Raw genomic sequence first — 60,948 nt, forward strand, 5'->3', positions numbered from 1 at the left:
GATGTTTTCTGTCCTTTTTCTCTGCCTCAATTTGATTTGCTGGTGACATGAAAGCTGGCCTTTGGGTCCCTCCTTGGGACAGTCCCCACCCAGCCCTCCTTTTTGCACTTTCTCTGGCACAGGATGGGTGGAATGTGGCTGAGGCACAGAGTCCTGCTCATCTGTGCCTGTGTCACCCCATTAGCAATTTGGCCCCTTCAGGGCCTCTGGGATCAGGCTCTCTGGAACCAGGACTCTTTCATACTTCCCAGAGGCGAGCAAAGCCACTCCAACCTTCGGGATGCCAAAGGTTGCCTCTCCTGTGGCTCCGGGCTCAGTAGCCTACCTACATCTTTTTTTTTTTTTTTGGTTTGTTTCTGCCTCAGGCATATTTTCTCTGTAATTTTTGGAACCCAAATATAAGGGAAATCTCATTTTCTCCATTCTGACTCATTTACAATTAAATACACTTGTTCCCATCTGTGTCTGTATACATCTGCATACATTTGCTATAGCATCACCCTTAATTTTGGAAATGATGTGGCTGGTGCTATTTTTACCCTGGCTGCCAAATTGGCTGAGAAGACCAGTGGGTGATCCAGGGATGACCCCCACCCTGGCCTGTCCCTGGGGGAGGTGGTGACATTTCTCCCATGGACTGGACATGCAGACCCCAGGCTCCTGGGTGGTACTGGTCTTTGTGGCTGCTTGTCTCAGCCGCCAGGACTGAGCATGATCCTGTCCATCTCAGCAGGAGGCCTCACTGCCCACAGAGATGAGACAGCCTTCCTATGCTGTTTGCTGGCAGCTGCTTTACCAAGCACTGAACTTGGAGGTGGGGGTGGGGGCTTTGGTGACTCTCACGTCTGCTGAGGAAGCACTGCCAGGCCATCTCGGCTCCATCCCCTCTATGCCTGGGAGAAGTAAGGTGCTCTTTACTCTTCCGAAGGATGCTGTGGCCTCGTGCATGGGTACTTTCCACACCTACCTACTTAAAAATACCACACTGTGATTGTCAACCTCATTCCCCCCCCCCCAAATCCAAGTTACATTGTATTCACAATTAATGAGATGGTGGTACCTGTCAGCACACTTAGAGCCTTTCTGATATTATCTCATTGAGTTGTTTTATTTATAACCGTATGCTAAAATAGAACGCCAACAAGAATTACGGGATGCAGAAAACAAGATGTCAACTGCTGCCAATCAAAACAAGCTAATATCAAAACAATATTTGAAGCAATTCTTATTTTCTGCTGACTTTGAGAAATTTTGTGACTGGACAGTGCTGTGGCTGGTGCTGGTAAATAATTCGGTTCTACTCAGGGAAAGGCTGGGCTTTCATGATATTTCTGCATCAGTTTCCAGACATACTCCATTTGGAGCCAAGTGCGCTGTAAGAGCAGTTTCCTCCTGGCCCATCTTTAAGGATAGCATCTTCATCATCATCATCGTCATCAAACTTCAGCAATCATCAGCAACAGCATCATCCAAAAGGCCTTTCTTAAAAGCAACTATTTGTACATTTTGCTGTTCTGTATTTTAGACAATAATTACACAGATTTCTAAAAGCTTAGCAACTACAGCTTTGGTGAGCATGGTAAAGGCTCCCCAGTAAGGGTACAGAATAAAGGCACAGCCATACAGCACCTTGCTCCTGGTGGTGTCTCTGTGGGCAGGCTGCTGGACCTCTCAGACTCACTGGCAGGATGTTAACTACTTTCCTTCCTCTTGGACCCCAGTGAGAGAAGTTTTAAGGAAGCGTTTAATGGAGTGGGAAGCACTGTGCAAGGTTTAGCTGGTGCTTTTCCCCGACCTCTTTGTTTGGTCCTGCCTACTTGAATAGTGAGACCCCTCCTGCATCTCTCACTAGTGAATTACTGGCTCTCACCCACTTGGAAGTGCATGAAGGATGAGAAGCAGAGTCTTTTAGGCCATGTCCACCTGCTTTTGCTCTTAGTTACCAGAATTTAATATAGCATTATTTTCCTGGTTTGGCCAATAAGAAGGGGCTGCCTCTCTGCTGTAGATTTAGGTTTGTGATAACCCCTCCTACCATTGTCATAAAAAAGACCATGGTTTTCTAATCTATGTTTCTCTGAACTACATCTTGCTATCTGGTCAATCAATCAACCTTAGTGGAGCACCGACTGTGTGCTGATTATTGTGCTAGGGATAAGGAAGTGAATGGGTGCCTTTTTTCAGGAGCTCACAGGTAGGGTAGGCAGCTGACTGCAGCTGCAAGGCTCATCTTGTCTTGATAGAGGTATGTTCCAGGGTTGACTATCTGGAAGGATTTCAGAATCTAGAAGAAAAAGGAAAATGAGTGTGGGGGGGGAATGTTGGTGATATTCCAGGCTGAAGGAATTCGGGGCCTCAATTCACAAGGCAGGTCCGAAGACCCCCACAGACCTCCATTTGTCTAAAGCTTAGGGAGTGAGTATAGGAATGGAGTGAAATGAGGCTGGGAATAAAGGCCAGGACCATTCATTCATTCATTCTTTCATTCATTCAGCATCTACGATGTGCCAGCCATTGTTCTAAGTACTAAGGTTAAAACAATGAGAAAGAAAGATAAATCCCCAATGTTAGGCTCAATTCTAGAGGGAGAAGACAGACAATAAGCAAGAAGGAAACATAAATGATAATTTTATATGGTGATGTGCTATTAAAATAAACAAAAGATTAATGGGTTAGTAATGAGTAGCCAGCTCCCTGTGAATGCTGGTCAAGCAAACCATTTTGAGGGGGTAATATTTGAGTTGAGACCAGAATTGTGAGAAGGAGCCACCATGAGAAGATCTGAAGAAAGAGCTTCCAGGCTGGTAGAAAGGAACAGATCTTAAAAGGCTCGGTACTACTCTTTCCCTCAGGCCAAATTGTTTAGGTTTTATCCTGTAACAAATGGGAAGCCATGTGAAGTTGGGAGGACCTGCCTAGATCACAAATTAGAAAACTCACCTGATCCCCTGGGCCTCAGTCTCAGTGAACACCTTCTCCTCCACCCTCTAACTCTAAAGACGCTTGGAGGACAGGGAAGTCAGAAGGCACTGTCCAAAAACCAGGGGGAAAAGGGCTTTGGTCCATAGAGTCAGAGTTTGTTTGAAAGTAGTTCATGGTGAGAACAAAACTGCTGAAGGCAGTTTTGATCTTATTTTAAGTAAATTAATGAGGAAGAATAAACCATTGAGCTCTAAGTGGTCCTTGCCTGTGTACTGCATCACTGTCCATTAGGCAACAGAAATGGGTCCCTGTTGAGCTCAGTTCTAGAGACATTCGTGGTTTGGTGCTCGGCATAAGGAGCAGATGTCTTCAAAATCCATGACACCTGCAGTGCACAGGCTGGGCCACTGAAGAGGCAGCAATGAGATGGCCAATGGTATTTGCTAATCTGGCCTTCCCTCAACCCAGAGAAACTTACCAAGAGGGATTTCACGGAGGATTTGCTGTGTTAGATAAAGGCCCCTTGTGGAGCGTCACCCAGCCTCCCCTCTGTGGCCGAAGCAGTCTCAAATATTCCTTTTGGCCCTGTCACTTTCTTGCTGCCCTCAAGATAAAATTTAAAAGAATGTCTTAGCATGGCACAGTTCTGATCCTGCTCACTTCTCCACCTTTTTCACCATGCCATGTAGGCCCACTTTATTTTTATTTTTTTTCAAACAAAAGGTCTCACATATTTACTACTGAACCAACTTATGTATGCCAAAGCATTAAAAAAACCCAACAAAAACAGTATTTTCTTCCAATAAAGTCTAACTATTCAGAAAGAGTCTCTTTCAACAAGATGTAAGTGAACTTGATATGGTGTAAACATGTGAGTCATCACATGTGCGATTCCTTACAGACCCAGCTTGGTTCTTCTCCAGCGTCTTCTCTTGGAGTTGAACCTGATTTTATTGCCAGTTTTCATTCGAATCCATTGAGGAATGGGGCAATTCTGTTTTTGTTTCTTGGCCAGGAATTGCTTGATTCTAAAAGTCCTATGAGAAGACATGGCAAAACTGGAAGGCAAACGCACACACGATGATGGACAAAGAGAGATTAACCCGGCCCACTTTACAGCCGACTTGTTGAAACACTTGCTTTTCCTTGAATCCGCTAAGTTCTGTTGCCTTCACGCCTTTGCACAGGCCTTGCTGGAATGCCTCTCTCTCCTCTCCAACTCTCCTCATCTGGCTAACTCCTACTCATCCTTCAGGACTCAGCTTAAATGTTAGAAGGCCTTTCCTGACCCAGAGAGTTTTGGCAGGAGCTCACTGGGGCCTTAGCACTTTCCCTTTTTACCTACTTTACTTACTTGCAGTTCATTCTTCAGACCTCAGCTCAAACAGCTTCTCCTGAGTCCTCCTGGACTATACCCCAGGCTTACCTCTTAGCCACTCTCATGTTATTTTTCTTGCAATGGGTAATGATATGTCACTGACAGTGTCTGATTAATGTCTTTCTCCCCCACTTATCTGTAAATGCTGTGAGGGTATGTGCTTGTCTATTCACTATTTTATCCCAAGAGCTTTACACATAAATATTTATTAAATGAATGAATGAATGAATTCCTCTGGGTTCTCTTAACACATGGAAATTACCCCAGCACAGCACTTAGCTCATTACACTAAAAGGGCACACGTACTTCTTTGTTTTCCCAGCTGACCTGTAAGCTCCTTGAAGGGAGGAATAATGGTTTACCCACCATGATTTCCCAGTGCTTGCACAGTGCCTGGCAATTAGGCACTCAAAAAATAATTTTGACTAGACACACAAATGAATGAATGATAACAGGCATGCATTCATGTTCCCTTACACTTCATTCTTCATATAACAGCCTAAGTGACTTTTTTTTTAAATTGTGAAAATATCTTTATTATTTTTTTAAAAGATTTATTTATTTATTTATTTATTTATTTATTTATTTATTTATTTCTCTCCCCTTCCCCCTGCCCCGGTTGTCTGTTCTCTGTGTCTATTTGCTGCGTCATCTTCTTTGTTTACTTCTGTTCTGTTGTCAGCGGCATGGGAATCTGTGTTTCTTTTCGTTGCATCATCTTGATGTGTCAGCTCTCCGTGTGTGCGGCGCCATTCCTGGGCAGGCTGCACTTTCTTTCGCGCTGGGCGGCTCTCCTTACAGGGTGCACTCCTTGCACATGGGGCTCCCCTACGTGGGGACACCCCTGCGTGGCAGGGTACTCCTTGCCCGCATCAGCACTGCGCACGGGCCAGCTCCACATGGGTCAAGGAGGCCTCGGGTTTGAACCGCGGACCTCCCATGTGGTAAACGGATGCCCTAACCACTGTGGCAAGTCCACTTCCCCTAAGTGACTTTAAAAAAAATTTTTTAGGAGGTACTAGGGATTGAACCTTTTTAAAAAATACAGACCAGATCATGTTCATGGCACCCAGGGGTTTCCTATTACTCTCTCTCTCTTTTTTTAATATAATAAACTTTATTTTAAAAGAGGCTTTAGATTACAAAAAAGTCACATAGAAATTATGAGGAATTCCCATGTACCCTCCTCCCTCTCCCATATCATCCCCTATTTTATAAAAAAAGATTTTATTTATTTCTCCCCCCACCCCCCATCTATTCTCTGTGTCCATTCACTGTGTGTTCTTCTGTGTCTGCTTGTATTCTTATTAGGTGGCTCTGGGAACTGATCCTGGGACCTTCCGGAGTGGGAGAGAGGTGATCATTCTCTTGCACCACCTCAGCTCCTTGTTCTGACACATCTTCTTATTGTCTCTCCTCTGTCTCTTGTTGTGCCATCTTGCTGTACTAGCTCTCTGCATTAGCCGGCACTCCTGCATGGGGCAGTTTTCCTGCATGAGCTGGCATTCGTGTGGACCAGCTCGGCATATGGGCCAGCTTGCCTTTACCAGGAGGCTGTGGGCATCAAACCCTGGACCTCCTATATGGTAAACAGGAGCCCAACTGCTTGAGCCACATCCATTTCCCTTATCCTCTATTTTTTAAAATGTAGCAGTACAATTTATTATATATCTATAAAATCCAGTCACTAAAAAAATGCACATTTAAGAAAAATGACTCATTTGTAGTAAGGACTAACTAACTTACAGTAATAATCTAAAAAATAAAACCATCATTGTGATATTATCAGTACTTCACACATGTAACAAATACTGAATGAGGCAAACTTCCATTGTTATAATTTCTTTAAAGCCAAAAATTTAAGCACAAATCAGAATTAAGAGAAACTTCAGAATGTTCACATTTGGATGCATTTTTGGCTGAACTTTCAAAGATTCCACATATAACAAAACCACAATTTTAAGTCAAAATGATTATTAAAAACATTTAAGGTTTGTGACAAACCTACTCTACAGAAGCAAGGAAAACAGTGCATAGTAACAGCAGTATATTTTTAGGAGAGAGAGCAATCTCTTATTTCCTTTATCATAAAACAAAAGTCAATGAGTAGACATTTTAATAACAATGACCAAGTTATTTACTACTCAAGAATTTGCTTTTCAGGTTGTGTCTTTAAATATATCCATCCATATATTTGGATTAAATTAAATTTACATGTCAAAAACATTTTGCTCAGAATTCTGATCTTAAGTACAAGCCATAACTTATCAAAGCATAGCCCAAATACTATACAATAATGTTACCATTTAGATTTATATGCTTCATCTGAAAAACTTATCTTACAAATAGTAGTTTTGCCCCGTTTCTCTGGAATAAATGTCCCTATGTCTAAAACTGTAAATGATAATCAAAAAGGACAGATTCAAATAATTCATGCTATGCATTTTCCTTCATCGGGCTTTGATAGGAACTGAGTCATCTGGTGTTGAAGCACCATCTTCCTTCTCCCTTACAGTCTCTACAGTCCCAGAAGCAGACACAATAACCATTGTTTTATTTGTTGAAGTTGTCTTCTGTTTCTCAGCAATAGCTGCATAAACAGTAACAATCTCATCACTTTCAAAGTCATGCTCAGGAATTGACTTTGGAGAGAAATCTGTTTACTTCTGCTGATGATTCACTCTTTTTAATCCGCTGTGCCACTTTCTGCTGCTCCTGGAGTGTTCTTGCCCAAGAAAGGTCATCTTTCCATATTTCAGGGTTCTTTGGATAGATGTGAAGAGCTACTTGAAAACTTCAAATTGCTTCATCCATTTTGTCCTTCGGCTCTGCTGTCATCATTCTATTGTCTGTATTCTTATCCTTTAGTTTACCCTTCCTAATAATCTTCATTTCTTAACTCTTCTACAACTCTCTCACCTGGTTTTTTTCCTTCCAGGCTGCAGCACACCCTTTAGTATCTCTTGCAAATATGGTCTTTTGGTAACATTCTATCAGTTTTTGTTTGTCTGTGAAGACTTTAAACTCACCCTCATTTTTGAAGGACAACTTTGCCAGATACAGAATTCTTAGCTGGCAGTTTTTCTCTTTCAGTATCTTAAATAAATTTTTTTAAAAGATTTATTTTATTTCTCTCTCCTTCCCCCCCCCCAAGTTGTCTGTTCTCTGTGTCCATTTGCTGCGTGTTCTTCTTTGTCTGCTTCTGTTGTTGTCAGTGGCACAGCAACCTGTGTTTCTTTTTGTTGTGTCATCTTGCTGCGTCAGTCCTCCGTGTGTGCAGTGCCATTCCTGGGCAGGCTGAACTTTCTTTCATGCTGGGCAGCTCTCCCTATGGGGCGCACTCCTTGCACGTGGGGCTCCCCTACATGGGGGACACCCCTGCGTGGCACGGCACTCCTTGCGTGCATCAGCACTGAGCATGAGCCAGCTCCACACGGGTCAAGGAGGCCCAGGGTTTGAACCGCAGACCTCCCATGTGGTAGAATGGATGCCCTATCCATTGGGCCAAGTCCACGTCCCTTAAATACATTATACCACTTTCTTTTCTCCTCCATGGTTTCTGGTGAAAGGGCAGCACTTAATCTTATTGAGTTTCCCTTGCATTTAATACTTTGCTTTTCTCTTGCTGCTTTCAGAACCCTCCATCTTTGATATTTGTCATTCTGACTAGTAGGTGTCTTGGGGTAGGTCTATTCAGATTTATTCTGTTTGGGGTGCATTATCATTCTTGGATATTGATATTTATGTCCTTCATAAGGGTTGGGAAGTTCTCACTCATTTCCTCAAATATTTTTTCTGCCACTTTTCTATTCTCTTCTCCTTCAGGGACACCAATAATGCAAATGTTTGTGCATTTTGTATTGTCATTCAATTCCCTGAGACTCAGTTCCATTTTTCCCATTCTCTTTCTGTTCTCCTGTCTTTTCCAGTTCAGATGTTCTGTCTTCAAAATCACTAATTCTGTCTTCAAGCAATTCAAATCTGCTCTTATGTGCCTCTAATGTATTTTTAATCTCATCCATCATGTCTTTCATTCCTAAGGTCTGTTGTTTTTCTTTGCAAACTTGCAGGCTTTCAAATAGTGCTTTATGCTCTCCCAGTGTCTTTTTTTTATATATATATTATTTATTTCTCTCCCCTTCCCCCCCTAGTTGTCTGTTCTTTGTGTCCATTCACTGTGTGTTCTTCTGAGTCTGCTTGTATTCTTGTCAGCAGTACCAGGAATCTGTATGTCTTTCTGTTGTGTCACCTTGTAATTTTTTTTTTTTGCTAATATCTAGGTATCTGAATATGTTGGTATATTTACCCTGATGGCTAATTTCTCTCTCTTGCCTATTGTGTTTCTTTCCCCCCACAGCTCTTCTTTGATATTTGGGTCAACTTATTCTCGGTCTTTAAAAACTGCCCAGGTTAAGTTTTCAAAATCAAGCCAGGGACTCACTAGTGGGGCGCAGATTTTCTCCCAGGGTTTGGATACAGAGAGTGCAAGCCATTTTTGTCATGCACTTTCCAGACCAGCCAGCAGATGGCACTAGTCAATGCACCTTTCCATGGAGGTGTTAAGCCTCAGCTTTCTTGTATTCCTGTGTTGAATCTCCACATCAGAGATTCAAAGCGGGCTCTGCTGGCCAAATTCACTGAAGAAAAGCACCCTGACATCCCCTCCCTTTTCTCTTGAAAACAGCTGATAGGGAGGAAGATGTCTGTACCTCTCAGTTGGCTACAGTGAGACAAGGGTTTTACCCCAACCTAGTATCTTGGGGGTTGGGGAGGGGAGCCCTTGCTGGCTGCTGTGGGGGTTTGGTAACTCACATTTGTCTTTTCGGCTTCTTTGTCTGTCTGTCTCTCTCCCTCCTGGGAGTTATGTAGCACTGTCCTGGTCTGCTGACCTCCAAAGCAGGTCCCTGGGGTGCTCTTGGTTCTTTCTCAGTTGTTTTTGTGAGAGCACTCAGCTCTGCCTACCAGTCTGTCGCCATCCTCCTATTACTCTTAAAGTAAAACTTGAACTCCTTACCATCACCTACACAGCTTGACGTGATTAGACTCCTGCCCACTGCTCACACCTCAACCAGTCCTACTCTTTTCCTCCGCTCATTACCCTTGGCACTTTGGCTTTCTTTCAGTTCCTTGGACATGCAAGGCTCATTCCCACCCAAGGGCCTTTGTACTTGCTGCTCATCCCAGGGCTCGTTCTGGTCATTCAAGCCTTAGCTCGAACATCACCTTTTCAGTGAGGCCTTTCCTGACTCCTCTACCTAAACTCTTCCTCCTTAACATTAACCCCCATCTAAAATATCATTCATTTAATCATTACCTGCTTATTGTCTATCTTCCTCTCTAGAATGTAAATTTCATGAGGACAGAAATCATGTCTGTCTTGTCCACCACTGTATTTCCAAGGATTTGGTACAAGGTGTGGCACATAGTAGGTGCTCCAAAATATTTCTTGATTGAGCAAATGAACTGGTGAAGGAATGAATATGATTATTAATAGTCTTTTGTGATGGTGGGACAGGTCCTGCCATACTCACAGAAGAGTGACTTACCATGATTTTAAAAATATATACATACACACATGCAAAAATACTAGCTGGACTAGTAAGACTGATGAAGAGAGCCAGACTGTAGGTTTGCTGGACTCCACTGTGAGCTCCTGGAGTCCAGGAGTCCCAGGACCTATGCAGCCTGCTTGACTCCGGTCAACCCAGAATCAAATTCTACATGGGTAAACCAAAAACAAAGGCTGCCTCGTTTTCCACTTTTAGTTCTCCTGGATTCAGAGTGCCCATATGGGGAACTATGAAGTCATGAAAAAATTCCTGGCAGATGTATCAGTCAAATCTGTTTCAAACAGGCTTTCTTTTTCTACAAGTTTCTTGGAATTTTTAGAAAATTGTTGTTAGGCAACAGAAACAATGAATGGAGATAGATGACTCATTTACTGATACAGCTGATATCTAAAATGCATTAATTTAATTTGGTTTATATTATAATGCAAAGATTCTTATTTATTTATTTTTCCAAATTCTACTCAATTTATTCATTTTTTAAAAAATATTACATTAAAAAAATATGAGGTCCCCATTCACCCCCACCGCCCCCACCCCACCACTCCCCCCACAGTAACACTCTCCCCCATCATCATGACACATCCATTGCATCCGGTGAGTACATCTCTGGGCATCACTGCACCCCATGGCCCGTGGTCCACATCATAGCCCACACTCTCCCACGTTCCATCCAGTGGGCCATGGGAGCACATACAATGTCCGGCAATTGTCCCTGCAGCACCACCCAGGACAACTCCAAGTCCTGAAAATGCCTCCACATCTCATCTCTTCCTCCCATTCCCCGCACCCAGCAGCCACCATGGCCACTTTTTCTACACCAATGCCACATTTTCTCAATTATTAACCACAATAGTTCCTGAATAGGATATCATTAAGTCCACTCTAATCCTTACTGTATTCCTCATTCCTGTGGACCTTGGCTTGGTTGTGTCCATTCCACATCTATGTCAAGAGGGGGCTTAGATTCCACATGGATACTGGATGCAATCTTCCTGCTTTCAGTAGTAGGCCCTCTAGGCTCCATGGTGTGGTGGTTGACATTCTTCAACTCCATGTTAACTGAGTGGGGTAAGTCCAATAAATCAGAGTATAGGAGCTGAAGTCTGTTGAGGCTCAGGGCCTGGCTATCACATTGTCAGTCCAGAGATTCAAATCCCCTAGATATATCTTAAACCCCAGCACCAACTACAATTCCAGTAAAGTAGCATGAAAGCCTTGTGAAAAGAGATCCCATCTGAGTCCAGCTCCATCACGCAGAAACACCAGCTCCAAAGAAGGGCCCACTGACATGGCAGTGAACCCCATCTGCCATGATATTTATTTTTATTTACTAGGGGCTTGGGATTGAACCCCGGGCCTCTCATGTGGGAAGCTGGCGCTCAACCACTGAGCCACACCATCTTCCCAGAGTTGGCTCTTTCATCTGTTTTGCTTATTGTTCATTTTTATTTTTTCAGGAGGCACTGGAAACTGAACAAGGTGGGGGGCAGGAGCTCAAACACTTGAGCCATATCCGCTCTTAACAATTCTTACTTTGATAACACTTTTCGTACTCTATAAAAAGCTGAATATCCAGATTTGAAAAAAAAAAAAAAGAGGGAAGTGGATTTGGCCCAATGGATAGGGTGTCCACCTACCACATGGGAGGTCCAAGGTTCAAACCCCAGGCCTCCTTGACCCCTGTGGAGCTGGCCTATGCACAGTGCTGATGTGTGCAAGGAGTGCTGTGCCACGCAGGGGTGTCCCCTGTGTAGGGGAACTTCACGTGCAAGGAGTGCCGCCCTGTAAAGAGAGCCGCCCAGTGTGAAAAAATTGCAGCCTGCCCAGGAATGGCACCACATACACAGAGAGCTGACACAGCAAGATGATGCAACAAAACGAGACACAGATTCTGGGTGCCTGTCAAGAATAGAAGCGGATACAGAAGATCACACAGCAAATGGACACAGAAAGCAGACAATTGGGGGTAGGGGAAGGGAAGAGAAATAAATACAAAATAAATCTTGAAAAAAAGAAAGAACTTTTAAAATGGTGAATACAAAGAACCAGTTTTCTATAATAAAGCCCACTTATGCTTTAAGGAAGTAAAAAGCACAACCCCCTTCTCAAACCTCTCCCCTTTCTAAATGACTTCTTTTTAAACATAATTTTGCTTGGTTGTCACAGTCTTTAACTCTCGCCCCGCCCCCCCCCGCCAGGATCTCTTTCCCATTGTTATAAAAAAATACATGAGCATGAAAGGGGCAGGAAGTGTCTGTTTTTGTGTACACGTCTTTGATCACATTGAAGAGGAAAGAATCATGAACACCCACTGCCAAATGATTTTAAGAACTAAGTGTTGATTTCAGTTTCTGCAGGGAAGATGAATAACATGAATAAAGAGATGCTTACACATCTTTCAAAAGTGTCAAGGGACTATGTTTGGTTCTTCTTATTTAAAATTTAACTTACAGTTTAAAGCCAATGGCATCTTCTGTTAGAAGAGGCCAGGAAAGTATTCAAGTGAGCTCCTGCCCCAGACCCTCTCCAAACCCCCAACCAGCCCACTTATCAGACTGCTTGAAGCTATGTAAAAAGGCAAAAATGTATACAGCATAACAACTAGACATTTAAATGACCTCCAGCAGGGGGTAATCCTGACGTGAAAACAATTTTCTTTTTTTAAAGATTTGTTTTTTTATTTATTTCTCTCCCCTTTCTTTCTTTTTTTTTTTAAAGATTTATTTATTTTATTTAATTTCCCCCACTCCCCTGGTTGTCTGTTCTTGGTGTCTGTTTGCTGCGTCTTGTTTCTTTGTCCGCTTCTGTTGTCAGCGGCTTTGTCCGCTTCTGTTGTCGTCAGCCGCACGGGAAGTGTGGGCGGCGCCATTCCTGGGCAGGCTGCTCTTTCTTTTCACACTGGGCAGCTCTCCTCACCGCACTCCTTGCGCGTGGGGCTCCCCCCACGCGGGGGACACCCTTGTGTGGCATGGCACTCCTTGCGCACATCAGCACTGCACATGGCCAGCTCCACACGGTTTAAGGAGGCCCGGGGTTTGAACCGCGGACCTCCCATGTGGTAGACGGACGCCCTAACCACTGGGCCAAAGTCCGTTTCCCTCTCCCCTTTCTTGCTCCTCCCCTGCAGCCTCCTGTGTCTGCTCTCTGTGTCTATTCGCTGTGTGTTCATCTATGTCCGCTTGTATTCTTGTCAGTGGCACCGGGAATTTGTGTCTCTTTTTGTTGTGTCATCTTGCTGCATCAGCTCTACAGGTGTGTGGCACCATTCCTGGACAGGCTGCACTTTTATCTGCGGTGTACTCCTTGCGTGTGGGGTTTCCCTACACGTGGGACACCCCTGCATGGCATGGCACTCCTTGTGCACATCAGCTCTGCATGCGGGCCAGCTCACCACAGGGGCCAGGAGGCCCAGGGTTTGAACCTTGGACCTTCCACATGGTAGGCGGACGCTCTATCAATGGAGCCAAATCCGCTGCCCTGAAAACAATTTTGAAGATCAGTGTTGGCTTTTCCACATAGTTTTTTTGGTGTGTGTTTTTTCAATGCCATTACCATTTTAGAGGCTAAGTGGGGATGGTTAAGTGCCTGGTTCTGGATTCTGGCAGATCCAGGTCCCAGTGCTACCAAGTGTTGAGCCTGTTTCCCATCTCTAGAATGAGGAATATAGTAGTAACTATCTTAGGATTGTTGAGAGGTTTGGGTGAAACATGAAGCTCTTAGAGCAGAGCTCAGCATATACCAAGGACTTAGTAAATAGGGGTTATTAACTTTTAAAAAATTAATTTAAAAAAATCAGTTTTACTGATACATATTCATAAGGCATACAACCATCTGAAGTGTACAATCAATGGTATTTGGTATAATTACATAGTTGTGCATTCATTAGTTCAATCATTATTAGATACTCCAATAATAATAAAAAAAAGCAGACAAACAAAAAAACCTCTAACCCCTAGTAATCACTTCTCATTCTCTCTATCCTTCCCCTTCCATATATAGCTGTTATTCTGTTTCCATCTCTTGAATTTATTTATGTTTATATTTTGTATAGGTGGAGTTAAACAATATGTAGTAGCTTTTGTCTAGTTTTTTCCCTTAGTACATTTTCTTTTCTTTTTTTACCCTTAAAGGAATATTATTAATCTATTACCAAACACTACTGTCCATAGTTTGCTTTGGTTGTATTTTTTGCCTGATATTAACATCTTGTAACGTTAACAGAATTTGTTCAGTTTCAAAGAAAATATGGGTTATTATTTTTAGTTATTGAGAGTAATAATTACTGTATGAGCAAATGAGTTTTTTTCTCCCCCTGCCCCCTACCCCTCTGTTTTGCTGTGTCCATTTGCTGTGTGATCTTCTGTATGTTTCTTTTTGTCTTCTCATTTTCTCCTCTAGGCTTCACCGGAATTTGATCACTGGGGACCTCCAGTGTGGGAGAGACAGTTCCTGGTTTCTGTTGCATCTTGCCTTGACTCTCCCCTGTGTCTCTCTTTTGTTGCATCATCATCTTGCTGCGGCGCTTGCCTCACGGACTTGGCTCTTCTTTTACCAGGAGGGCCCAGGGATTGAACCTGGGTCCTCCCATATGGTAGGCAGAAGCCCAATTGCTTGAGCCACATCCACTTCCCAATGATTGAGTTTTGACTAATATATGGTTTTTCTTTTTTTCCACTCAGGCTTAGGCTAGGTATCAATACTGCACAACTCTGTCTGCACATTAGAAACACCCAGGGAGATTTTTTAAAAAGTGCTGATCCTTAACCAAGAACAATTGAATAGGAACCTCTGGGCAGTGGTGCTGGGTACAGTATTTAAAAAAAAACAACGAACTCTCCAGGTGATTCTAATGTGCAGTCAATGTTGAGAATTATTGACCTACACAGAGAAGAAGATGTGAGCTAAGCAAACAGGTAAAACCCCAAGGTGGCCTTGGCCTTCACAGCTTCCCTCCCCACCACACTACCCAATCTGAAAAAGAACTGAAAGTGCCAGGCAGCCAGGAGCACCAGACATACAGTTGCCTTTGATGTAGAGAGTGGTCCCAGGCTCTGGTTGTACCTTATGCTTGTACTGACTCTTCTCCACATCTGACCCCCGTGGTTGCCTTCTCCAGGTGAGTCCCTTTGATCTCCTCTATTAGGGGATTGGTGGGAGGGGCAATCATCAATTCATGGCCAGCCAAGGTGGTAAAGAGTTTCCATCCTCTCATTTCAAAGCTGCCAAGTTCAATCTCATCTTCATCATTCTCAGATCTTCATTCATCTTGGTTTTTATCTTCCTTACAGGTTGTGGAGGGCCTCAAATGAGAGAACACCCAGAAGAGAGCTTTGTAAACTGTAAAGCTATTTATCAGTATGAGGTAGATAAACAATAATGATGCTTTCACCATGTAGAGGAGCTCTAAAATGACCTCTGACTGTTCATCTTTATTAACATTTTGACTCTTTCTGTTATTTTTTAGAATACTCTATAAAGTCTTGCTGTTTGACTTGTGTTTTCTGTAATACTCTTAGCATATCCTTAACCCTTGTAGGTATGTGCACTATATTCAGCAATGTCACATAAGAAAGTTTCAACCCAAATGCCATCAATTGATATCAGTGACCAAATCCTTGGCTCTGATGACACCTGATTATCCTCCATTATAGAGAGGGGTGAGTGCTATAAAAAATAGAAATGCAGTGATGTGGTAGAGAGAGACTGGGGTGAGAGGGTGGGGTAAGGAAGGGCTCTGACCTGGTGACATCCAAGTTGTCCCTCAAGAATGAGAAGAGATTTCCAAGTACGGGGTGCAGCAAATGCAAAGTCTCTGATATGGGAAAGGAATTGGTACATTTTAGGAAAGAAAAGGAGTTATTTTTTTAATAAGGTGTGAGATAGGGACCCTCTTTCCTTCTTTTGGCTATGGATACCCAGTTCTCCCAGCACCATTTGTTGAATGGACTGTTCTGCCTGAGCTGGGTGAGTTTAACAGGCTTGTCAAAATCTCTTAACCTTAGATGTTAGGGTCTGTTTCTGCACCATCAATTTGGTTCCATTGGTCTATGTGTCTGTCTTTATGCCAGTACCTGCTGTTTTTACCACTGTGGCTAGGTAATATGATTTAAAGTCCAGAAGTGAGAGTCTTGCAAATTTGCCTTTCCTTTTTGAAGATGGTTCTGTCTATTCAGGATCCCTTACCCCTCCAAATAAATTTGATAACCATGCTTTCCATTTATTTAAAAAAATGCTAGTGGAATTTTTATCAGGATTGCCTTGAATCTGTACACCAACTTTAGTAGAATTGACATCTTAATGCTACTTAGTCTTCTAATACAAGTGCTTTACATCATTGGTTAAGTTTATTCCTATTTGAGTTTTATCTGTCATATTTTATTTTCACCACTCTTTTGAGACTTTCAGTTACTTTTACTGATATAATCTTCATTTCTAGACTTTTTTTCTAGGCCTCTCTCTCCTGTTTTCTTTTTTTTTTTTTTTCAGGCTGTAACATACCCTTTAGTATTTCCTGCAAAGCCAGTCTCTTGGTTATAAACTCTCTCAGTTTATTTTTATCTGTGAATATTCTACACTCACCCTCATTTTTGAAAGACAATCTTGCCAGATATAAGATTTTTGGCTGGAAGTCTTTCTCTTGCAGTATCTTAAATAGATCATACCACTGTCTTCTTGCCTCCATGGTTTCTGATGAGAAATCAGCACTTAATCTTACTGGGTATTCCTTATATGTTATGCTTTGCTTTTCTCTTGCTGCTCTCAGAATTCTCTCTTTGTCTTTGGCATTTGACATTCTGATTAGTATGTATTTCAGAGTTGGTCTATTTGGATTCAGATGGGAGTACATTGTGCTTCTTTGACATGGATATCCATGTCCTTCAATAGGGTTGGGAAATTTTCTACCATTATTTCTTCAAATATTCCTTCTGCTCCTTTTCCCTTCTCTTCTCCTTCTGGGACATCTATGACACATATGTTTGAATGTCTCTTGCTGTCGTTTAGTTCCTTGAGACCCAGTTCAATTTTTCCATTCTTTTCTCCATCTGTTCTTTTCAGAGGCTATTTCTTCAAGCTCACCAATTCTTTTTTCTGTCTCCTCAAATCTACTATTATATGATTACAATGTATTTTTAATCGCATTTATTACACCTTTCATTCCCATAAGATCTGCTATTTTTCTATGTAAGCTTTCAAATTCTTATTTGTGGTCATCCAATGTTTTCTCAATATTCTTAATCTCTTTAGCCATCTCATTGAATTTATTAAGGAGATTTGTTTGAACATCTATGATTAGTTGTCTCAACTCCTTTATGTCATCTGGCTTATTTTTGTCCTTTACCTAGGCCATATCTTCTTGTTTCTTGGTGTGGATGGTAATATTTTATTGGTGTCTTGGCATCTAGCTTACTAGATGTATTTTTTTTTTCCTTGGGTGCAGTTTTCCTCTTTAGTTTAGGGCTTTCTTGCTCTTTCTCCCTGGATGGTTGTGTAGTATCAGCCAATGAAGTAGTTGGCGCTGTAAGATGTGGAGGCTCAAGCTGCCCTCATTGCCCCAGGGACCCATGAAGCTTCTCCTAACTTTCCCCTTTGCCAGGGGTAGAGACAGAGCCACAGCTGTGTATAATAATCCCAAGTCAGTGCAGGCCTAGACTGTAGTTGCCCAGAGAGACTGATGAAGCTTTAAGCCCCTTTCTCCCCTGCCTAGGGTGAGGATGGAGCTGCAGGTGTGGACAGCAATATATGCTGTGTGGGTCCAAAATGACCACAGGTGACCTGGTAGACTTCTGACTATTCAGTCTGTGCCTGCCGAATGTACCTGCAGTTACCTAGAGAGGCTGGTGCAGGGTCTGCCAGCTTCTTCCCTGCTAGAGGTGGGCTAGGGCTGAAGGCTGATCTGGGTGAAAGAAGTTGGTCCCTACTGACACTGAGATTTTCAGGCAGCCAGGCTTCCCCTCATACTGGGGGCAGAGTCAAAATGGTGGCTACTAGTCTCTTTCTGACTTGGAGAGGTTCAAACTTTAGCTGTTCTTAGGATTATACTTTAGCCAGACGAATTTGCTAATCAGTAGCTGAAGTTGGTGGCCAACTATCTTTTTCCTCCCTATTTTTTGGAAATGGAGCTTCCAATTCCAACCACAGAATAGCCCCTGAGGTGGCTTGTGCCACCAGAGTAGGATGATCACCAGCCTCTGTGGCGTGGCCTGTATTTTCCTGGAGAGGCTGGTGCAGGTTCCCTCAGCTTCTTCCCTGCTGGAGGTGGGGCTGGAGCTTATCCTAGAACTGCAATCTGATCTGGATGAAAAGAAGCTGGTCCCTACCAGCACAGTGATTTTCAGTCCATCTGCTTCCTCTCATGCTGATGACAGAGTTAAAATGGCAGCTACCAGCCTCTTTCTGACTTGGACAGGTTCAAACTTCAGCTGTTCTTAGGATTATACTTTAACCCACCAAATTTACTAATCAGTAGCTGAAGTTAGTGCCCAATCATCTCTTCTTCTTCCGTTTTTGACAAGTAGAGCTTCCAATTTTAGCCACAGAATAGCTCCTGAAGGGGCTTGTGCTGCCAGTGGAGGAGAGGCACTGGCCTCTGAGGCGTGGAGAGATCTACTTAGGAATCTTCTCTGCAGATGGGCAGTCTCCTCCTTCCTTTCTTTGAAGGATGTTGCAGGATGGTCATGGTGTCTTGGATACCCCAGACAGGTGCTTTAGGTAGCTCTGGGTGATTACTAACTGCCCTGTAGCAGGAGCTGACTCTAGGAGCTCCTTACTTTCGCCATGTTGCGGATTCCCCCTAGATTTTTATTTATTTTTATTTTTTAATTTTTTAAAGATTTATTTTTTTATTCCCCCCCACCTCCACCCCATAGTCTGTTCTCTGTGTCTATCTGCTGTGTGATCTTTTGTGTCTGCTTTCATTCTCATTAGGCACTCCAGGAACCGATCCTAGGACCTTCTGGAGTGGGACAGAGGCACTCATTCTCTTGTGTCACCCCAGCTCCCTGATCTGCTGCATGTCTTACTGTCTCTCTTCTGTGTCTCTTTTTGTTGTGTCATCTTGCTGCGCCAGCTCTCTGCATGGGCCAGCACTCCGTGTGGCCAGCGCTCCTGTGTGGGCCAGCTCTCCTGCACAGGGCAGCACTATGCATGGCCAGCTCTTCACTCAGGCGAACTTGCCATGCAGGCAAGCTTGCCTTCACCAGGAGACCCCGGGTACCAAACCCTGGACTTCCTATATGGTAGATGGGAGCCCAATTGCTTGAGTCACATCCGCTTTCCCCTAGACTTTTAAATGAATCATCTTGACTGCTATGAAAAAAGGCCATTAAAACAAGTATGTATTTTGTATCTAAAGCTCCTTTAAAAATAAAGAGGGGAAAAAAACAAATATGTACACAGTTTATAAATATATATGGAATATTATATGCCCTGCTTTACAATCTGCTTTTTCCAAAATGAATTTTTGATCATGTCATCCTATTGTTTAAAATCCTTTGTGGCTCTCAATCCCCTCACAATACAGCCCAAAGCCTTACAAAGCCCTTTGGTCTGGCCTCTGCCTATCTCAACAGCTTCTAACTGTAGGTTTTTTTTTTTTTTCCTGGAATGGGCCTTGGGGCCTTCACATTTGCTTGTTCCCTTGGTCTAGAATCAAACTCTCCCTCCCTCATTTAGATCATTTAGGCCTTCTTTAGGTCCCACCCATTCATCCATCTATCAAATATTTATGAGATGTCTGCTGTGTGCCAGGCACCATGCTAGGCACTGGAGATAGAGTAGTGAACAAAACAGGCAAAAATTCCATACCTTATGTAGCTTATGTTCTAGTGGGAGGGAGATTGGAAAAAACAGAAAGGGAGAAACCCTACGAAAAAACATAAAGCAAAGAAGGGGATGAGATGTTGAGGAAAAGGCTTGTAATTTTGGATAGGGTAGACAAAAGAAACCCTGGCTTAAAAAACAACAGCTGAGCAAAGACCTGGAGGAGGTGAGGGAGTGAGTCAGGCAGCTAACTGGAGGAAAGCAGTCTAGGCTGAAAGCAAAGGCCCTAAGGCACAGCCTGCCAGATAAGTTCCAGGAATAGCAAAGCGGCCAGTGTGTCAGAGAAGTGTGTGGGGGCTGGAGGGAAGGAGCAGGTGAGCTTTGGAGGCCCTTATAAGGAACTTGCCTTTTACTCTGAGTGAGATGGGAGCTATTAGAGGGTTTGGAGCAGAGCAGGCAGGAGTGATATATTCTGACATATTCTAACAGGATCACTCTAGCTGCTGAATTGAGACTAGATTTAGGAATACAAGGGCACAAGGAGGAAGACCACTTATGGGGTCTGTTAGTATTCTAGGACTGCTATAACAAAATATCACACACTTGAATCACATCAAACTACAGAAGTTTATTGTTTCATAGTGCTGGAGGCTAGAAGTCTTCAGTCAAGGTGTCAGAAGGTTGATTCCTTCTGGAAGCCCTAAGGGATAATCTGCTGCATGCCATTCTTAGCTTCTGCTGGATGCCAGCAATCCTTAGTGTTCCTTGGCTTCTAGATGCTGTACCTCAGTATCTTCTTTTGTTATCACATGGTGTTCTCCTTCTGTGTCTGTGTCCCTGTGTCTTCACCTGGTTTTCTTATAAGGCCATTAGTCAGTATGATCTCATCTTAACTTAATTACATCTGCAAAGACCCCATTTCCAAATAAGTTCACATTCATAGGCACTGGGGTTAAGACTTCAACCTATCTGTTTGGTGGACACAATTCAACCCAAAACAGGAGGCTACTTAAGATTTTGACTAAGGTATGATGATGGCTTGGCTCAGGATGGTAATAGTGGAAATGGTGAGAAGTTGGCAGATTCTGAATATATCCTTGAGGTTAGAGCCAAAAGGATTTGCTGAGGAATCAGATATGAAATGTGTGATAGAAAGAGAATAGTCAAGGATGACTCCAAGGTTTTTTTACCTAAATAATAAGACTGGACTTGCCATTTCCATGAAATGAAGAAAATGATCAGCAGGTTTGAAGGGAAATACCAGATAATCAGTTTTGGACATAAAAAGTTTGAGATGCCTGGATGCCTACTGGATATCCAAATGGAGATATCCAGTAATGTGCTAGATACATGAATCTAGAATTCTGGGGAACATGGAATTGAGTGAAGTAAGCCAGAAACAATAGTACAAATATTTAATGATTTCGCTTACATGAAACTAACTAGAATATGCAAATTTATGGAGACAGAAAGTAGAATACAGATTTCAGAAGGGGAAAAGAGGGAGTTAATGCTTAATGGACACAGAGTTTCTGTTGGGGTAACGGAAAAGTTTTGGTAAAGGAGGGTGATGATAGTAGCACAACATTGTGAAAGTAATTAATGTCACTGACTTGTATGCTTAATAATAGTAGTTAAAATGGAAATTTTATGTTATATGTATATTACCATAAGAAAAATTTAAAAATTGATAGAATTCAGAGAAGATTTTTAGGTTGGAGCTATAAATCTGGAGTTGTCAGCACAATTGAGAGCTAAAACACTGGATAGCTCACTAAGAGATTAAGGGTAGAAGTAAAAGGATAGAGTCCTAGCACACTCTTAAAAGCAATTCTTGGGAAGTGGATTTGGCTCAACTGATAGAGTGTCTGCCTACCACAAGGGAGATCCACGGTTCAAACCTAGGGCCTCCTGACCCATGTGGTGAGCTGGCCCATGCACAGAGCTGATGCGCACAAGGAGTGCCCTGCCATGCAAGGGTGTCCCTGCATAGGGGAGCCCCACACGCAAGGAGTGTGCCCTGCAAAGACAGCCGCCCTGTGTGAAAAAAAATAGTGCAGCTGGCCCAGGAGTAGCACCGCACACACAGAGAGCTGACGCAGCAAGATGACACAACATAAAGAGATACAGATTCCCAGTGCCGCTGATAAGAACGCAAGCAGACACAGAAGAACACACAGTGAATGGACACAGAGCACACAATGGGGGAGACGGGAGATAAAATAAATAAATAAATCTTTAAAAATAAATATAAGCAATTCTTAATCTTTTTAATTTCAGGACCTGTTTGCACTCTTGAAAATATTTGAGGATATCAAAGAGCTTTTGTATATGTGAGTTTTACCTGTCAATATTAGAAATTATAAATTAAAATAGAAAATTTCAAAATATGTATTTATTAATTCCATTAGAAATAACAATAACCTAGCACATTATCATAAATAACACTTTTTTAAAGAAAAAATAGTTTTAAACCAAAAAAAAAAAAATCAGTGAGAAGTGCCATTGCTTTGCATTTTTTCATATCTCTTTAATGTCTGCCTTCATAAAAATAGCTGGATTCTCTTATCTGCTTCCGTATCCCACTGACTTCCTAAAAGGATTCCAGGGGCCCCAGACTGCACTCTGAGAACCCCTGTTGCTCTAACATGTAGAGGTTGGGAGGGTTTAGAAAGAATCATTAAAGGAGACTAGGAATCTGCAGCCAAGTAGGAAAATCAGAAGAGCTTGGTGCTCTGGAGGCTGAGTGAAGAAATTATTTCGAGGAGAGTGAGCAAATGCTGCTGATGGTACAAGTTAGCCTAGGACTGAGACTGGCTGCTGGATTTGGTGATGTGGAGGCCTTCTGGAACCTGGATAACAGCAGTTTTGGTGGATCTCAGCATAAAGGCCACTTGGTCAAGGCACTGATCTGAAGTTAGGTTAATTTTCCCCAAAACCTATTTATTTTATATCTCCCCCCATCTTCACACTTTCCTTTTTTCATTTTTTAAGTTTACTTGTTTTAATATCTGCCTCTTCCACTACATTTTTCTTTTAAAGATTTATTTTATTTATTTCCCTTCCCCCTTGTTGTTTGGAGTTGCTGTCTGCTCTCTGTGTCCATTTGCTATGTGCTCTCTGTGTCTGCTCATCTTCTCTTTAGGAGGCACCAGGAACCAAAACCGGGACCTCCCATGTGGAAGAGAGATGCTCATCGCCTGAAACACCTCAGCTGCCTGGTTTGTTGTGTCTCTTTTGTTGCACCATCTTGTTGCATCAGCTCTCTGTGCCTGCCCACCGTGCCAACTCACCTTCTCCAGGAGGCACTGGAAACTGAACTCAGGACCTCCCGTATGGTAGTTGGAAGCCAAATCGCTTGAGCCATATCTTCTTCCCATCCACTACATTTTAAGTTGTGTGAGAAGAGAGAGAAAATCAGTTGTATTTGCTGATGCTTCCTCAGCACATAGCAAGTGCCTGGAAGACAGTGAATGATCAAGTCTTCTCCAGGAAGCTTTTTCAAAGTATTTCTGAAACTCCATCCTTACGGGACACTGTAAACCTCTCATCATATTATTTCTGTCATTTGGACCCTTCTTCCCCAAACAAACCCTGCACATTGATCTTCAGTTCTAGCTTTATTTATTCCTTCACCTGTGAGGTTTCATTTCTCTCTTTTGAAATCGTATACGTTCTTCAAGATTAATGACACTCATTCATTCATTCAAGAAACAGTTATTGATAATCTACCATATGAATAGTTCCTGCCCTTTAGGAACTTCACAGTTTGTTGGAGGATTCAGATATATAAATTCAGGTAAATAAAATATGGTATGGGAAGTCTGGGTCCATGCTTACACAGGCCTGGTGCTTGGTTTAATGCTATACTGTCATCCTCTTGAAATTTTTAATGATTTTTGTACACGGAGCCCCTCAAAGAAAGTAGATGGTCCTGAGTGAAGTGAGGGATATACAAATTTCTGGAACATAATCCCATTGCTTTTGCTCTTGATACTTGAAACAAATATTGATTGAATATTCTGTTCTGAGGTGACCAGGTGAAGTGGAGGGAAGGCATAGCCACTCCAGGCAGAGGCAATTACAGGAGCAAATACCCTGGAGCCAGAAACAGCACAGGGTGTGGCAGGAAAAGAAGGGTCTAATCATGTGTATTAGTCAGTCAAAGGGGTGCTGGTACAAAGTACCAGAAATCTGTTGGTTTTTATAAAGAGGAACAGCCCAGTTTACAAACATAATCCTTCTTTTTGGAATTCATAAATAATATCAAATTGCTACATCAAGGTATGCTTTTCTCTTTAAGGCCTTTTGCCCCCCACCTCATGATCTTATTGCCCATTGTCAGCACCTCTTAACACACAAACCTATAGTAGTTTAAATCACACTGTGAACATCCACAGATGTTCACTGGACATTTCATAGGGGATGGGCATTGTGCTAGAGAACACAGCACAAAGAAGTGTGCATTCCTTAGGTGAGCGAGAGATGTGAATAATGGGTGGTATGTTGAGGAAAGGTCTCTCTTGTACACAGTTCATTACTCACCACAGAGACAGCAGTGGATGTTGTTGTTTTGCATTATTTTGGATTCATAGGTCAATGCTGAAATCAACTTTGTTCAGCATTTCAATAGGAGATTTTCTATCTCAGGTTAATAGCAAGTATGGGAGAACCTCTGGGAAGATGGTAGACTAGACACAGGATTCTTTTCCCTCTCAGAAAAATAGAAGACAGGCAGAAACAGCATGGAAAAAAAATATTCTAAGGTTTAGGACACCAGGGGAAGGCTGGACACTGCCCAGAAGAGAAGGGCAAAGGAAAAGAATTGCAATTGCAAAACTGTGAGTTAAAAGCCACAGTTGCAACTACCAGCATCCTCCCCCAACCTATTATAGACCAGGGTTTTTAACAAGGGGTCCATGAGCTTGATTTGAATTAAAAAAAAAATTCTTGTGGGTACATGTTGCTGAAGGTGTGATATATTTATTAAATAACACACAGTGTAGTGTAGACTTAGTAAGGGGTCCATGGTTTTCACCTGACTGGCAAAGGGGTCTGTAGCAGTTTGATATAGTTATGAATTCCAAAAATAAATATTGGATTATGTTTGTAATCTGGTCTATTAGTGGGCATGATTGAGTTATGGTTAGGGCTTTGACTGGGCCACGTCATTAGGACATGGAGTCCCCACCCCTTGGTGGGTGGGGACTCACAGATAAAAGGCATGGCAAAGGACAGAGTTGAAGCTTTTGATGTAAGTGTTTCTGATATTGGAATTTGATGCTGAAGATTTAAACTGGAGCCCCAGGAAGTCAGCATGTGGAGGAAAGAGAAGCCAGCCCCAGGAAAGAAGGAACCTTGAACCCAGAGAAAAGAAAGCCCCAGGAACGGAGGAACCCAGGAAGCCTGAACCCTTCCTTGCAGACATCAGCAGCCATCTCGCTCCAAATAGACTTTGGTGAGGGAAGTAACTTATGCTTTATGGTCTGGTATCTGTAAGCTCCTACCCCAAATAAATACCCTTTATAAAAACCAACTAATTTCTGGTATTTTGCATCAGCACCCCTTTGGCTAACTAATACAGGATCCCTGGAACAAAAAAGGTTAAGAATCCCTACTATACCCCTATATTTTTTTAATGTAACATTTTATGTAATCTATGTATCTTTTTTTTTTAAAAAAAGAACCCTTGCTATAGATACTTTTCTTTTGTTTTTTAAAGTTGAACCACCTTTTTTTTTTTTAAAGATTTATTTTACCCCCTCCTTCCCACTGTTGTCTGCTCTCTGTGTTCATTCACTGTGTGTTCTTCTGTGTCTGCTTGTATTCTTATTAGGTGGCTCTGAGAAAGCTGCCCTGGGACCTTCTGGAGTGGGATAGAGGCAATTACTCTCTTGTACCACCTCAGCTCCCGTGCTATGTCTTCTTATTTTCTATTCTCTGTGTCTCTTTTTGTGTCATCTTGCTGCACCAGTTCTCCGTGTTGGCTGGCACTCCTGCATGAGGTTGCTTTTTCCCACGCAGGGTGTCTCTCCTGCACGGGGCCACATTCCTGCATGGGCCGGCACTCTGCGTGGACCAGCTCAGTGCATGGGCCAGCTTGCCTTCACCAGGAGACCTGGACCTCCTATATGGTAGACGGGAGCCCAGTTGGTTGAGCCACAGCCATTTCCCCTGCTACAGATACTTTTGAATTCGCAGGCCTTGTACTAGCAGCTACAAAGGGGGTCCCAGGGATCCACCTTCCCAGGAAAGGGGAGAGAGACAGACACGGCTTAAGGCTGACTCAGCTTTGACCCACAAATTTAACCTGGTGTTCCAGGAGCCCTTCCTTCCAGCCAGGCACGGCCATGCCATTGTTTGTCTTGGTTGCTGGCAAGGGACTAAAGAGATCCAGCTCTCTCCATTTCCCATTCTACTCATCAGGACTGGCTGTTGAAGATGCAGAGGGGAGTGGAATTAGTTCCTACCTGGGAAAAGGGAGGTGGCTGCTGGCAAAGGCTGGAGAACTGCCTCTAAGAAAGTTTGAATCACAAGTCTCTTAGCCTCCAGGAAGCCTTCCCTATCACAGTGATCCAGTCTGTGTTGCAGCAAACACACTCTGACAAGGCACTGAACTGTGAGGGCTGCCAAAGAGCACCATCAGCGGGTGGACTAGGGAAGTGTATGCAAGGAAATTAAAAGTAAATAAGTAAGAAAGGTTTTTTCTGGCTTTTACAATCTCCTTCCCCAAGGCCCTTGGAAGTGGGTCTGCAACCGATTACTGGGTGCAGGGCCCAGATTTGAGGTAATAACAGGGACAATCCTAAAGACCCAGAACAAGCTGAACTAAGAATAGCAGTAACACACAGCCTCCCACCAATAAATCCTTATGAAAGAGAGAGAGATCGAGCATCTGAATAAACTCAACATCCTAAACAGACACCTAGACATCAGCAGAAACTTACAGGCCATACTAAGAAAATGGAAGAAATGGCCCAAGAAAAGGAATAAATCAAAGTCCCAGAAGAGACATAGGACTTCAGAAAACTAATTGAGATGCATATAAATTTCCAAAATTTATGAGTTGAAAGACACTATGGCTAATGAAAAAAGGACATCAAGAAGACACTTGGGCGAGCATACAGAAGAATTTGAAAACCTGAATAGAAAAGTAACAGAGCTCATGGGAACAAAAGACATGATATGTGAGATAAAAAAACACATTAGAGGCATACAACAGCAGACTTGAAATGACAGAAGAAATGTCACAGTGTGGGCTCGCCTGGAGGGTCGCTGCAGGGGCGGTGTGGGCTCAGGTGGAGGGCTGCAACACATGGAGGGGCCTTCCGAGAAGGCGCTCCAGGGCCGGCAAGGTGCGGAGGACGTGCGGTAGGAAGAAGACTACCGAGGAGACCAGGATCTGTGTGCAAGGCTGATTTATTCAGGAAGTACAGCGGTTAATATAGGGCGAAGATGGGGGAGGGGCAGGGGGCATGGCCGGGGGCCGGCAGATGGCTGATAGGTTCGTGCAGGAGTGCATCACTGGTTGCGGGCAGAAGACAGGGTAGCCAGGGTTCTCGGCGGCAGTGAGGCGGGGCTGTCATGGCGTGGCGGTGGCCCTCGGGGGAGAGGTGGGGTTAGGCCACCGAGGGGGAAGCGGGTGCAGCTGGGCAGAGGGGCGGGCAGTACGCCCGAACCCCAAGCGGAGGGCCTTAACGCCCGTTCCCGCCACCCGGGTCCGACTCGCACCGGTGCCTGGAGACGAGCAGACCCTTGCTGTCGCCACGCTCCCACACGGTGCCACCCTACATTTCCCCCTTTTCTTTTATTAAGCGCCAAAGAAGGTGGAAGAGGAAGGGCCAGCGCTCATTTTGTTGGGGGGGGGCCTCGCCAGGCAGCACGTTCGAGAAGCCTGTCTTGGGGGGGGTGAAGGTGGGTGGCAGCGGCCGCCGGGTCCTTTCAGCTTGGGCTAGGTGGAGTAGCCACAGAACTTGTTGGCGGAGAGGGTCGGGCTCGGCATTCAGGGTCATCATGGCCATCTGAGGGGCGAGGTGTCGCTGGCGACGTTTCTCTCTCCGGGTCAGGCGGTTCGGCAGTGGCAGGCCGGATGAGGTGTCCTGGGATCCAGATGGGCTGGGCGGCGTCATCTGGAAAGACACAAGCAAAACCCCTACCCTGGGCAAGGAGGGGGGCAGGCCCTGACCAGATGTTAGTCTTGGGGTCTTTCCACTGAACAAGGGGGGCCTGTGTGGGCCGGTAGGACGGGCCCCAATGAGCATGTACTGGGGAAAGGCCATCCTCATCAAAGCAGAGGAGGTTGTGGTGGATTAACGCAGAGGTGACAATTTCTCCAGGTGTGTGGCGGGGATGGTTGCTCCTTTCCTTTTGAATAAGATGCTTGAGGAAGAGATGAGTGTGTTCAACCATGCCTTGACCTTGGGGGTTGAACAGAATTCCAAAGTGATGAGTGATGTTGTATAGTCTCAGGAACGCGGCGAAGGAAGCGCTGCGATATGCTGGTCCATTGTCGGTTTTCAGGTCCCATGGGACTCCCATGAAGAGGATGGCTTGTCTGAGGGCCTGAATGCAGTGCTTGGCTGTTTCTCCTGGGAGGGGAACGGCATAGCACAGGTGGGAGAAGGTGTCGATGGCCACATGGAGATACTTGAGCCTGCCAAACTGGGGCACGTGGGTGACGTCCATTTGCCATCAGGCATTGGGGCGTAGCCCACGTGGATTAACTCCTTGCGGCTGTAGTGGCCCAAGGGGCAGAAGGGGTGCACAGGTTTGGCAGCATCTGACCATGTGCTTGCAGGCCTGGATGGAAAGTTCCGGGAACAACTTGTGAAGGCTCCTGGCAGAGAAGTGAAATCGAGAGTGGAGTAGCTTGGCTTGGTTGAGGAGGTCGCCAGGTGGAGGGGCGGGCGGTCGGCCTCCCGAGCACTCTACTGAGGCTGGGAGGGCTTGGACGGCTTGATCGGTGAGGTTATTGCCGGCGGCGATAGGTCCAGGAAGGCCAGAATGGCTCCTCACATGGGCGATGTACCAGGGCACCGTGCGGTTTTCCAAGAGACTCTGGAGAGTTAGGAGTGCTTGGTCGATAGGCCTTTTGGCAGGAAAAAACGTGGCGAAAGCCAAGACTTGGCAGACTTGCAAGGTGTACAGGCTTTCGGTGAAGATGTTGAGGGGTCTGTCGGGACAGGCGCGGAGAGCTAGGACGACGGCTTGGAGCTCTCCTACCTGGACAGAGTTCACATTGATGTGGATGAGCATTTGAGGCTCTGACGTACCAGGCGAGTAGATGACAGCTGCGAACTTGTTCTTGGAGGCGTCAGTGAAGGCGGTGGTGGCATGTGGGTAGGGGCGGCGAGACGGGAAGGGGTGGTGCGGTGGAGGGATGAAGGATAACTGGGAGATGCCCTGAAGCAGCCGATGGCTGGGATAGTGGTTGTCAAATTTGCCATGGAAGAGTTCCGCAAGGACTTGCATGTCTGGACTGGACAGAAGCAGCGCAGTGGTTTTCTTGGCATCAAGCGGCCACACAATGGTGTCAGGGGGAGTACCATATGTGTGGGTGCATTGCCGGACGAGGTCAATGGCCAAGGAGATCCAGAGGGTGACTTGCAGGCCGATTTTTCTGAGCTTGCTTTTGGTGGTATGGAGCCAGAGAAGGGGCCCCTTCTGCCAGAGGAGCCCGGTGGGCATACCCGTGGTAGGCAGGATCAGCGCCAAGATGGCTCGGTTGGGGTCGTGACACTGCAGTTGGCATTCTCACAGGGCATCATTGACAGCTCGGATGGCCTCCTGCACAGCCGAGGTAATAGCGATTTTCTTTGTTACGGCCTGCAGAGGGTCTTGGTCGGTTTGCAGAAGGGTGAAGAGGGGTTGTAGTTGAGCGGTGGTGATCGGGAGAGCCGAACGGAGCCAATTGATGTGCCCACAGATTTGCTGTAGCTCTGTCAGAGATAGCTTCTGCGGAATGGCCAGTTGGGGGGCCGCAGGCGTGATGGTGTTGTGGATGTTGAAGCCTAGAAAGGTGAAGGGGAGCTCCATGCGTACCTTATCTTGTTGGACTTGTAGGCCAAGGTTGTTGAGATGGCGCAGTAATGCCGTGACGATGGCTTGGAGGCCTCCGGGGGTTTCATGCGCCACGAGAAGGTCGTCCATGTAATGAACAATGTATGCAAAGTTCTTTAATGGCTGAATTGCCTTATTGACATAAAGCTGGCAGATGGCCGGGCTGTTTCGCATTCCTTGCGGGAGGACTCGCCATTGGTAACGCTCAGCTACTTCTTGGTGATTGGTGCACGGGAGCGTGAAGGCGAATTTTGGACGGTCTTTTGGGTGCAGTGGAATGAAGAAGAAACACCCCTTGATGTCGATGGTGGCGGTGCACCAGTGTCTAGGTATAGCCATGGGGTGGGGGCACCCCGTTTGGGGGGAGCCCATTGGGCGGATGTGCTTGTTGATCTCACGCAGGTCGTGGAGGAGCTGGTACTTGCCTGACTTCTTCTGAATGACGAAGACGGGTGAGTTGTACGGACTGGTGGATGGCTCAATGTGTCCTGCGTCGAGCTGGTCATAGACAAGAGCTCGGAGAACTAAGAGTTTCTGGGATGAGATGGGCCACTGCTCCACCCAAATGGGCTCCTCGGTATCCCATTCAAGAGGAGTGGGTGCTGGAGGTGTAATGCGAGCAGTGGCGTATATCATTGGGGGGGAGCCGTGGATAGAATGGCTCCGCAGTTTGAGAGGACATCCTGGCCCCAGAGGATATTGTTGATGCCGGGCAGGACAAGGGGGTGGAAGATGCCTTGGTGGCCTTCCTTGTCCTTCCAAATAAGATCTTGGCTGGTTTGGAATGAGGGAGCTGTTTCGGTGGCTCCAATGACGCGGGGGCCAGGGAGCACACCCCAGTTGTGTGCGGCTGTTTCTGGGAAGCAGGATATTTCTGCCCCGGTGTCAAGGATTCCCTCGAACCATTGGCCTTCAACCTCTAACTCCATTATTGGTTTCTTGGGTCCCAGTGGAACGGTCCACATTACGGCAGGGGGTGGTGGCGTGGATGAGTGGCCTCTTGCTGGCGGGGCTGAGGCCTGCCCCCTCTCACGTTTAAAGGCTGCCGTTGGCTGTTGGCGGTGTGGCAGTATGGGCCCAATGGTATCCTTTGCCGCAGCGGGGACATGGGGTGGGAGGCGCGCGTGGCCTGGTTCCTCCGGTGTCTCGAGGCGTGTTCGTGGATGGTCGTGGTCGGGCAGCATGAGGGCATTCGCGGGCAAAATGTCCGGTTTCTCCGCATTTGAAGCAGTTGGAGGAGAGGGACATGGCCGTGGCTATGGCCTGAGCCAGCGCGGTGGCCTGTGGGTCTATGTGGGAGCAGGCCAGGATCCAGTTGTGTACTCCCCTTTCCTTCATTGGTAGGATGTCTTGTCGGCAGGCATTGGTGGCCCTTCCAGAATGAGTTCCCGGGCAAGGGCTTGCTGCGCATGCTCGCCAGGGACCTTGCACTTGCAGGCCTCCTGAACCCGGGATACGAAGTCGGCGAAGTCTTCATCTTTTCGTTGGACTAGCTTGGCAAGTGGCTCAGGTCTGGTGGCGGAGCAGCTGCAGAAAGCGCGGAAAGCCAGCTCGTGAAGTTGGAGCCAGAACTCGGGGGGGGGGGCGTTGTGATATTGGGCCAGATTGGCAAATTGGCCCGTGCCTGTGTAAGCATCCGGGGGATGGCGAGCCCCGACACGGGCGTTGTGTGCCACTTGCTTTTCTGCCTCTGATGTAAAGTGAGCACGCCAGTCGATGAATTGGCCGGGGGTTAGAATGGCCCGAGCAAGGGAAACCCAGTCATACGGAACCGCGAGCTGAGTGCTAAGCTCCTCAAGCAAATGTTGGGCGTACGGGCTACCGAGGCCGTCCTCTTTAACTGCCTTGTGGAGGTTTTTTATTTTGTCGGCTGTAAAGGGGTACCGATCCTGCGGACGGTGCCGCGAGGGGGCGGCATTCAGCGGGTATAAGAGCGGCATCTGATGCGCGGGGGCCTCTGCCCGTGGGGGCCAAGTACCCATGGGCCCTCTGGCGGATGAGGGATCCGCGGTGGGGGGTGCCCAGGGGGTGGGGAGAGAACGTGGCTCGTCCCAAGATGGCGGCGCCTCACAAGATGGCGGACTGCCCCAGGGGGTAGGCGGCTTGTAAGATGGCGGCCGCTCCTCTTCCAGTGGGGGCCAAGATGGCACCGTGGCCGGAGGGGGCGGGTATAGGGGGAGGGACTTCCCTTTATCCTCCCAAGAAGAAGGCGGAAGTTCGCCATCTTGGGGTAGGCGCGTCTGGTTTGGGCGGGCAAGAGTCCAGGGCGTTGTTGAGGCAGCTGGACAAGGACTCGGTGTTGGAATCACTGTCTGACTGAGACCCCTCTCCCTTGCTCTTACCGCAGGTGCAGTGGAAAGCGACCCAATTGACGGGGGTGCCCTGGAGGCACGAGCGAATGGCGATGAGCATGGGGAGAAGGCTGGGGGGAAAATGCTTGTTCTCATATTCCATAGCCGCCATGACGCGGTCAATGAGGTTAGTGTATGTGTCCGGGTCCCACAGCTGGCAAGTGGAGAGCCAGGGGTTGAAAGGCAGCAAAAGGTCCCAGTACATTTGGAGCTGCTTTACTGAGACATTCATATGATTGGTGTCTAAAAGGCTGGCAAGGGCCCTAACCTGAGGCGCCTGGTGGGAGGAAAGACGGCCGCCCATGGCGCCGACGGCGGGGCCTAGCGAAGACGGGGGTCCTTACCTTGCGGGCGAGGCGGGTGGGGGTCTGGCCGGGAAGTTGTTGCCCCCATGTTGGACGCCAAATGTCGCAGTGTGGGCTCGCCTGGAGGGCCGCTGCAGGGGCAGTGTGGGCTCAGGCAGAGGGCTGCAACACACGGAGGGGCCTTCCGAGAAGGTGCTCCGGGGCCGGCAAGGTGCGGAGGACGCGCGGTGGGAAGAAGACTACCGAGGAGACCAGGATCTGTGCGCAAGTCTGATTTATTCAGGAAGTACAGCGGTTAATATAGGGCGAAGATGGGGGAGGGGCAGGGGGCATGGCCGGGGGCCGGCAGATGGCTGATAGGCTCGTGCAGGAGTGCATCACTGGTTGCGGGCAGAAGACAGGGTAGCCAGGGTTCTCGGCGGCAGCGAGGCGGGGCTGTCATGGCGCGGCGGTGGCCCTTGGGGGAGAGGCGGGGTTAGGCCACCGAGGGGGAAGCGGGTGCAGCTGGGCAGAGGGGCGGGCAGTACGCCCGAACCCCAAGCGGAGGGCCTTACCGCCCGTTCCCGCCACCCGGGTCCGACTGTGAGCCCTGGGATTCAGATCTTAAGTTTGGGGAGAAAAAAAAACTTTTCTTGGATTAGAGTTTTAAATATTGTACTGTGTTGTTTTGTTTTTCTTCTTAAAGGAATCCAACAATATGCATACTGGATTTTACTTATTTGCCTACCATTCATTTTAACCCCTCCCCTTATTTTAATTTTATTGAATGTTTTCCATTCCTTCTTCAGTGCTTTTAATTACATTTTTATTCATTCTATTATTCTTTGGGCATCTTTAATTTAGTCTCAATTGCTGATGTGATATTGTCAACTTTACGTATTTGTTCCTGAGTTCAGTGAATTTTGCTTCATTTCTCTCCTGTCTTCTGTCCATTTATGTTCTTAATTTTCATAATCCTGTTGAAGGTATTTTTCTCATACCCCCAAATGCTTTTTTGAGGAAATTTAATTTAGTTTGGAGTGTGATTCAGTTTTCCTCTGCCTCATGGTTGTTTATGGCCGTTTTCACTTTCATTTTTTGTTTTCTTCCTATGGCAATGTAGTATAAATTGAGACTCCTTTTATTTATGGATTCCTTTGGTAGGCCTGGCTATTAGGGTTGTTTACACAATTCCCAGTTATAGAATGCTCTCCTCTGTAATGTAGCAAAGTGTGGTTTCTTTAATGGAGAAATCTTTCAGGTGTAGCAGGGTAAAGAATTATTTGCCCTTTGATTTTTCGGTTCTCTTTTGTTCTGCACATGTTCCTTTGTGCCTCCTTTACTACCACGTCCACCTCTAAATTTTGACACTATTCCAGAACTGCCAGTGCCTGTAGGGCACAAATATTAGGCTTTTCCATCTGCATCTGTTTTTTTCCTGCATCTTGGCCATGTCATAATCATTTACTGACTCGTTAGCTCCTCAATATCATCCAACAGATTTTTTTAACAGTCAATTTGATTGATATTTTACCCTCAAATTCCAAGCAAAAATAATAGGTCCATAATCATTAAAAGTCAGTAGTTTTTACCCTGGGTTTGCTTTTTGGCTTTTCTTTTCTAAAAAATTATTAGGGTGACATACATAAAACAAATTTCCCAAGATAACTGCTTTCAGGTATAGGGTTCAGTGGTATTAAATACATTCACAATGTCATGCTACCATCCCTACCATCCGTGACCAACACGTTTCTACACCCTAGAAACTCTGAACCCATTAAGCCCTAACTCCCCATTTCCCACAGCAGATATATAAGTGCAGTTTCTGCACCCTGCCTGGTGTTCTGAGCAGGACGGGTGGAGGGAAGGAGCTTGCTGTGTTGAGAGGCAGGACCCCCCCTCTGCAGATTCTCCTTCCAGCCCCCAGAGCAGAGCCAGGTGATCATTAAATGAAACTAACTGAGGAGTCAGCAATTTTGGCCATTAAAGTCTTGCTGGGACTTGAGGAGCAATTTGAGAATTGTCTTGCCAAGCCGGGTCCCTTTGAAGGCTGCATTTAGACAACACACTCTCATAATTTCACTGGGATTCTATAAGGCCCCATCTTCACAAGGGGCTCCCTAAACCTGCAAACATCCGCACTTCTGTCTCCACAGTTTTTGGGAATCAGGTAGTTTTGATCCGGTCACTATAGGTTCTCTTGGCCACTTAATCTCTCCTCAGCCATGAATCCTGTTCTTTTTTTTTTTTTTTTTAAATAAAGTGTTCTTCTGTGCTGCCGGCCATGAGCTCCTTCTGGACACATGCTCGTGTCCCCTCCCCTGCCAGGTGCCTTGTCCTGCTTCCACCATGGGAAAGACCAGATGCTTCTGCCATTGCTTCAGAGTGAATTATTATCAATGCCACCGCTAGATTATTAAGTGACTGATATCCCATACATATTTCAACTTCAATCCTGATTATGTGTTTTAGAATTAATGATGAAGAGCTCCTTTGAAATCACTTAACTTTCACAGGCTGTTTATTAAGTACCAGCCTCTTGTGATACAGGTGCTTCAAGAACTGCTTCCATTATCGATCATGTGAAAAAACATTTTGATGTTGTAAAAATAAAGATGCCCCTATTTTCAATTTGATAATGGTGTAGCTGTATTTTGGGGGGTGGGGAGGGTAGAGTGTTTGGTAAAGAATATTTTCAGAGGCAAAAAATGTTTACTTTTAAAGAACTGGTGAAAAATGCAAATACATCTTATCTACCCCTTTTAACGTCTGCCCATGAATTGTGTCCACTACCTCTTCTCAGGTGTTGTACGTCCCAGCCAGCAGATTCCAACAGCCCTCCCTGCATGTAAACACCCCAACTGCCTGTCCACAGACTATCTCACCACCTTCCATTTGTCTGTTGATCTGTTTATCATTATCCCCTCCCATGACCCGTTCCTGAAGAAGGTAAACGCAGGGAGCGGGCACTGTGTCTCCAAGACCCTGGCACATGGTAAACACTAATTTTTTTCTTTAACGAGTAAATGAATAATCTGGTTAGGAATGCAAAGTACCAGCCAGTTGTTGAATGAGGGGCACTGAGGAGCCAGAGGGATGCAGATCCAGAGCTGCGCCTGCTCTGCCCTGGCCTGGCCTGCGGCAGGCATCATTAATCTAACTCAGAACATGGGAGTCCACGGAGACCCCAGCTCAGAAGCCTCACTGTGCAGCCCTCCAGGGAGCCACTCCCCACCCTTGAGAGTTGAGCGGGGTAGAGTGGAAGGTGCACCTTGTGAAGAGGCTGTGCATTCCTTGAGGATGCCCGAGGAGCCAGGGAGGCTTCCTGGAAGAGGTGGCAGGGTGGGCCTGAAAGGCATTGGGGGCAGAAGGGGAGAGAAAGGAATACTTTGGGGGTGGGGAATAGTGTAAGATTTGGAGGAAATAACGAAGTAGAGGGGAGGGTGTGTGATAGGCTGGCTCAGGGACCTGCTGGGCTGCCCCAGATCAGCTCCTGCAGGGTGGCACAGCTTGGCACCTATGCAGAGCCTTGCCTTCTGCCAGCTGGAGAGGAGAAGTTAGGGGGTCTGAGGAAAGGAGAGGCAAAGTGTGTGCACCGCTCAGGACGCAGGGCAGAACACGTTTCCAGTCGTGAGAGAACGGAGGTGATTTCCTGGGTTCCTTACGATCAAGAGTTGAGAGGTGTGTCGAGGGGCCTTTGTCGCATGCAGCCTGATGCAGCCTCTCCTGACACCCACCCAGGAGGGCACAAATCTCCTCTGCCCTGGGCCCAGGGCCCCCTCCTTTCCTTGGGTCACACCCAGTGGTAGGAACCTGTCTCCCTTCTCCAGGAGCCTGCGAGGAAGCCCCCGAGGGCAAGGACCCCCTTCCCTCTCCCCCAGGGGACTACTGCGGAAGCCTCATGCCCTGGGTTTAGGAGGATGTGCATTTTTCTTATGCTGATGACAAAGCCATACATATTCACCAGAGAAAGTGTGGGAAACAGCCAACAGGGATAAATGAAGAGAAGAGGAGTCGAAAGAGAGCAGGAGAGAGATGAGGCCCCCCTATCCTGAGAGTGCTTGTGATCGCCTGCTGTGTGAGTCCATGCACACGCGTACATGTGACATGGAACATGTATGCTTCCCAGCACTTCTGCACACATGTTGTGCAGACATACACACACATGCTAGATGCAGACATGGAGACACACTCACCACACATATACATGCACAAACATGTGCATACATGCAGAGGCACACAAACACGCATATGCAGACAGAAACACACGTACACAGGGCTACTTGCACACACAGACACATCGCACACGTGTGCACACACACACTCAGATGGGCTGTGTTTTAATCGCTGTCTGTGGCCCAGGGCCGGCGTTCCTCCCACATGACGTCCATGGAAACCTCTCTGTCACCCATTTTCTCCTTTTCTTCCCGTGACCTTGGCCTTTACCCTGCCTTGAGCTCTGTGTTACCTTAAAAGTTACTTTGTGTTTGGTGACTACATTTTGGAGCACTGCTGCTCCGCATGGATAATAGTTTATGCTGTAGTTTACCCTCTCCCCGAGTCCACCCAGTGGGTTATGGCAGCTCTTCTCTCAACATCCACTCAAAAAATAAGTGATATGCTAAGGAAAAACAGGAATATCATTTCTTTTTCTTTAGAAGGCTTTTACAGTTCTTTGATTCTGAAACTATGTATTTGTTTTAAGTACCTTTATTAAAAATAATTAAAAATTAAATGTAAAAAATTAAAAAGAAAAGTTACTTTGCAGATTTCACCAGTGAAGATGGATGGCTCCGAGCTTTAATGCTCTCTGAGCTCTTCCTGCAGCAGGGCGGCCTGTGGGGGGAGTGCAGGACGCTGTCTCTCTGTGGGCCTGCCCTGTTCCTGGCCATCTTTGGAGTGCTGTTGGGGGTGGGTGTTGGGCGTTTGTCCCGGGCCATGGAGCTTGCTGAGACCCGCCTGTGCTTTCCTTGGGCTCTTCCATGGTTTCCATCCACTTCACCCCTGCTCCTCCCCCAGGGCCCCTGCTCACCCTCCCCCCTCCCCCCTCCCGCCTCCTCGCTGGCCTCAGCCCACCCACCACGCTCAGCCCGCCCAGGCGTCCTGGGCCTCCCCAGCTCCCGTGGCCCTTGGGATGCCAGCTCTGCCCCCCACACCCCTTCTCTTCGCGCCCTGAGTGCCTGTCCCCCAATCTCCCATCTCTCACCATGCGTGCCTTCCCCCTCCCCAGCTCCCTGCACCTCTCATGCGTCACCCTGCGTCACCCCCACCTTCAGTGCAGCCCTCATCTGCCCAGCCCTGCGTGTTTGCCACCTCGCCCTCCTCCACGCCCTGGCTCCCTCCAGCCTGCGCTGTGCTGTGCCTCCTCAGCATCACTTCCTGCAGTCTCTGGGCCAGCCTACAGCAGTGCCTGTTTCTGAGTCCCTGCACACCCACGCAGGCAGAGGATCTGAGCTTGGCCTTGTTCACAGGTCTGGCAGGAGCCTTTGGTGGGCCCTGCCTGCCCGACACCCCTGGGGCGTGGCTGCCCCCTGCTCAGCCCAGCCCTGCACCCCAGTCTCTTCTCACACTACTGCTGCCTGCCTTGGGACGCTGATCATGGAGGGCGGCTCAGGAGGGGTTTGGGGCGACCGGCATCCCCTCGGCCTGCAGGAGGCAGACGCCTGATGGCTGAGCTCCTGAGCACCTGAGTGAAGAGGCAACTCACCTGTGCGGCCCCTCTGGTGCAGGTGCAGCCGTGACTCGCAGCTGATGGCCGAGGACACTGCATTTTCAGTTACCGCTGCTGTCCCTCAGCCAGGCCACCCCTGGGCCTGCGCTGGGGTGATGCCTGGCTCCTGGAGGCAAAGTGGGATTACGGCCCTCCTCTGGTGTTTATGTGGGCAGGGAGGTGGGTCCCAGGCCCGGCCGGGTGGGCAGGGGCACGGCAGAGCCTCCTGCTGCTGCAGCGCTCCTCCGGGAACCCTTGCCCCGTGGGCGGGCAGGAAGAACCAGCTCTGCGGGCAAGCACTTTGGGAAGGCTCCTCTGGACAGGGCTGCCACTCCAGGGTGCCAGGCGTGTGGCTGCGGGCGGGCTTGCTTCCCTTAGTTCTCACAGCACTGGAGCGCTGCTGGGCCCCTGGGCACACTGCCGTGCGAGGGAAGTCCCATGGCGGGGAACCAGAGCCCCCAGCGGCACCAGCCTTGCTCCGTCCCGGAAGCTCAGGGGTGTCAGGGCACCCTGAGTCACACCACTGAACCGCAGGGCCCCTGCTGTTTTGCTGGCCACCTCGAGCAGGTCCGTGCTGCTTCTAAGCCTTGCTCTGTGGGGTGGGCAGAGGCTGTGCCCAGAGTGCATGGGGCTGTGGGTATTGGGTGTGACCCCACCTTAGGGTGGTGCTCAGAGCCCCTCCTGGAGGTCTAGAAGAACCCAGGGGGCAGGTGCAGAGGGTGGGCATGGGGCCAGGCCTGGGGCCGGGCGGAGCAGGAGCCCCCCACACGCTCGAAGATGGCGGAAGGACAGTGGACTGGCCGTCCTGCTGGGTGCACGTCCTCAGCCTGACCCCAGCTCCTAGGAGGATTTGGGACATCAGCTGGGGCTCTGCACACTCCTGTGCCTCGGTTTCCCTCCCTGTAACATGGAGAAGGGGACATGTCAGACTCCATGGCCCGTCGCTCCCTCCTGCCCACCTCCGGCCCGAGCCATTGCTGCAAGCCCTCTCCATGGCCAAGGCACTGTCCTCAGCCCTCGCCTCCCCCTGGGGAGGGGGCACCCTCTACCCATCCCTGTCACAGTGGCAGGAGAACCGCATCCCCAAATCCACCTTGTGGGGAAGAAAGCATCTTCAACTCCTGGTGCTGCCACGACCAAGCACCACACGCTGGGGCTTAAACGACAGAAGAGGATTCCCGCAGGCCCCGAGTCCAGAATCCAGACCTGGCCAGGCTCCCTCTGGGGCCTGCAGGGGAGACTTCCCACACCCCTCTGCCGGCTTCTGGCAGGGGCAGGCTGCCAAGCCAGGGCATCCCACCTTGGCTGCCCTGTAGCCTTCTCCCCTCTGTCTCTCTGTGTGTCTCCTCCTCCTTTTTATTTGAGGTATCGGGGATCGAACCCAGAACCTCATACATGGGAAGCAGGTGCTCAACCACCGAGCCACATCCAGTCCTCTCTCCTTGTAAGGACACTGGTTGTACTGGATTAGGGCCCATCCCAAGGGCCGTCAGAGGTTCAGGGGTTAGGACTCAAGCAAGTGCTTTTGGGAGCCGCCGTTCAACCCATAACAGAACATTGAGTCCCATTTTATGATGGGGAGACCGAGGCTCCCAGAGGCCAGCCACAGCGGGTGTCTGCCTCCCAAATCAAGAGCTCAGACTCAGCCAGGGGTGGCTGACCGTAAGTCTCATGTCCTTTTAATGGCACCCTCTGGCCCAGAGACAAAATCACCCTTGGGCACAGAGCGGCCTCCATGGGCCCCCAAGGTGGAGGCTGCCCGGCCCAAGTCCCGTGGCTTCCAGAAGGCCCAGCCTCAGGGCCATGCCCTGGCACTCCTGCCCCCACGTGCCAGGACTGCTGCAGCCCGTGGAACCCCAGCCTCAGAGCTTGGGGGCCGGGTCCTGTGTCAGACTTCCCCAGTGGAGCCCTCCGGCCCAGACAGGTCCCGTGGAGGGGTGTGCTCCGTGGACAGCAGGCGGGCCCTCATCATGGACCCAGGAAGCTCCTGTGAGCGCCCCGTGAACGTCCATCCCACCCTGCAGTCCCAGCTCCGGGGGGCACCCTCCCCTCCTGCGGCATTGCACAGTTGCTGTGGCGAACAAGGGCCTTCCAGGTGGTCCTGGGGACCCACAGCGCCCGCTGGGCAGTGCAGGACACTGGACAAGGTCTCTTGGCAGTCAGCAGGTGGAAGGAGGGTGCCTGGGTGTCCCCTGGGGGCAGGTGTCCAAAGGGGCCATGTCTCTGGAAGGCGGCAGCTGCCTGAAGCCGCAGTGGGTGCTGAGCCCGCGCTGCCCCATCTTGGGGCGCTCTGGGGCGAGGGTGCTCCGTGCAGCCCCTGAGATTGGCTGGTGGCCCCTGGGTCCCACCCCCACCTGTGGGGCACACCTTCCCACCCACAGCCACCCACCCAGGGGGCTGGGCCCTGGGGAAAGGCCCAGCGCCCGAGGCCCTGCAGGCAGCGTCTTCCTCCCTCTTCGCCATAGGGAGAAGCTGTGGCCTGAGGTTGGGGCTCACACGGAGAGGCAGGGACCCCACAGCAGCGGGGTGCACGGAGCCCCTGGGCACAGTGGGGCCCGGAAGGGCTTGGCGGAGTGAGGGGGGCACCGGGGCGGTTTCTGGGACTCACTAAGTGTTTCATTCGTTTTGTTCCTGCTGTGCCAGTGCCCCAAGAGCTGGGCACCGTCCCTGTGTCGGGCAGGAGTGGACGGCTCAGAGCGCCCCGCCCTGCCCGCTGTGGGCTGTGGGGTGATCGGCAGGAGCGCAGCTCGGCGGGATGGGGAGGGGGTGTCCCTGCAGGAATGGGGAGCTGGACCACGGCGTGCACGATGGCATGCGGCCCTCAGAGAGCTCCTGTCCCTCTGTCCTCAGGGAGCTGACTCCTCTTCGACTCGGTTTCTCCAGGGGCTGCACCACCTGCTCCTGCCTGGGGGTGGTGGACGCTGGCTGACCGGTGGTCCCACGGCCTGGCCCCATCCTTGAGCCTGCACCCGAGGGAACCGGCCTCCTGCCTCTGCAGGGTCCTGCCGAGCCCTGGCTGCCTCCTTGCCTGTGCTGCTGTGGGGGTCCTTGGGGACCTTGGCAGCCCTTGGGGACCCTGGGGACTGGCTTCCTCTGCTCTGCGAGGTCCGTGAGCCTATCCCCCGTCCTTAGGTCACCTGCATCTTCCAGAACCGCTGGGACACCTCTCACCCCTTACTGCCCTCCCCACCGGCGGCCTTTGACCCTGCTTCTGGGGGAGCAGAGCCGTGAGGCCATGTTTACCCACAGCCTGCCTTTTCCCTGGGGGGCTGAGAGAGAGGCCGAGGCCCCCGATATCCCCCAAACGCTCCTCCCCCCGCGCCAGCTGTCTTGTCTAGGGTGCAGCCAGTAGCAGGCCTGGAAGGGCCCTGGGGCACACGTGCTGCCCCTGCCCTGCCCCAGCCTTGCTTTTTCTCCCTGACACCTTGATTGTGGCACGTGGGTTTGAAGTGTAAGATGCATGAGTCCTTGGTGATGTGCCAGGCGGGGAAAGCATCTGTGCAAGCAGCCTGGGCTCCAGAAACCAGCCCCTGCTGGGCGCCCCAGTCCCCGCGAGCCCCCACCCGCCTAGTCCCTCGCCCCAGGGATCAGCCCTCCTGCCCTCCAGCCTCACAGGCGCACCTTGCTGTGTGCGGCTGTCCCCCTTCCCACACGCGGCTGCCCCATCCGCGGTGTGGACCATCACAGTGCGCTCAGCCGACCTGCCAGGACCGGCCCACCTCGGCTGGGAGACGGCAGTCGGCCCTGGGCCGGGCCAAGCAGGTTCCTAAAGAAAAGTCTTTCTGTGGTCTGTTAGCCATTTCAGAACTTTGGAAATGTTATAGTCAATTCACTAGAAAGTGATTGGAAAAAAAACCCAGAGCTGTTGAGTGCCTTTGTAGCACCAGGCCAAAGCATCTTAGAAGCTCTAGTGTTGATTGATTAATCATCAAAGTTGTTTAAAAATATTTAAATTTTTAGATGTATTAATATTTAAAAAGATAACAAAACAAGAGATCCATTTGGGGAAATTTTCCCTCCAAAGTATTTTTCTAAAAGTTCAGATACTTAAAGTACTCTGAAAAATTCATTATGAGTGACAGATAAGTGAGACATTATTTACTCTAGTTCTAGAGACTGGGAATCATTTGTCTCTTAGGACCTTCCCATTACTTTTTTTTTTTTTAAGATTTATTTTTTTATTTTATTTCTCTCCCCTTCCTGCTCCTCCCCCCCCAGGTGTCTGCTCTCTGTCCATTTGCTGTGTGTTCTTCTGTGTCCGCTTGCATTATCTGGCGGCAGTGGGAAACTGCATCTCTTTTTTGTTGTGTCATCTTGCTGCCTCAGCTCTTCATGTGTGTGGCACCACTCCTGGGCAGGCTGCATTTTTTTTTGTGCTGGGCAGTTCTCCTTACAGGGTGCATTCCTTGCGTGTGGGGGACACCCCTGTGTGGCACGGCACTCCTTGCATGCATCAGCACTGCATGTGGGCCAGCTCACCACATAGGTCAGGAGGCCCTGGGTTTGAACCTTGGACCTCCCATGTGGTAGGCAGATGCTCCAGCAGTTGAGCCAGATCTGCTTCCCTCATTACTTTCTGGAGAATGTACAGAAGCCCCTAGCTCTTGGGGTTCAAGCTGGAGCCTGGAGAAGGACTGAGGGTCATGGCTCTTGGTTATATGTGAATGCAAAGCACCAAGGCTTCTGGAATAGACACAAAAAGTCAGAAAATAAAGCCTTGTAGACAAATTATAAGTGTTGGGATGGTTTCAAACCCAGAAAACTGGACTTAAACAACCCTTGGTATAATCTTCATCCTCTCTTCTAAGAGGCCCTGACAGTTCACATCCAGCTAGGTGATGTCTCCACTGAATGGCATGAGTGCTGGCCACAAAGAAGAAGAAACGTTCCCAGGAGCATTCCCAAGGTGAAGGAGACCAGAGCCCTTGTTTCCTGGCACCCTGACCTTATTTTTATACAGAATGCCCACCTGCTGCTTAAAAACATCTTGTTTCACATCTCTCACAGGGTCAGAAGAGAAATCCCAAGGGCCGTCAGAATGAAAGAGCATTGATCAGTCTCACGAGGTGCAGGGCCTGGCCTGGGAGTTCCCGAGGAGGCCCTCCCAGGCCGACCTACAAGAAGAGATGCTCAGCAGCCCGGATGCCAGAATGGGGCCTGCAGGTAGGGCCAGCATCTCTTCTGTCTGGGATTCAAAATATAAAGTGGGCAGAGCCGGGGATTTGGGCCTCCTGAACTTGGGCTCCTGTGGCTGTGATTAAGCTGAGCCTTCCATTGAAAAATTGTGATAGCCTGCTTTTAGGAACAGTCCATTTTAATCCATGATGTCTTGTTGGAAGCCATTCTTGGAAAGGAGACTGAAGTATCTTCACTTCAGCTGCATAGCTATATATGTATTTTTTTCTTTGTCTTTTTTTTGTTGTTGTTACATTAAAAAAAATTTGAGGTCACCTATACCCCCCACCCCCCTCGCCCCACTCCTCCCATAACAACAAGCTCCTCCATCATCATGGGACATTAATTGCACTTGGTGGCTACATCTCTGAGCATAGCTAGATATTAACAGCATCCTCAAACCATGAAACAACCTTTTCTAGTGTGGACCCACCGAGCCACATGTACCAAGTAAAATCTCAGCTCTGCTGGTTCTGTGTGTATAACAAGGCAATAGCTGAGTATGCTTGAGTGGGTCTTGTGCCATTGCTGAGATCTGTTTCTTCTATTGCATGTTTGCTTTGGAGGGGACAGCTTCTGACAGAAGTGAAATCATCACCAAAAGAACAGGGCATAAGGTGGGACAGAACTTGTTAGCAGTCAGCCTCATCAGGTTAACTGTGATTTCGAGGCTAGGAGAAGTCCAAAACCACGGTGTCAACAAGGAGATGCTTTCTCCCTTAAGGCTGTGGCATTCCGGGCTCACTCCTAGCTATCGTTGGGCCTTGTTTTAACTGTCACATGGTGATAGACTCTCCTTTCTCTTCTGGATTCCCTTGATTTCCCTTGCTGGGATTTTGATAGGAAAAGTTGTAAACCAATAAATCATTTTGGGGAGAAATTCCCATCTACGAACACAGCATGTCTCTTCATTTACTGAGATCTTCTTGGATATCTTTCATAAGCTTTTTGTAGCTTCCAGCATGCAAGTCCCATCTATATTTTATTAGATTTACATCTAAGTTTTTAGTTTTTCTGAGCAATTGAAAATGGTTTTGTATTTTTAGTTTAGATTTACACATACTTTATTGCTAATAGAAATACAATTGATTTTTGTACATTGATGTTGACACCTTAGTTCCCTAGGGCTGCCTAACTTAAGTATCACAAAATGGGTGGTGCTGCTGAAGGCGGCTTAAAACAACAGGAATTTCTGGTCCCACAGTCTGGAGGCTTGAAGTCCAAACCCAGGTGCTGCTGGCAGAGCCAGGCTCCCCTGAAGTCGGTAGGGTTCTGCCCGGCTGGTGGCATAACTCCATCCCTGCCTCCGTCACATGGCTCTCTTCTCTCTGTCAGAGCCTGATCCAGATTGGTCTCATCTTAAGAAATCATATCTTCAAAATCCTGTATCCAAATAGGGTCACGTTCATGAGACTGGGGGTTGGGATATGAATATGTCCTTTTGGAGGACACAACTCAATCTGTAACAGTTGATCTTGTATCCAGTGACCTTGCTTAACTTATTTGTTCCAGGGGGTTTTTGTAGTTTCTTTGGGATTTTCTATGTAGCACAAGGGGCTCTCTAACGTCTTCTGTTCCAATCTGCCTTTTCATTCCTTTACTTGCCTAATTTGGCTGACAGGGACTTCCAGTACAATGTTGAATAAGAGTGGTGAAGTGGACAGCCTTCCCTTATTCCCAACCTGGGGGGAAGCATGCAGTTTTTCACCATTAACTATGTTAGATGCTCTTTATCAAGCTATCAAGTCGAGGTGGTCCCTCTAATCCTAACTCGTTTGGGGTTATCATGAAAGCTTGTTGGATTTTGTCAGATGTCTTTTCAGTGTCAACTGATATGATTATATGATTTCTCCTTTTTAGCCTGTTGATCCTCTAGATTACATTGATTATTTTTAAAAAATTTTTAGTTTATTCATTCCCTGTTCCCCCCCCCTGTTGTTTGCACTCACTGTCTGCTGCTGTCCGCTCTCTATATCCATTTGCTGTGTGCTCTGTGTCTGCTCATCTTCTTTAGAAGATGCATTGGGAACTGGTTCTGTGACCTCTGATGTGGGAGGGAGGTGCTCAAACACTTGAGCCACCTCAGCTCTCTGCTTTTCTTATATCTTTCCTCTTTGTGTCTCCTGCGTTGCGTCATCTTGTTGAGTCAGCACGCCACATCTGCCCATTGCTCCAGCTCACTGTCTTGCTGGTCTTCTCCAGGAGGCACTGGGAACCTAACCCAGGACCTCCTATGTGGTAGGCAGGAGCTCAATCACTTGAGCCACATCTGCTTCCCTGCATTGATTTTTTTTAAGGTTTATTTTTTATTTATTTTTCTCCCCTTCCCCGCTCCCCCCTAGTTGTCTGCTCTCTGTGTCCATTTGCTCTGTGTTCTTCTGTATCTGCCTGTGTCAGCGGCACCCAGAATCAGTGTCTTGTTTTTGTTGTGTCATCTTGTTGTTTCAGCTCTCCGTATGTGCAGCACCATTCCTGGGCAGGCTGCACTTTTTTCACGCTTGGTGACTCTCCTTACAGGGTGCACTCCTTGCATGTGGGGCACCCCTATGTGGGGGTGCCCCTGTGTGGCATGGCATTCCTTGCACACAGCAGCACTGCGCATGGGCCAGCTCCATACAGGTCAGGAAGCCCTGAGGATTGAACCCTGGACCCTCCATATGGTAGACCGACGCTCTATCAGTTGAGCTACATCTGCTTCCCTCTATTGGGAATTTTTGCCCCCTTTTTTCCATTTTCTGGAGTAGATTGCATAAAATTGGTTTAATTGTTTTTTAAATATTTGGTGTAATTCTCTAGTGAAACCATCTGGGTCTGGAGATTTTTGGGGGAGTTTTTAAAATTACAAGTAAATTTGTTAGTAACTTGAGGGCTATTTAAATGATCTATCACATGTTGGTTATAGTAGCTTTTTTTTTAAGATTTATTTATTTATTTCTCTCCCCTCCCCCCCTCCGCCCCCGCCCTGGTTGTCTGTTCTCTGTGTCTATTTGCTGTATGTTCTTCTGTATCTGCTTCTGTTGTTGTCAGCGGAACGGGAATCTGTGTTTCTTTTTGTTGCGTCATCTTGTTGTGTCAGCTCTCTGTGTGTGTGGCACCATTCCTGGGCAGGCTGCACTTTGTCGCTGGGCAGCTCTCCTTACAGGGCGTACTCCTTGTGCGTGGGGCTCCCCTATGCGGGGGACACCCCTGCATGGCAGGGCACTCCTTGCGCGCATCAGCACTGCGCATGGGCCAGCTCCACACGGGTCAAGGAGTCCTAGGGTTTGAACCGCCATCCTCCCATGTGGTAGATGGACGCCCTATCCACTGGGCCAAGTCCGCTTCCCATATAGTAGCTTTTGAAGTATTGGTAAATTTCACCAGAATTGTCTAATTATGTAGAAATTGTCATAGTTTTCCCATATTACCCCTTGAAGTCTTTTTCCAAAATTGGAAAATTTTCTGCTATTATTTCTTTGAATAATTTTCTAGCCCCATGTTCTTCCTCCTTCCCTTCTGGGACTCTGATGACATGAATGTTAGATGTTTTGTTGTAGTCATACAATTCTTTAAGGCTCTGTTCATTTTTCCTTTCTATTTTTGCTGTTCAGATTGGGTAATTTTATTTTTCTATTTTTCACTGATTTTTTTTTTTTCCTCCAGCCTCCATCCTGTTTTTAAGCTCATCCAGAGACTTTTTTTATTTCAGGAAAATTTTCAGTCCTAGAATTTCTGTTCAATGCTTCCTAAAATCTTGTATCTTTGCTGCGGTGATCAATTTTTTTTCATTTGTTTCAAGCATGTTTATAATTGCATTGCTCATTAAAGCATTTTTATTATGGCTGCTTTTAGAATCCTCAGGTATTCTAATATCTTGGTGTTGATGACTGTTGATTTTCTTTTCTCATTTAAGTTTTCCTTCTTCTTGGTATGATGAGTGATTTTCATCTCAACTTTCTAGTTTTCTTTTCTAAACATTTGACTTGGGTCTTTTTGTATTTTCCAAGCCTGTACTTAACTTTTTGAGTATATAGAATATAGTTGTAATAACTGTCTTTATAAGTCTTTTTCTGCTAATTCTAGCACCTGCATCTGTCTGGATCTGTTTTGATTCATTCATTATTCCCCTCACTAAAGGTTATGTTTTCTTGTCAGTTTGCATGCTTCATAATCCTTTGTTGGATGCTAGACATTGTGAATTTTACTTTGTTAGATGCTGGATATTTTTGTATTACAAAAAATCTTCTTGAGCTTTATTTTGGGACATAGTTAAGTTACCTAAAAACGGTTTTGTCCTCTTCGGTCTTCCTAGTCTTTGTATGATTTCTTAGGGAAGTCCAGTGCATTGCTCAGGTGAAAGTTATTTTCCCCCACCTCTGAGGCAAGCTCTTCCTGCAAACTCTACCCAGTGGCCTATGAATTATGAAGTTCTCCCACTGCAGGCACTGTTCCAGGTCCTCCAAGAGTCCTGGGTATTGTTTCCTCCAATCCTTTTGGATGGGTCTTTGCCTGAGCCTGAGTAATTTCCTGATCAGTACCGTGCTAAATGAATATTCAAGGGGACCCTCTGCAGATCTCTGGGGGCTCCTCTCTGTGCAACACTCTCCCCTTTGATACTTTATCCTATGAACACTGGGTAGCTGTATTGATCTCCCCACACTCTCAATTCCATCTCCTTAACCCAGGGAGTCCTCCAGGCTCCATCTTAACTGTCTACCCTGGTACCACAGGCTAAAATCTCTCTCCAGGAAGTATGCTGGGCCAGTTGTAGGGCTCATCTTATTTGTTTCCCATTTATCAGTGATATTACTATCCTTCATTGCCTGAAAACTGTTGTTTCGTGTTTTGTCAATTTTGCGACTATTTCAGGTGGGTAGGTTAACCTGGGCCCTGAAACTCCATCTTGCCCAGAAGTGGAAGACTTCCATATTTGTTTTAATATAAATAAATACGTTCTTTATTTAGCTATTACATGTATTTTTTTTTATTTGAGCCCCAGTTGTATAGACAGTGAGGAAATTTTTTTCCTTAATTTAAAAATACTTATGGTCATTTTGTTGTATTTATGTTCTTAGTTCCATTAATTCCCGTATCTTACTTCCATTCCCTGAACTCATATAGGCAGCAATTCTAATGTGTATTGTGGATATCCTTTTATTTATATGTGAACTTGTAAAATGTATAATTTTTTTAAAACATACTTTTAGTTTTACTTCAGCCATGTTAGGTTATTCGTGAGCTGTGAATACTGGCTATGCTACTTAGTAATAAGCCCATCGGTTCTACAAACTACATTGTAAGCTTGATTTCTAGTTATAATTTTTTTTTAAGATTTATTTTATTTCTCTCCCCTTCCCCTCCGTTGTCTGCTCTCTGTGTCCATTTGCTGTGTGTTCTTCTGTGTCCACTTGCATCTTGTCATGTGGCACTGGGAAACTGTCACTTTTTTTGTTGTATCATCTTGCTGCGTCAATTCTCCGTGTGTGTGGTGCCACTCCTGAGTGGGCTATGCTTTTTTTACGTGGAGTGGCTCTCCTGGAGGGATGCAGTCCTTGCGCATGGGGCACCCCTACGTGGCGGACACCCCTGCTTGGCATGGCACTCCTTGCATGTGACAGCACTGCACATGGGCCAGCTCACCACATGAGTCAGGAGGCCCTGGGTATCGAACCCTGGACCCTCTATATGGTAGGCAGATGCTCTATCAGTTGAGCCACAACTGCTTCCCATCTAGTTATAATTTTTTATGACCACTTATTTGTAATGAACATAACCAAGATTCTACTGGTGGTTTTTTGTTCTTTTGTCACTTATGTTGCTCTATGTGTATTCATTCCATTCAGACTGCTTCTAATTGATTCTTTCTCTGTCTACCACTTTTAATTGATGCTCTTTTATCTGCCTCCTGCCTTTCACTTGTGAGAATTCCTCTTGGGCACATTCACAGCAGCAGGATTACTAGGTCTCATATTACACACATGCCTGCTCTACATTCTATTTGATAGCTTCCATGTGGAAATTATTTGCAATCTTAGTTTTGGAATTTTATTTTTAAAAATCTATATTTTAGACTTGTCAATATCTTTTTTTTTACATTTATGGCATCACTGTTGTTTAATGCCATGTCTTCCTTTTAGAATCAGGTTTTTAAAAAATTTCATTGGTTTAAAAATGTATAGTAGAGAATAAAACAATTTAAAGTCATTATAAATTTACAGCACATTTTAATGATTCTAAATGATTTATTTTGGTGATCCTAAGTGCAAAAACCTGAGAGTTAACAGTTTTCATGTTGGCTACCCAATCTATCCAGCCTTAAAATCCAATAATGTTTAAAGTGTGCAAATGCTATGAAGGTGGAAAGACAGATTCCCATTTACTGAAAAGAAAATTAAGGCACAGACGAGACTCAAGATCATAGCACTTGATCAGTGGCACAACTACATTTATAAACACTCTTCGTATACAGGACAGGAATTCCTGTTGGCAGATTTACTTTCTTAACTGCATTTATATATGATCCAAGCATTAAAAAACAAATGTGAATTCTTGAAGTCTGGAAAACAGACTCCCAACTATAAGAATGATGAGGAAAATTCACAGTGTAACCTGGAATGGAGAGGGGGTCGATGCTAGGTGTATTAGTCAGCCAAAGGGGTGCTGATGCAAAATACCAGAAATTGGTTTTATAAAGTATTTATCTGGGGTAGGAGCTTACAGATACCAGGCCATAAAGCATAAGTTACTTCCCTCACCAAAGTCTACTGTCACGTGTTGGAGCAAGATGGCTGCCACGTCTGCAAGGGTCCAGGCTTCCTGGGTTCCTCTGGCTCAGCTCCTGTTTGCTCCACAAGGACAGCTGTAGATTATAAGGCTCTCTAGGCTTTGCGTCCCTCCACAAGGACAGCTGTGGACTATCAGGCAAACGGCTCTGTCTCTTTCCATGGGGCTCTTACACTAGACTTCAGCATCAAACTCCAACATCAAAATCCCAACATTAAGAAACCCCCAACTCTGTTCTTTGCCATGCTTTTTATCTCAACTCCCTAATCATAACTCAGTTTTGCACAGGTACAGATCAGAATGCAAACATAATCCAATACCTATTTTTGGAATTCTTAACTATATCAAACTGCTACACTAGGAAAGGGGAAAAATGATTTGAAAGATCATAATATGGCAAAGTTCTGCCAAACATAACCTAAACTAGGAGAAAGAAAGGTGGCCTACGCTGGAAAGCCAATATTCAGACAAAGGGGGAGAGAAAGGTGTTAAAATAGGATAGGAACTTATTTATCTCAGTATCTCCCAAGTGTTTGGCACACATCTCCATATGAATAATCCTCCTATTGAGGTAGAAAAATATTGGAAGTGAACTGAGTTTATGTTAAAAAAAAAAAAAAAAAGAAACAACAAGCCCTATTTTTAATGCTATCCGTAACATTCACATTATCTGGAGGAATCCCTTTCAGGAAAGTAATTAGATGCCATTTTATTCCTACATTTACAGGTTTTGATATTAAGTAGTATCTTATAACCGAAGGAACAAAGCCAAGTTGGATTTAAAAACAAAAAACAAAAACCCACCGAAGTTCTCAGCAGGTCTGTGACACACGGTGCCTAAGGACCCTGCTTCCCTCCTCAGGGCCTAGCAGGCTCCTGCTGGGGTTCCCGCCTCCCGCCTGGCTCGGGGCAGCGCTCCTCCTGCCCAGGGCCGGCCGGCGCCCTCGGGCCGCGATCGCAGCTGGCCTCCCCGTGGCTGACAGCCGCTCAGGGCCGAGGTGGCCTGCCTTTCCTCTTTACCTCTAAAGGACCTAGCGCTCAGAGGGAACGCAAGTTACACAGCACGTCTGACTCGTCTCCAGCAGTTCATTTTACCTAAGGTGAAAAAACGTTTCCAGTTTTTCTTTCACACTTTTAAAATGAAAGTTAATAGAGCACAAAGAACGTTACATTAAAAAACATACAAAAACCATGAGGTTCCCATATACCCCACTCCCCACCCCCACCCCATCATTTCTGTAAATTGTATTTTTTTAAAGATACACACATCACAAAAAAATGTTACATTGAGAAATATAAGAGCGAGGAGCGTGTTAAAGGGCCAAGATCGTTCGTGGCTAACCGCGCCGGGCGCTAAACTTGCTTTGCCCCCTGGAGGGGCCGCCCACGCGGCGCTGCCTGGGGCTGGCCGCGGCGGCACGGTGGCGTCGCGGGACCAGCCCACGGGCCCGCGCACGCGGGCTAGTGCGGGCGCGCGCCGAGCGCGCGGCCCCGCCCTCCCATGTGCGCGTGCGCGCCGGGCCGCGTGGCCGCCCCAGCCAGGCTGGAGAGGGCCGAGGCTGGGGGAGGACCGAGGTTGGGGGAGGGCCGAGGTTGGGGGAGGTCCGGGTTCGCGGAGGCGGCCTTTCAGCGGGACCGCGGGGAAGGGGTCCGGCAGTGGGAACAGGCAGGCGCGAAGTGGGAGGTGCGTGGGGAGGCGGGAAGGGAGCCCGGGTCCTGGAGGGTGGGCAGCAGAGGGGCAGGGAGGGCGCGGGCCCTGGGGGGGTGGGCGGCAGGGGGGCGGGGAGGGCGCGGGCCCTGCGGGCTTGTTCTTCGCGCACCGGGCTTCCCGGGCTGGGGGTGGGGGAATGAAAAAAATGTTCTGTATCCCCCACACCCCACTCCTCCCGCACCAACAACCTCCCTCATCATTGTGGCACACTCATCGCACACCGCCAACACATTTTGGGGCACTGCTGCGCCACATAGATAATAGTTTACCCTGTAGTTCACCCTCTCTCCCAGTCCATCCAGTGGGTTATGGCAGGATATAAAATCTAGCATCTGACCCTGCCATATCATTCAGGACAACTCCAAGTCCTGAAAATGCCCCCACATCACATCTCTTCTTTCATCTCCCTGCCCTCAGCAACTACTGTGGCCACTTTCTCCACATCAGTAAGTTTGCAGTTCTTCCAATCAAATATCCTCTCAACCTATTTTTGTTCCCATTTTCCCCCAGGAAGAATTAGTCGACCAGGAAGAATTAGCAGTTATCTAGGTGAGTCCCTCTTTCTAACCTCATTTTTCCAGAATTACATTTATTTCATTAAAATATCCTTGGGGTGCAGATGTGGCTGAAGCAGTTGCGTGTCTGGCTCCCACATGCCTTCCCGCGGGTGCCTCCTAAAGGAGAGAAAGGGAGCAGACAACTACCGTGAACAGTGAGCAGACGGATGAGAGGCCACGGGGGACAGGGACGTGGAATATCCTCACGTATTTACAAGTAACAGTCCCCCGAAGGCAACAAAACGTGCTTCTTAATAATACAAAAACAAATCTTTATGATATTAGATTAGGTAAAAATAAACATTCTTGTAGCTGAATTTCATTTTTAAGAACCTGACCATGAATTTGAGACTAAACTTCCACTTGAAAGACCTCCAAGAAAAAACTCATGAATCAAATGAAGGAAAATAGCTACTCAAAGGAACGTCCTTTTGTGCTTGTTTTGCCTCCGTTTCTGCCATGCAGATTGCTCGAGTCTTGCTACCCACATCTAAGAAATGAGATGAGTGGACAGGGTGCAGCTCGGTGCTGAGCGTGACCTCCTAGGAAAAAAGAAGAGATGAGGTGAAACTTGAGCCGCAAGCTGGCTGGTGCGCACAGAACAGACGCCAGTGCGTCCCACTGGGGCACGGCCACGAGTAAGATCCAGCTGTGCCATCACCCAGTACTTCCCATCCGGTGAATGGGACCCAAGAAGGTCCCTTTCCTGTGAAACAGCCCAGGCTCCTAACCATTCCGCAGTGTCTCTATCAAACACTTGGGTTCTTTATTTCCTAGGTCATTTGTAAAGATCTCCTGTGCCCTCCACATATAATTCTGCAGGGTTGTCAAGTAGCAGGGGATTCAAACTCAAACCAGTGCCCCCACCCCTTTCTTTTTTGAGACCCCGGAGCTGGGGATTGAGCCTCGGACCTCGAACAACCACCCCACCCCCCCCACCCCCCAGCCACAGGGGCTCTTCTGAGTTGTTTCCCTCATTGCTTTGCTCCTTTTGTTCTTGGAGGCACCGGGGCCTGAATCGCACCTTCCAGGTGGGAAGCAGGCGCGCCACCCTTTGCGCCACCTCCTCCCCCCAGGGCCCTTTTGCCCGGCGTGCCCGACACCTGAACAAAATCACCAAAGGAATCGTACTTTAACAGCGCGGCCGGAGGGGCCTTCCACCAGCCGTGCTCCAGACGGAACGCCCACGCGGGGCGCCAGCCGGAGTGTCCAGGCTCGGGAGTGTCCAGGCCTCCGCGGGCACGAACGCCCCCGGGCGCTGGCCAGTGTGCCCCGGGCCGGCCGGGGAGGGAGCCAGCTGCCGCACCAACCCGGCTCCGGCGAAGGCTCAGTGCTCAGGCCAGCCCCCGCCCCGCGGCCAGGGAGGGTTTCAGTTCCACAGGGAGTGTTAGGAGCAGGGCTCGGTAAATCTTAGGGCCGCAGCACCGCGGCGGCAGGGCGGGCGGCGCCACGAGGCCGGCACCGCCGGGAAGCCCCGCCGCCGCGCACGCTCCGGGCCTCCCGCGGGGCTGGCGGGGCGCGCGGGGCCGCGGGGCGCGTGGGCTGGCGGGGGGCGGGGCGCGGGGCGCGTGGGCTGGCGGGGCGCGGGGCGGCGGGGCGGCGGGGGCGCGGGGGCTGGCGGGGCGCGGGGCGGCGGGGGCGCGGGGCGGCGGGGGCGCAGGGGCAGCGGGGGCGCGGGGCTGACGGGGGCGGCAGGGAGCCTGGCAACGCCCACTCAGCCCGCGCCGCCCCCAGCCTTGAGCGCCCTTAGAATCAGTTTTCAGTTTTGGTACTTTACATCATCTAATGATTCTTTCAAGTAGTGCTCATGGGTTGAAATAAATCTGCGTTTATAGGCCTTATACTTAATTTTTTTTTTTCTAATTGAGAATTTTAGGATCCAAATTACATTCCCTTAGCAGATGGAAGCCATTGCTCTCTTGGATTCCCGGAAAAATTGTTGCTGCCTTATTTTGGTTCCTTTCTATTTTATTGTTATGTTTTTATCAGAAAGTTATATCCATTTACAGTTGAGAATAGGTTGAAATCGTGGTTCCTTTCTAGAGCTGCCCAAAAGTCCTGTTGTAGTCGTCATTCATTTTCACCTTAACCAAAATTTCTTAAAAGGGTAAAGCAGGTGGTTGCTCCTGTCCACAAGGCACATTATTTTATTGGTTCTGTTAATTATGACATGATAAAAAGTCCTAGACCGTAGGTAAAAATTGAAAAGGTTTGATCAAGGTGAAATTCAACTTCCATCACCAATTATATTCTGTGAAAATATTCCTCCTAACATAAAATATGGAAGCAAGTATTATTAACTGCAAGTTTTATTATACTTAACAATTATAATTAAGACTATCACAGAAGAATAAAATTATCAAAAAATTTTTTGATGATAATATATGGAATGAATATAAACCTAACAAGAAAGCACCCTTGTCTTAACCTGACTTGTATATTCCTACTATGTTCAATAGTCTCCTGTTTTAATATAATAGTACATATAATCCAGGGGATCATATTTTTTCTCCAGTTTGGAGAAATTATCTTACTATTAAAGTACTGCCCCAGTGCATTCTCTTCTCTCTGCTTCTAAAACATTTAGTAGTTGGCCACTAGAAACCTAGCTCAGTCCCTTAAAACTATAACTCATGCTTACTCTTCTTTGGCACTGCATTCTGGAACATTGACCAGATCTTCCAGCTCACTGTCTTATGCTTCAAATTTTCTTCTTCTTTGCTATTTCGTTAATATTATCTAAATTTTTTTTTTGTATTTTGACCTTTTTAACATCTCAGACTCCTATTTTTTTATTTTATTTTTTTTGAGTTAACCGGGCTGGGGATTGATAACCTCATATGTGGGAAGCCAGTGCTCAACCACTAATCTATACCAGCTCCCCAGAGGTTTTTTTTCCCTCCTCCATTTGTTTGCTTTTTGTTATTGTTTTAGGAGGTACTGGGGATCCAACCTGGGCAGGCGCTCAAGCACTTGAGCCACATCCGCTCCCCCTAATTCGTTCTTTTTCATAATAGGCATTTCTCCTTTTATAGATGTCTTGTCTCTCATTTCTTTGGCTATGTCAGGTAAACATCTTTCAAAATCCCCATTTTTCTGTACTGGCTACGTGTTTTCGGTGTTAGCTCTTGTCCTTCTGATTGGCAGCCGCCCTTTGGGGTGCTGGTTTTCCTCGGATGTTGTGCTTGCATTTCTTGACTGGAAAGTCCTGCCACTGACTCCAAGTCCTCTATTTACCTGTTTTCTTCTTCTTTTTTTATCTTTCTATGGAATTAATTCATTACTTTAATATATTTAAAAATTTACTTTCAAGGGGTTAAAAACAACCAAGAAAATAGAATAGGAAGAAGAGGCCATGTCCAGGGGAGCAGATGTGGCTCAAGTGGTTGAGCATCCACTTCCCACATATGAAGTCTCAGGTTCAATCCCTGCTACCTCAAAAGAAAAAAAGAAAGAAAATTGGTGCACTGATGGCCTTCATCTACTAAATTATTTTTATTTTTAATTTTCAAATTTACTTTTGAGGTACTGGGGCTGGGGTTTAAACCTGGGACCTCATTTGTAGGAAGCCAGCACTCAACCACTGAGCCACGTTGGCTCCCCGAATTATTTTTAATCAATTTTACTGATACATATTCATAAAGCATACAATCCATCCAAAATGTATAGTCAGTGGTATTTCTTGTGATCACAGAGTTGTGCATTCATCACTTCAATCAATATTAGAGTGTTTTCATTATTCCAATAATAATAATAAAAAACAGACAAACCAAAAACTCTACCCCTTAATCTCTCTTTCCATCCCCTGCCGTACATAGCTGCTATTCTGTTTCCATCTCTCTAATTTATTTGTATTTATATTTTGTATAGATGGAGTCAAACAATTTGTAGTACCTTTTTTTCTTTTTACCCTTAATAGAAGATTGTTAATAGATTACTACACACTATTTTATTTCTTTATTCCCCCTCATTGTTTACGCTCGCTGTCTGCTTCTGTGTCTCTTTGCTGTGTGCTCTTTGTCTCCTCCTCTTCTCTTTAGGAGGCACCAGAACCGAACTTGGCATCTCCCACGTGGGACAGAGGCACTCAGTTGTTGGAGCCATCTCACTTCCCTGGTTTGTGGTGTCTCTCATTGTCTTTCCTCTTTGTGTCTCATTGTTGAATCATCTTGTTGCATCAGCTCACTGTGCCTGCCCATCACACTAGCTCGCCTTTTTCAGGAGGCACCGCAAACCAAACCTGGGACTTCCCATGTGGTAGGTGAGAGCCCAATCACTTGAGCCACATCCACTTCCCCTATTAACATTTTGCATCCTTTTTTTTTTTCTTTTTTACCCTTAATGGAAAATTTTAAGTATATTAGTATACACTATTGCCCATAGTTGGCATTGGTTGTATTTTTGTCTAGTAACATCTTTTTTTTTTTTTAAGATTTATTTTTTTTTATTTATTTCTCTCCCCTCCCCCTCCCCACCCTGGTTGTCTGTTCTCTGTGTCTATTTTGCTGTGTCGTCTTCTTTGTCTGCTTCTGTTGTCAGCGGCATGAGAATCTGTGTTTCTTGTTGTTGCATCATCCTGTTGTGTCAGCTCTCTGTGTGTGCGGCACCATTCTTGGGCAGGCTGTACTTTCTTTCATGCTGGGCGGCTCTCCTTTGGGGCGCACTCCTTGCGCATGGGGCTCCCCTACATGGGGGACACCCCTGCGTGGCAGGGCACTCTTTGTGCACATCAGCACTGCATGTGGGCCAGCTCCACATGGGTCAAGGAGGCCCGGGGTTTGAACCGAGGACCTCCCATGTGGTAGATGGATGCCCTACCCACTGGGCCAAGTCCACCGCCTCTATTAACATCTTGTAATATTAATATATATTTGTTCTGTTTCAAAGAAAAATAGTGATATATACGCAATGTTAACCCATACTCCTATTTCACATGAGGTTTTGCTACGCAACACAGTCCTGTGTTACTTTTTTTAGCTTTCTTTCTAGTAATGTATATGACCTTAGACTTTCTCTTTCAACCACTATCATACCCATATTAACACCGCTAGTTACACAAATGCTATGATGTGCTTTCACCATTTCTGCACATTTCCAAAGATTTACAAAAACTTTTTAGCAATTCTGTGCAGATTAAACCTCAACTTTCATTCTCTAACCTCATTCTCTTTTCTGGTGACCTATATTCTAATTATTAACTCCATGAGTTTGCAGTCATTACCTGGGTTGTTGAATAGCAGGATGGGACATTCAGTGGGGTGTGGGGTGCCAGGGGGCAGTGTAATGGCATGGGACTCCCAAGGTGCCTGGCTGCTGGGGGAGAGGGGGCCACTGCCGCTGCCTCATTGGCCACCCTCAGCCTGCGAGTGAGCAGACAGCTGCCTCTCCAGGCTCAGGGAGGAGGGAGCCTCAGGGCTCGGACCGCCCATGGAGCTTCTCGCAGCTTTTCAACTGTCATCTCCTACAGCGTTCTGGGTGATGGGTCTAACCCTATGGTCATCCTATCTGAATTCTTCAAAATTTTATGTACATTGAGGGTGACCTTTCTCATTTTCCAGCTATGATACCCATTTATATTTTTAAAATATCTTTTGTCATTTCTATGAATTTTTGTCAGAGAGGGGACTGCAGTATGTGCTCTGAAAGTCACTTTGATTCTGTTTAATTGTGCACATCTATGAGAAGTGTTAGGTAGTTCTTGGGGGTGGGGTAAGAATGGTTGTACAAGCTTTGGAATCAGGGAGACCTGGAATTAAATCTCAGCTCTAAAATGTCTTTTTTTTTTCTTAAAGATTTATTTTCATTTATTTATTTCTCTCTCCATTGCATTGTTTGCGCTCGCTGTCTGCTCTCTGTGTCTATTCACTGTGTACTTGTCTTCTTAGGAGGTATGGGGAACAGAACCCGGGACCTCTGGTGTGTTTGGTGGTCGCCCAACTTCTTGAGCCACATCTGCTTCCCTAAAATGTTTTCTTTAAGGCCTTTGTTTAATATCACTCAAACTTACCTTCCCCACCTGTAAATGAGGAAAATAGTGTTTATTATTTCTTCTTATTAAATTTCCATTATTAAATGGAAAAGTTTGTAAGGTAGTTTTCTCTTTCTTTTCAGCCACAGGAACCTGCACACTGAGCTGGTTGACACCTGCCCTGTCAAGTCTCCATGATGCTGGGTCCCGAGGGAGGCGAAGGATTCGTGGTCAAGCTCCGTGGCTTGCCCTGGCCTTGCTCTATTGAGGATGTGCAGAATTTCCTCTCCAACTGCTAAATTCAAGATGGAGCGTCAGGCTTTCATTTCATCTGCACCAGGGAAGGCAGATGGAGTGGTGAGGCTTTTGTTGAACTCACATCAGAAGATTATACCAAGTGGCCTTGAAAAAAGGACAGAGAAACCAGAGGACACAGATGTACTGACATATTCAAGTCTTAAACAGAACCAAAATGGGTGCTGAAGTACAGTGCTGCATTTAGTACTAGTTAAGACAGTTCAAGTTAATACAGCTTATTTTCTAGGAAAACCCTTCTTTTGTCTATGCAAGGAACAGTAAGTGGTTATTTTTTATTTTTTTAAAAAAATATTTGTGTATTTTTAAAGATACATAGAGTACACAAAATATTATTTTTTACAGAAGTCTGTACTTTATGCAGTTACTCACAGTTACTATGCTATCATAACTGAAATTTCAGTTGTGTTGTTGGGAGACTGATATTTAATTGATGCCTTCTCTGATGTGGGAGTCCACTCTAGCAGGCCCCTTCAAGCATTCTGTCAACCCTGGATGTTGACTTGCCACCTGTTAGCTATAACTTGGATATTTACATTTCTTAGCGCTTTGAGACTGTGTATTTTTTTGTATAAAGAAAGCAAGTTTTTATTCAATAAACTTCTCCTAATATTGAAAAAAAAACCCAAAATCCTGAGAAAGCAAGGATTACCTCTGTAATATAGTGCTGTCACATTTTATGGAATTTAAATCAGGATTCACTCAAATTTAAAATAATAAGAATAAATGTTTGAAAGTTGTAGGTAGTTCTCTTAATCTTTTAAAAATTGTCAGGAATCAGAATTTCAAAACACTCTTGAATAGTAAAATGGGGGCTATGTTGTTACTATATTTGGTCCCTTTAACTAGCACTCAAAACTTCAGTTCATTGCTTGCCTGTATCCTGTAAATGTTTTGTATGGCTTTGACAATTCTGTGACTGATCTGGTGACTTGTGTTGCTATTTTACTACTCAGTGTTGTTATAATTCAGAATCTTTTAAAGGTATCCATTATTATGATTTGTTGGAAGAAAATATTTCTCTTTAATAAAATTCTTATTTATTATGAAAACTAAAAAATAATTCAGAATCTTTTTTTGAAAACTGAGCTCACCCAAGTATTCATTTAGTAGTGATGTTAATGATGATTTTGTAAAATGTGAAAATTGATAACTCTGGAATAGATTTTGATTTTTAATAAAATTTGATTTTGTGTATGGTGCTGTTAAAATGATAGTCAACTGGGAAATCCTGGGGAAATAAAAAGCAGATTAAAACAAAATTTCTTTACAACATTTGTAGATTTATGTTCTTTGAGGGTGCAGCCTCTCTACATTATTCCCAATAGGAAAATTAATAAGTACATAGGGAGTGACTCTTGCCATGTCTTCAGTTACACATTCTGTACTTTGCTGCTGTGTATTGTAACATGGGTTTTGTTGTTGTTTTTTTCATTTTGGTTTTAGACTTTAGAATATGCATGTAATTTTCACAAGAATGGGAGCATGCCTTAATTATTCATGTGTAATATTCTACATGATCCAGTGAAACTGTCTCTTTTAAAAATTAATTAAAAATTTTTTTCTGAATCATAAATTGAAACAATGTTTATAGATCTTTGGACAATTATGTTTGTATATAATCTTAGAAATAGACTTGGCAGGTTAAAAGTCCATTTATATTTTGATACCCAGTAGCCTCCCAAAGTTGGAGATGGTTATGGCCAGGAATAGTTGCCCAAACCTATACCAACCATAGATAATGATTATTCTTTTTAAACTTTTCTAATAAGTCAAAATGGTATTTTTGTGGCTTTTTTACATTTGCATTTAGTTTTCAATAATGAAATTTATCAGTCATTAACTTTATTGTTTCTGCCTTGAATATTAGGCACATTCCACCTAAATACTAATATTTTACATTATTCACTTTAAGAACAATAATTTACTTAAAAACTTCAAAAACTGAACTGATATAAAATTCTTTTTTATTATGGATGAGGTACAGGTACAATCTTATTCCAGATGGTTTGTTGTCCTAACAAGATTAATTGAATTCTTTCCCCATAGCTTTGAAATACTTTTATCAAGTAAGAAATTCCAGTGTTCTTCATTCTGGTACTTTTCTTCTATGGAAGCACTACCAAACAGGTTGGAATCTTACAGTAGTATATTTACATACCTACATATCATTGTATACATCATTCATATCTCACCATTATTTTATATTTTTTCTTCTGATGAAGATTATAATTGTTCTATTTAATAATTTCACTAAATTTGCTTTTAAAAATTTTGCCATTATATTTGGAAACTGAAATTTAAAATACAGTGACATTGATAATCACTCAAATAAGATGAACTACTTAGGTATAAACCTAAGGTGTAAACAAAACAAACCTTAGGTGTAAACAAAACAAACATACCCCAGGACTTTTATGCTGAAAA

The 60,948-nt window shown here is 46.4% G+C and overlaps 3 long non-coding RNA genes across 3 annotated transcripts; 2 read left to right on the plus strand and 1 right to left on the minus strand.

The window, feature by feature from the left end:
- The first annotated feature begins 24,775 nt into the window (after window positions 1-24,775).
- Window positions 24,776-34,937, plus strand: LOC131279031 (uncharacterized). Its single transcript, XR_009186374.1, has 3 exons — window positions 24,776-25,087; window positions 32,036-32,166; window positions 34,587-34,937. It is a non-coding gene; the product is annotated as an uncharacterized lncRNA (long non-coding RNA).
- Window positions 34,938-51,523: 16,586 nt separating this feature from the next.
- Window positions 51,524-59,718, plus strand: LOC131278813 (uncharacterized). The gene is made up of 3 exons (XR_009186242.2): window positions 51,524-51,654; window positions 52,192-52,230; window positions 58,350-59,718. It is a non-coding gene; the product is annotated as an uncharacterized lncRNA (long non-coding RNA).
- LOC131278814 (uncharacterized) lies at window positions 52,487-53,704 on the minus strand. The gene is made up of 2 exons (XR_009186243.1): window positions 53,370-53,704; window positions 52,487-52,780 (listed from the first exon to the last, which is right to left on the minus strand). It is a non-coding gene; the product is annotated as an uncharacterized lncRNA (long non-coding RNA).
- Window positions 59,719-60,948: the final 1,230 nt, after the last annotated feature.

The sequence above is a fragment of the Dasypus novemcinctus genome, chromosome 6 (assembly GCF_030445035.2).
Source record: "Dasypus novemcinctus isolate mDasNov1 chromosome 6, mDasNov1.1.hap2, whole genome shotgun sequence".
Classification (NCBI taxonomy): domain Eukaryota; kingdom Metazoa; phylum Chordata; class Mammalia; order Cingulata; family Dasypodidae; genus Dasypus; species Dasypus novemcinctus.